The 69,535-nt window shown below is 47.7% G+C and overlaps 4 protein-coding genes across 11 annotated transcripts; 3 read left to right on the top strand and 1 right to left on the bottom strand.

Annotated features, from left to right (window-relative positions):
- Positions 1-18,929: 18,929 nt before the first annotated feature.
- LOC120674458 lies at positions 18,930-24,370 on the top strand. Its single transcript, XM_039955639.1, has 8 exons — positions 18,930-19,138; positions 19,276-19,758; positions 19,914-20,506; positions 20,586-20,637; positions 21,845-21,942; positions 23,120-23,166; positions 23,390-23,442; positions 24,054-24,370. The coding sequence occupies exons 1-8, from the start codon at positions 18,968-18,970 to the stop codon at positions 24,348-24,350; spliced, it is 1,794 nt and encodes a 597-aa protein (XP_039811573.1). The 5' UTR covers positions 18,930-18,967; the 3' UTR covers positions 24,351-24,370.
- A 5,737-nt stretch (positions 24,371-30,107) lies between these two features.
- LOC120671860 (transcriptional corepressor LEUNIG-like) lies at positions 30,108-46,225 on the top strand. 8 transcript variants are annotated; one of them, XM_039952117.1, is made up of 19 exons: positions 30,108-30,336; positions 30,441-30,501; positions 31,199-31,296; positions 31,707-31,816; positions 32,860-33,177; positions 33,265-33,353; positions 33,460-33,547; positions 33,623-33,695; positions 33,977-34,026; positions 34,141-34,452; positions 35,936-36,100; positions 36,178-36,414; positions 36,527-36,644; positions 37,254-37,363; positions 37,502-37,657; positions 44,052-44,204; positions 44,547-44,663; positions 44,868-45,065; positions 45,640-46,225. In XM_039952117.1, the coding sequence occupies exons 2-19, from the start codon at positions 30,470-30,472 to the stop codon at positions 45,778-45,780; spliced, it is 2,565 nt and encodes an 854-aa protein (XP_039808051.1). In that variant the 5' UTR covers positions 30,108-30,336; positions 30,441-30,469; the 3' UTR covers positions 45,781-46,225. The 8 variants fall into 8 exon arrangements, with proteins under 8 accessions (XP_039808051.1, XP_039808055.1, XP_039808052.1 ...); XM_039952118.1 differs by having other exon boundaries at positions 30,109-30,336; positions 33,632-33,695; positions 44,049-44,204; XM_039952116.1 differs by having other exon boundaries at positions 30,109-30,336; positions 35,939-36,100; positions 44,049-44,204.
- An 887-nt stretch (positions 46,226-47,112) lies between these two features.
- LOC120671862 (ubiquitin carboxyl-terminal hydrolase 14-like) lies at positions 47,113-55,751 on the top strand. Its single transcript, XM_039952123.1, has 19 exons — positions 47,113-47,317; positions 47,418-47,595; positions 48,321-48,433; positions 48,517-48,853; positions 49,519-49,613; positions 50,093-50,226; positions 50,300-50,356; positions 50,443-50,520; positions 51,021-51,072; positions 51,860-51,940; positions 52,189-52,387; positions 52,457-52,514; positions 52,590-52,712; positions 53,537-53,625; positions 54,130-54,219; positions 54,295-54,468; positions 54,597-54,718; positions 54,912-55,038; positions 55,365-55,751. The coding sequence occupies exons 1-19, from the start codon at positions 47,222-47,224 to the stop codon at positions 55,541-55,543; spliced, it is 2,382 nt and encodes a 793-aa protein (XP_039808057.1). The 5' UTR covers positions 47,113-47,221; the 3' UTR covers positions 55,544-55,751.
- A 628-nt stretch (positions 55,752-56,379) lies between these two features.
- Positions 56,380-56,868, bottom strand: LOC120674457 (probable E3 ubiquitin-protein ligase ATL45). Its single transcript, XM_039955638.1, has one exon. It carries the CDS (start codon positions 56,866-56,868, stop codon positions 56,380-56,382), a length of 489 nt encoding a protein of 162 aa, XP_039811572.1.
- Positions 56,869-69,535: the final 12,667 nt, after the last annotated feature.

The raw sequence follows: 69,535 nt of genomic DNA, 5'->3' as shown, positions 1-69,535 counted from the left end.
CGCTCCCCACGCACGCCCACGCGTGCGCGCACAAGCACACGCACGCGTGCCCCGCACCGCGGCACACCGAGCCGTGCCCCCACGACGCCGGCCCGCACAGCCGTCCACCGCCTTCCCTCCCCACGTGCTCCACACGGGCCACCCGCCGCGCCGCCCGCCGCGACGCCGCTCGCCGACGCCGCAGCTCACACCGCCTTGACGCGCGCGCGCACGCGCACCGCGTGGCCGCGACGCGCGCTGACCACTCCGACCCCGCTCGCCCTGCTTCTGGGCCCGCCCTCGCGCACGCATCCCGCCCCGCCTGTGCCCTACCGGCGCACCGCACGCGCGGCCCTGTGCGCGGCCCCAGCCAACGCCGCGCCGCCCGTCGTCCCGAACAGCACCCCGCCCCGGAACGCCGCCCTCGGCGCGAGCGCCGCCCCACGACGACCGCTAGCGGCCGGGACGCCATTAAGGCACCCCGCCGAACTCGCCGGACGCCACCACCTCGCCCCACCTACCCACGCCATCCCACCGCCATTCCCCCGCTATAAAAGGAGCTCGGCGTGGCTCCTGAGCCCCGCATCTCCGGCCGCCACCACCAGCGCCCCCCTTGCTTCCCTAACGTCACCGCCACAAATTTCCCCAACTGCCGCCGCCCGCTCCCGTCGAGCCGCCTCTGCACGCCATCCTAGCTCGAGGTGAGGCAGGGGATCGATTCCCCACAACCCCCTCTCCCTCTTTCCCCGGTCCCCGGCCGCCTCCGAGGCCGGAGCGGCCGGATTGCCCGCCGCCGGCGCCCTGCGCCTTGCCTCCCTTGTTCTGGTCGCGGGGGAGAAGAAGGGGAGGGGCAAATTTGCCCGTAACCCCCTGGCCCCTCTTCTATTACCTCAAGAAACCCTTCACCCTTATAGCCGTTTTACAGAAACACCCCGCCCTTAATATGTTCACAAATAAACCCCCTCTAGAATAAACTTAATTTCAAATAGATCCCTGACCTCTCAAGAATAACCCAGATGCTCCCAAAAAAATTACAAACAGGCCCCTGCCTACTCAAGAATAATTACAACTAGGACCCTAACCCCTTTATTAACCCATAAACCTCTACACAACCTATCATTTCATGTACCAAACGACCTCTGATCAACCCAAAAACTTTACCACGCCTCACTTAACCTAGTTTCGGCCATGCCATTAGGAAACCACTCAAAGATGTCACTTCTATCTCCATATCTTATATGTTCCCGATTCGAGCTCAACGATAAATCTTTAATTTATGTGTCTTGATTGTGTGCTTGTTTGTTTGCGTCGTAGACCACGGAGTGAACGAAGGAGAGCCCGTCAACGAGCAGTACTATGAGCAGGAGAACGAGGACCCGTTCCGCGACCCCGAGCCCGAAGGACAAGACCTCCCAGAAGGCTTTGAAGACGGCAAGTTCAATCCCATCCTTTGATGCATGTTTCTGTCCTAGTTTTTATAAACACATCCCAATGGCCTGCTTTATAAAATTGCATATATTTTGCTTGCATGAAAACACGGTTGGATAGCCATCCCTTGATTTGTGATGACCATTCCTTGACCACCTAAATTAATGTCTGATTGTGCTTGGACGTTAATCGATATTAGAACGCTTAGGACTTTACTCATAATATGGTTTCTTTTATAAAGAAAATGTGTGCGTGTGGGATGGGATAAATGTGGTGTTTCGTAAAGAAAGTTCAGACGGGATGGATGGCATTTCTACGGATTTGCCATTTGGTGTGCTCGTGCCAGTGTGGCAGGGCAAGGAAGGGAGATATCCATCTTGTCACAACTAAGGACCGAGTTGGTGTGTCATCTCACCTAACTCCACTATCGTGCAAACCACTCGACCGTTGAATGGGCAACGGCGTAGCATAAATCCCACTAGTTGGTGTGATAGCCATCAGGAGGGCTGAGAGCAACGGGTGGCCAAGGAGCAGGGATATGCTCAGTGTGACTTATACCCCGGTTATACCTCAGAGTTAGGTCGATGACCCCTTGGTGAATCCCGTGATGGCTAGTCAGGCTTAGCTAAGGTGGGTAATGGCTATGTTGGGATCTACACCGACACGACGGTGTTCGAGATGTGGTATCCTACTTGTGGGTAAAGTTGCACACCTCTGCAGAGTTAAAAGCTATTCGAATAGCCGTGCCCACGGTATTGGGCGAGTTACGGTGTGGTCACATAACAAGTGTTTCATTGGGATGGGCTGGTGTGAGTTGTTTTGGAATTGTGTCCGGCAGTTGTGCCGTGTGCTACGACGGACGGGGAGTCCTGTAGCAGTTCAAAACTTAAACTCCGTGTTACTCAACAAAAACTGGTTTCTGAAATGTTTTCTGCTAAATAAACCCCTGCATAAAATTTAGCTTTCTGCAAATGAAACTGTAACCTTACCCTTGATTTACCTATGCATGTTATTCTGATATAACCCTCTCCGTGGGTGTGGTTGGACTTGCTGAGTACGTTTGTACTCACCCCATTCTTACTTTTTACAGAGGAAGATCCAGACTTCGTACCAGACGACGCTGAGTAGGGTTATCGTTCTACACCCAACCTTGCCTGTGGAACCGGCCCCGTTCGAGATGTTTTCGCTAACGCAGTACTCTGAGCCCGAGTTAGACCCCATGTGGGTTGCAGTCTGGTGTTATGTCGTAGCATGGTTACTTTTCATTATCATCTGTATCGAGTGTCCTCCAAGGTTTGTACGGTTTTGAACCATCTGATGTAATAAATGTGGCATCTGCCTCCTGGGACTGGTGTTTTGTATCACATTTAAGTCTTCTCTTATGAGGGGACGCTTCAACTACGAACCTAACCGAGGTGTACAATTGGGTGCTGCGTGGTATAAGATCATTGCCACTTGTTGGGATCGTCGAGTTCTTCTTGTATCACACTTGCGAGTACTTTAGAGACCGTTACACTGTGGCACAGAAGGATATGGCTGATAATCGCAAAGTTTACGGATACAAGATTACGGAGTACATGGAGACGGCTTTTAAAAAGGCCCGTTTACACCGGGTGACTCTAGTTGGCTCTATGGAACGTCGGTACGAGGTGATGTGTAGGGACAAATCCCGAATGGTGGGCCGGTGTGAGAAGCATGTGTAGGAGTGTGTTCTTCGTACCGATGCTTGTATTTGCTCATGTCATAAGCCAAAGCTGCTGCACCTGCCGTGCACACGTGTCATTGCTGCCTGTTTTGAAGCTGGTGGACTACAGCCTCGTATGTATGTCTCAAATTACTTCCTGAAGGAAACCATTTGGATGACTTGGAGGCACGAGATTTATGGGTTCCGCATCCTGAGAGACTTCATAACTGATCTTGGACACAATGCAACTTACATTCCGGACCCAGATCCAGAAATGTTTCAAGGGGTGGGCTGACGCAAGAAAAAACGCATTCGGAATAACATGGATCGATCGGAGGCTGGTCGAGACGTGCGGCTCTGCTCGAAGTGCCATGAGACGGGTTATACGTACAAGGATTGTACGGCATTGAGTTATGGTGGCCGCACGGATGGAGCGGGCCCATCAGGAGTTGCTCCAAATCCGGCAGCGCGGTCAACGGGTCGTCGTGGCCGTCGTGCGAACAACGATGGCCTTGTGTGATGGACAATTGTCATGTGTGTCATTCGCTATAGAATTATGTCCCATGTTAAAATATGTAATTGTATGAACTACTAGGTGATGAATTAATTTTGTGTTGTACAAAAAATGTGTTGTAATTTGTGGCACCATGTCATGTTCAACTATTTTGCTGTAATTGACAATTGAAGTTCTATGTTATTTAATTTCTTTTGCGTCATTATTAGTGTATTATCTTCAACTTAATGATTCATTACGATATTTTAATTGCTCATTATTTTAATGCACTAATTTATTACTATTGTTATGATGTTTTCTAATCAATTCTATTTTGCAGGTATGGAGCACGAAGAAGGCGCCACCCCTGAGTTGTTCGATACTCTCGTCGACAAGCGCCGGCGGTCATATATTGCTTTGAGAGCTGCTGTCTCAAAAGCATCAACAAGACGGTACCCAATCACCTCAATCTCAATCGGTGGCCACTCCAAGGTGGGGTGCTGAGGAATGGTCATTGTAACTCTGTTCTTCTTAATTCCCTCCTTAGAAAACTGGCGTCCCGTGTACTGGGGTGGATCTGGGTAGTGGAAGATACGAAGTGAATCCCAAAGAATCCTTGGGAAACCCTCCCAGTACAGACAGTCGGTATGAGCATTCCCCTCCTCATCCCAAAAGATCTGGGAACAAGTCGCCATCCGAATCAAAAAGGATTCAAATGTGAGTAATACAATTATCTCAAGACTTCTCAAATAAAGCTTTAAGAAGACTGCAGTAAAACAAATGTGATTCTAATTCACAAGATGATATGGTTCCAAACTCAGAAAATAATAAACCACAATCGGTACTGGTTCATCATTTGAGATTCAAAGGAATGAAAAGATCCTTATAACAACAAGATGGGGCTTAGAATGAACACACGACTCGAAACCACTTTTTTTCAACCAAGAATATCTAAGTATTGCAACAAACATGCTCTCTAAATTCAAAATTAACTTACTTATGGCTTAAGCACACTAACACTTATCTATGGGGATTCATACTAGAAATTCCTTAAAAAGATCATGTAACAACTTCAAAGACTAGGAATCAATTAGAACATCAACCAAATATGCATGCATGTCCTGACCGTCCTCACAAGATAAACAATTGCCAACTATTGTTGGGCTTACGTGGTTAGCACGGTGGCATACATAGATACGGCTCTTCCTATATAACTAGTCGATACACTCTAACCGTTCTTAACTTATCAAATCGCGGTTAGTGTACCTGCAGAAGATTGGCAGAACATATATATATACCCAATGAACCTTTCATGCCAGCACTCATGAAAGCGTCCCCAAACATTACCGCTCACTATAGAAGCGGCAGCCATACAATTCCCGCCGTATGGCCAACGTTATCATACGCTACTTAGAGGCGTATTCACAAGTTCCTTTACTCCCAATATAGTCGACCGAGGTCGGTATATTGGCAGCAGCTCAAGTAGGTCACTGCTTGAGCGCAGCATTCGGTTCGCATCGCCGACGGGAAGGTCAAACTCCCTCAGCTGACTGAGCACACTTTACTTCCAATATAGTCAACTAATCATCGATATATTGGAAGCACCTCAAGTAAGGCACTGCTTGAGGGCTGCGTTCGGCTCGCATCACCGACGGGAAGGTCAGACTTCCTCAGCTGACTGAGGATCCTTACCATCTTACCTCAACGTAGGTGCGTCGTTACAGGAATTAAGAGTTGCTTGTGAGTATGGTTTGACAAAAATGTAAAGTGCTGGAAGTCAGATAACATAAACCATACACAAATAGCCACCTAGCAATTCCCGTAAATTCCCTAGGACTTTACGTTCTATGCACAACTCTTAACGAATCCAACGTAGTTTTTCGAAATCCTTTGTTGTTCCGTTTTATACGGAAAAATGATTTTTAAGGTTCCAACACCTCTGGTGTATGCTTGCAGCTCTGATACTAGCTGTGGCAGAACCGCCTAAATTATCCCGGCTCAAGTGCGCAGGCCATCACCATAAAGGCAACATTAGCTTAAATGCACTTCAAACGGAACAATTCTTGGTCTGTCGGGTAACGTCCCGATACAACCACCGGTTCTCAGATCGAACAAGCATACCCCGCACGAAGGCGAGTCCAGAGATATTGCAACCACCATTTTACAACACAGGTATAGTAATGATTACAAACCAGTTAAAACCATTATTACAAAGCCAACTTAAGTAAAACAGTTATACAAACCATAATTTAAGTTCAGAGTTTAAAATAGCGGAAGATAAAACACGACGGCTACAACACGTCGCAAAAGGACACCCGGCTAGCCCAAGCATGGTATCACTCATCATAGTTATTGCCGGTCGCAGACGTATCCCACTCTACGGACCAGCCAGGAGGCAACGAGCAAGGGTAGGTCAAGCTAGCGATCTGATCCTCAAAACTCATACCTGAAAGAGAGTTCAACAGCAAGGCTGAGTATTCTAATACTCAGCAAGACTTAACCGCCAACGGGTATAAGTAGCCCACTTTAGCTAGACTATGCAAGGTTTTTGTGAGGCTCTGGTTTTCCTTTGCTGAAAAGCAATAAAGAGTATGTCCTTACTTTCAAGTTTTAGCTTTCAAGATTCTAGTTGATTAACCATTCTATGTAAGCAGCTACTATTCAACCATGGTAGAAAACTAAGCAAACATCAAGATTGATAAAAAATATTGTTGGTCTTATTACTCTGTGTGGCAAAGAGATCAAGCAGTCTCATTTCATCGTGAGAGGCGGACGATTCTGAATCGAAATTCAACCTTGCAAGGATAAACCTAGCACACACGTTTGGAACACCGTCGGGTCGTTTCCAAACAACTGTTGACCTTTCTTTTCGGCTTGTGGATAGTGCCACTCTCCCCGACTACAGGGCTCCAAGGCCGAACCTTGTCCCTAGAAGTCGTAGTGTTGCGCAACATAAAATAAAACCTATCCCTAAGAGAGAGTGGGAGGTATATCCACTCCCCGGTCCAATCGGCTACTAGGCTTGCCGCGTACCATATTGACGGCATGTGGCTAGTACTTTCAAAGACTTAACCAATGCTACCACACACCGCGACCTTAGCAAGTTCATTAACACAGACGGGGTCTCACATGAAGTTATGATATCGATCACAACCCCGTCCGTCGTCCTTATATTGTTAACAGAAGGTAAACAGGCAATTCCTATAAAGCTCGCGAGTGACAGGCAATCACTCGACTTTTACCGGTCATATAAGCTTAGCAAGTAGTCGAACTCAAGTCTAGTGTTCAGTACATAGGTTCCTAGGATCATGCATCTAGGTTTTCAATTCAAATCCTAAGAACTGTAAATGCACAAGTAGGTAATACAGTAAATGATATTAATTTGAAATATAGGTTATGTCCGGGCTTGCCTTCTCGGTAGTTGCTAACTATTTCAGCCCTAGGCTCTTCCGAACTTTGGTTCGGGGCTTCAGTTAGTTCCGCAGTGTTTACTTGAGCTTCGAGATCACCTCCGTCAGACTCCAGGATCAGCTCGTACGTCCCGTCCGATAAGGCAGTCGTGTCTACATGTAATGCAAGAACAGTATTATAAACACACATGGGCAATTGTTTATAGAGTAGTTAAATACCAAATTTAACTACACAAGGCATCATGATCAACAGCACAAAAGAAGTTGACTAACTTTATAAACAAGTGGGGGTGGTTTTCTTATAACAAACAAAACGTAGTTTGCTAACAAATCAACTACTCAAAGTACAAACTGTAACAAATTCTGCCAAAATTACCCTAAACAGAAAATGAACAAAGCAACCTACCCTGTAAAAATCATGCCAAGACATGTAGCCATTTAATCACAACAAATCATTTATGCAGGCAGCACATAGAAAAAACATGCATTATACAGGTCAAATTAGAACAAAGTAGAATCTCAAAATTTAACAGGAGGTTGACACAGAAATGAGCAAACTACAGTAAATTTTTCATGATTTTAACTACACATAAATAAATATGAGAAAATAAACAAAACAGACAACAGATTAGCAAGATTTATTTTTAGCTCCTGATATAGCCATGAACTGAAGCTAAAACTTCCTGGACAAGCTAAGATACTCCAGATGAACACTCAAGAATATTTTTAGGATTTAACAAGAACAGAAACTATTTATCATAAATAAAGTCTATTAAACAAGGATTAAATCAAATAAAAAGCTACACATAAGAACTGAGCACGAAATTTTTATAGAAACACCAAATACATATGAGTAAACCACCACAAAAATTTTATTGCAAGATCAGGCATCACACAGTAGATAAGAAAAAAATAAAATCAGCCAATATTTATGCACTAGCAACACAAACTAAATTCTACAGCAAAAACTTGCCACTGAAGCCTAACATATTATGGTTCTACTGCATAGAGCTCTTCAAGAGGATTCTAAAACATCAAGATTTGCTATTTTACGAATTTTATACGAATTGATATTGAATTTCAAAGATCACTGAAAATCATAGCAAAGAAGTCCCTATAGCACTATTCATCTGAGTCTAGGCCTATTCAAATAACCCCCTGGGGTTTTCTTTCTTTCAACCCGAGGTCCCTGGGCCGGGTCAGAGAGGGGTGGCGGCGGTTGACCGGCCGTTTCCCGGCGAGGGGCTCACCAGCGAGGTATGGGTTGGGGGAAATGGAGTAGAGGTCGATGCGGTTCTCTGGAGGCTCTTGGGTCGCGAAATGAGGGCGGGAGGAGGTCGGTCCACGGCGAGCGGCGGCCGGTGGAGCTCGGAGCACGGCGGCGGGGTGGCTCCGGTGAGGTTCGGGCGAGGGGAAGCGGTCTGGGAGTTGCGCGAGGGCGAGGCGCAGCTAATGGTGGGGGCTATTGGGGTGGAGCGGGTCTGTGGTGGCGGCTCCGCGGCGGGGTGAGCTCGCCAGGGTTCAGGGTGGTGCGGCGGCGGCGTTCCGAGGTGTGGGCGCGAGGGAAAAGCAAGAGAGCGAGGGGAATGGGTTTCTGGGGTTCCTTTATTGCTCGGGCGCGCGTGAGGAGAGGGCGGCGGGCTCTGCCCGGGGCTGTCCACGGCGGCGTCGCGGTGGTGGCCGTCGAGGCGGCTCTGGAAGCTGCGGGGCGCGTGGCACGGCCGGGGAACTCCAGCACGAGGCAACAGGAGGGGGAGGAGGAGCGGTGCGACGCGTGGGTGCCAGCGCGAGGCGGAGTAATGGCCGGGAAGGCTTTCCCCGGCGCCGGCGGTGGCGCTGTCGGTGGACGGCGGCGAGAACAGAGCAGGGGGGTGGAGGTGGAAGAAAAGGGTCGTTTTGCAATTACCAAAAGTTCCAGGGACTAAACTGTAAACCAGCGATAACTTTTAAACCAAAGCTCAAATGGAAAAGTGACCAACATGAAAGTTGTTAAACTTTTCAAGATCTACAACTTTGATGTTATGCAAAAATTTATTTGACCAAAGATTCAAGAGCTAAAATTAAAATCATTGAAGGGATTTTGAATTCTAGGAATTTTGTCCTTTTCAAAGCAAATTCACTTCAAACATAGACTTAAAAGTAAATATTGCTGCCTTGCATTAAATGCACTGAAATTTTGCAAAAACACCCTCCACAAAAGCTATAATCAGAAATAACTAAAGAAAGGACCTTGCATAAAATCATAATTACACACATAGCCTTTTATAATTACAAAAAGATCCTTTTTAAGCATTTCAAGCACATGATGCATAGCAAACATACACAATTACTATGCAGACACCTATTTAATTACTGCACAGACACCCGGGGTGTTACAAGTGGCGAGGGCGATAGCTGATGCTCGACTTGACGAGGTCCCCCAGTTCAGCTGGGCCTCTGCCATGTTGGCTGCGATGTATAGGGGCCTTTGCACGGGCGTGACGAAGGTCTCAGCAGAGGAGCCCATCTTTGTTGGGTGCCCTCTACTGATACAGCTCTGGTCATACGAGCGCTTCCCCATGGGTCGACCAGAGATGGACTTTGAGCTGTACGCCCAGCTATCCCCAGACCACGACGACGTCGATAGACCGACGATGGGTTCGCTATAGTGCCTCAGAAGGGTACGTTAAATCATTGTTGTTACTTATTATTACCTGACTTCGAAATGCTACAAATTAATATTTAATTTTCTACATTATGCAGCCATCTTGGGTTGGCGTGCAGGTGAGGAAGTCGTACTCTGACTTCGTGGGACAGTTCGACAGTCTTGTGGACAAAGATGTGAGGTGGACTCCGTTCACTGCAGCCGACATTTACATCCGGGCACCGAGCGTGAAAGGCCCTTGTTTGGTTTTGGTAATTGAGTGACAACTTATGTGGACTAATAAGTGTTTATGTTGAGATACACAGGAGATTAGTCCACACAAAGACACTAGTATGAGCAACATGTGCCATGGAGGAGAAATGACTAAGGGTTGATGCTATGCTCATATAGTGTGATCGAGGAGCTCATTGCATATGAGACATGACATGGAGTTATGTGACCAAAGTGGAGAAGATCAAGACAAGGCTTGGCTTGATGGACCGGTTGCAATGGAGAAGGGCAAGTCAAGGCTTTGAAGCGAGGGACCGCGAGGCGGTGAAGCTTGGGCAAGATTTGGCGCCGATGGACCGAGGCAACGGTGAAGAGCGAGCAAGGTCAAGATCGATGGACCAAAGAGGTCATGTGATGATATGGAGTGGATCATATCTTTTAAGAAAGATCAAGTCAAGTGTTGACTCATGATGATGATCAAAAGGCTTGATGGAGTTTGGTGCTTGTGTGGCATCAATGTTTGGGAAGATGAAATGGAATGCGCAAGGCAAAGGTATGACTTGTAGGGCAATTCATTTCACCAGTCAAAGGTTGTGTAGAGAAGTGCATGACCGGATTTAGGATAGATGGCCGTACTATCAAGAGGGGCAAACTTGTTTGCATATCGGTCATCTAGTGCCACTTGAGCGATCAAACATTGCGATGTTGCTAGGATCGAGTGGCGTGGTGAGATCAAGTGAAAATCCTTTGAAAATGATTGTGAAATGCTAACACACATGCACATGATGTTGTTCACATGGTTGTGTTGGCACATTTGCAAAGGAGAAAGAGTTGGAGTTGATGTTGATCAACTTTGGGAAGCAAGAAAGGTTTTTCGGTTTTCTCCGGAAATTAGGTGGTCTCTTGGAGTGGAATACTGCTTTGATCCATTGTGTTTTGGATCAAGTATTCAGTTGGGTTGTGTAGCCCTCTGAATTAGCTTTCCATAGAGTCCAAGATCACCTAATTTGGACATCGGAGTTAAGAGTTATGGCCGTTTTACCGAGGTACATTTCTACTGGAAATATACCTGCGGACGGTCCGCTCAAGGGGGGCGGACGGTCCGCCGTTATCTCGGATGAGCTCGAATAGAACCGTTTTTGGCTCTGTTGGTGGTCCAAAATGAACTGCGGACCGTCCGGTCCTTGGGGGCGGACGGTCCGCCTCCTACTGAAAATTCTGGGACAGAAACACTGCGGTTTCTGTGTGTGCTCACGTTTTGAACGGCGGACAGTCCGCCCTGGGGAGCGGATAGTCCGCCGGTCACTTCCAGATTTAGTCAGAGACGTTTGCAAATCGGTTGGTTCAATGTTTTGAACAGCGGACAGTCCGCCCCAGGGGTGCGGACAGTCCGCTCGGGGCTCTAACGGTCGACTCTGACACATAATCGTTGCAGATCTAGCCGTTGGTTTTGAATGGCGGACAGTCCGGTTTTTGTGAGGCGGACAGTCCGCGAAAACTCTGTTTTCACGGGTTTTGAGTGTAACGGCTAGTTTGGGGCCTCCCTCTATAAATAGAGGGTGTGGCCGGCCATTTGAGATGGTTGAGTACCTTGGGGACTTGGTGTCCATGTGTGAGAGTGCTTGAGAGCCCTCTACTCACTCTAACTTGATAGTATTCATCCGATCGAGTGAGAGAGCGATTCTAGTGCAATTGCTTTGAGAGTTTGCATCGAGTGGCACTAGGTGATCGTGTTGCAAGCCGGTGTGCTTGTTACTCTTGGAGGTTGCCACCTCCTAGACGGCTTGGTGGCAAGAGACTCCGTTGAAGCCCGCAAGAAGATTGTGCGGTGCTCCGGAGAAGAGATTGTGAGGGGTATTGTGCTCACCCCGCGGGAGCCGCAGAGAGCAACTCTAGTTGAGCGAGACGTGAAGAGCAACAAGTGGTTCGGCCGGATCATGTGCTAGAGCTCGGTGTGAGCACTCCACGTGGGAGAGTGTGACTTGAGAGTCACCGCTAGCAAGAGGATCGGCGGCAACCTTGGAGCTTATCTCAACGGAGATTAGCTTGGTGGCAACCAAGTGAACCTCGGGATAAAAATCACCGTGTCAATCTTGTCTACTCTTCTCGGTCGTTTGCATTCTCCAAATCACAAGTCTTGTGTTTACATTCATCTATATCTTGTGCTTGTGTAGTTGCTCTCTAGTGATTAGTTAGCTTGTGTAGCTTGCTAATCATCTTCTTGCTTGTGTGGCTAGAAGTAGAGATCCTAGTGTAACTAGTTAGCTTGTGTAGCTTAATTAGTTGCTCTTGCTTAGATTGTGTAGCTAAGCAAGTTGAGCTCTTGGATTTGGATTGTGTATCCTTGTCCTTGAGCATCTAGTGAGCTTAGGTTTGGCTTTGTGCTTTTGCTCATTAGAATTGTGTAGGAGCTCCCCCGGTTTGTGAAGTACTAGTGCTTAGACTTGTATGACTTGGCATTAGAATTGTTAGGAGAGCTCTTAATAGCTTGGCACTCCATTTGCTTTGTGTAGGACCTTTTTGGAGGTGCCTTAGAGTCATAGTTAGAGGGGTGAAGTCTTGGCTAAGCGAATAGTTTCAATTCCGCATAAGTTTCGGTTAGCCGGCGCAATTAGTTTTAGAAAGGACTATTCACCCCCCCTCTAGTCCGCCATCTCGACCCTACAGAGCGGTCTTTCTTCCTTGTGCCTGCGAGACCAGGAATACTGGATGACAAGAAAGCCGATCCTTTATGACATCCACGTCGACTGGGTCATGAGGCAGTTCCGGTCTCTACTAGCAGACCCTCGTCCCGATTGTGCACTCAGTGGAGCCCCACGTGTACAGGTACGGAATACATAGTTACATTAGTAATTAATTTTATTTTTACATGGTAGCATTAAACGTGGATGCATTCTTTTTTTGTATTGTAGGTGGACACGTCAGGGGCAGCCAACAAGGTCGCTGTGGGCCGACAAGGTCCGTCCTTACGTCGAGTCCTGGGCCGCGGCCCTTGACGACATCATTTTTGAGGATCGGCCACACAGCGACGAGGCATTCGCAGACTACCTACGGTGGTACCTTCCGAGGACGCGCACTCGTGTCATGCACGTTCCACCGGAGGCTCCGATCGAGCCAGCAGCGGTGTCGGAGACGTACCCACTGGTGTGAGACCAGAACTTCGCTATAGCGGTACGTTTGTCAAATTGATTTTGCATTGTATAAAACCGAGCGCATATGATGTTAATACCTTGTCGGTTCAGTACGACGTCATACGAGCGATGGAGTCGGAGGCCTCGTCGAGCATGGGCCACTACCATGACATGATGCCCGTGCAGCACCAGAGCACGCTGAAGAGGATCGTCGACCTGTGCGGGCGGTTTCGGCGAGCTGTGACTTGTCGTACGGATGACACCTTACTTCCACCTCGTGCTACAGGGCCGGTGCCTTGGGCCGGTCCCTCGGCACGACGGTCAGCACCCGCGGCACAGTCGGGTGCACCGCCACGGCCACCGGTCACGATGGCCACACCGTCGGCGTCTGCTGCTTCGCCCCCGTACGTGCCTCGACCAGCACTTTTGTACTCAGCAGGTAAATCATCTTCTAACCTCGTCTCACTCCGATAGTATGGCAATATGTAAAAGTTCATTAATAAAATTGTACCTATTTTTCATGCAGGGCCCGGCTCGTCGTCGTTTACTCCGATAGATCCGTCTGGCGCCGGATCTTCCTCCCGTCGACGTCCCATTCAAGATTTAGGTACGTTTAAGAGCACTTGTTAATATGCAATAACATCTATATACTTAATGGAACAATGATGGATACAACCTTGTGAATCAGAGTACCGGCAGCTTGGAGGGACAGACGACGATGAGGAGGCTACGGACGTGGACAACCTCGAGCAGGCGGACTGGGTGAACACATTCTTCTCTACTGCATCATTGCCAGAGGAGGTCACCCCTTCACAACTGGGGGGCACCCTACCCGCGACGCAGGACTCCACTCAGGGGGAGCAGACACCTGTTCCTGACCAGACTCGTTGTTCCACTCGCGAGGCCATTCCACCAGAGCCACTCACGTACTCGCAGTACCACACTAGGGCGGCCCAGGCTGCAGAGCGACGTGGCAGGAGGAGAGGGGACAAGCGCGGACGCATCTAGTGTACAGGTTGTTGCTTGTTAATTACTTTCTTCCGTCAGACTATGTTATGTAGGTCTGTGCAGACTATGATATGCGTGGTACCGTCATGTCCCGTGACCTGTTTGTATTGTGACGATGGGATGTGTCAGTTACGTGCCATTATGACGAGTAGGCCGGTGCAGTGCTTTCGGGGATGGGATGTCTGGGGGGTGCCATTCCATTATGACGATTAGGCCGGTGCCGTGCAGTGGTCTGGGTGATGGGATGTGTCGGTGCAGTGCAATAATTACGAGTAGGACGATGCAGTGGCAGTACCACTATTAGGTCCGTGCGAGAGTACGATCGATGGGATACGACATTACACTGACAGTACGATGACTAGGCTGCATGCACTACAACTATGACCGGTACCCGTTGATCCGAGGCAGCTGTGTCATGACCGCCTATGTATATCCGCAGTGACAGACGCATTGCTACTCGCTTCGGTAGCAGCGTCTTGCTTAAGTAGTTATGTCTGGGGGTCATCTAGTGGTAAGGGTTTCGGTGGTGGGAGAGGAAAGGGGTTACGAAAGGGACCACCTATTGTGTGGGAGGGTCCTATTGGTCCTGAGATTTATCCAGAACCAGTGTGTGAGTTTCCGGTACAGAGCAAAAGTGAGTTCACTACCACAAAACCTCTGAGAGGATACGATAACCGCAAAGAGGAATGGCCAAAATGCATGCATGGTGAGGATTGTGTAGTGCAGATGATGACCGAGGGAGAGGATGGAGGCCGTCGTTTCTTCAAATGCCCGCGAGCATGGGTAACTTTAACTAATTTTTATTTGTACCATGTGTCGCATCTCGTTCCTAGTACTTACCCCAGGTTACATGTTTCAGTCTTCCGTAGATGAGGATGGGTGCGGGTTCGTTAGGTGGGTGGATCTAGCTCCTATTCATCCACATCAAGAATACATTGAGTACCTGCAGAATCGTATCTTCGATCTAGAAATGAATATTGGTGACAACGGCACGGAAGACAATGACAACAACAATGTTGCCATTTCACAGGACACAATCTGCAGCGATCCATACTACAACTGTCAGTGTCACAAGAAGGATGGGGATCTGCCACCGCCGCCGCCGCCACCACCACCAACAACGGATGCTTACTATGGCGAAGGAGCCACACAATATGCAAGGTGGCCGCACTATTAGGTGTAACCTTTGTTATATTCGATTGTAAGCTGCCTATCTAAATAACTAACAGCATGCTAGGTGTATGATAGCGTGGTGTCTGTATGCCGCTTGAAGTATCATAGCGTTTGTGTATTGTCTTCACTTGTTCAATGATGTTTGCATGCCTGGGAACCATTTCTCTTTAATGTGACGCGTCCAGGCCAAAGGACACAGCTGTGTGGGGTGTGCAGTGCTTTTATCACGAATAGACCGGTGCAGTGCTATGCATAGGACCAGTGACATGACAACTCACTGAATTATTTTTGGAATGTCCGTGAACATAGCCCGTGGACCTTCCAAATTGCTCCATAAATAAGGCTACCAGACCATGGAACCATACAACTGCACACTGCAAGCACCAAACAACTCAAAAAACATGTCTTCCTCAGGATCCACCTATATTCTTTGGAGTAAGCGTGGAGCAAATATACCCCAAGGAATCCAGGTGCCTATGTGCTTTTGCGGTTCGTTGTGTAAGCTCATGAAGTCGTCAGTCTTGGAAGACAACTTCAGGATGAGGTTCTTCATGTGCGACAACTATGAGTATGATCCACCGAAGTGTTACGGCAACGATCGAACTAAGGTATTAAATTATACTACCAGAGCTTCGCATATGTTGACCAGTTACTGATTACTAACATGATTTGGGAAAAGTCTCCACCGCCTTTGTGTGATTTCGTGCAGTGGTTACACACCGAGCAATCTCAGGAGGCTAAGGATCACGTTGAACGCGAAGCAAGGTGGGCTACAGAAAGGTGGCAACGAATGCTACACGAGAAAAAGATGAAGGAGAAGCGCAAGAAAGACCAGGAAGAGATCCGGAAGAGGATTGCAGAAGTGGAACATCATGAGGCGGAGGCACGTGAAGCTGACAGGGAGAAGAAGCGAGAGAGGGCCCGCCGTGCTAAGGAAGCAGGGCCCGAAGCTATTAGGAAGGGAAAATATCCCCGGTGCACTCAGTAAAGTACCACCATGTACTCTCCGCAATTTTAATTCCCTAAGGCATGTTACCGTGTTCCACGTGCCACTGTAGTTCGTTCTTTTAGTTCCAAGTTTAGAGCAATGATATCACGTGTCATTTACCATAGTAGTACAGACGCAATGACCCGATGCTGTGTTATCGTTATCTTAATGAAATCCAGGACTTTATAGCTGCTGCCTTATTTTATTGTGCATTGAATTCGAGTATAAAGTAAAGTGATATGAGTTGACGTTCAAAGGACGCTAATTGAATGCCTTGTCTGTCATGCACAGTGAACGGTGATCGCTTTTGCTAGCAGCGGTGTGGAGCAGTGAGTGGCCCCTTCTGACGTTAAAGTTGTAAGGGCAGCAATGTGGCGTAGGGAGGGCTTCTCATGACTCCGTCGCTGTTTCAAAGGACAATGGTGGCAGCCCTTCGTGTTGTCCTGTGCGAGGTCAGCAGGGTGCAGCAGGGACTGGTCATTTCCGTGTTTAAAGAGAGAGGGCAGCAGTGTTGAGCAGTGAGTGGTCACGTCAGTCCTTAAAGTGCGAAGGGCAGTAGTCTCATTTTATGGTGCATTGGATTCGACTATGAAGTGAACTGACATAACTTGACGTTGAAACGACGCTAATTGATTGCTTTGCCTGTCCTGGCGTGTGAGTGCAGTAGTGTGCCACAGTGAATGTCGATCGCTTTTACTGTCGTGCGATTGCAAAAGTCTGGAGCAGTGAAAGGTCGTGTCCGTGTTTAAAGTGCAAGCAGTGAGCGGTGTTGAGCGTGCGAGTGCAGAAGTCATGAGCAGTGACAGGTCATGTCCGTGTTTAAAGTGCGATCAGTGAGCGGTGTGGAGCGTGCGAGTGCAGAAGTATGGAGCACTGTGGAGCAGTAAGAGGTAATGTCTGTGCTTAAAGTGCTTTAACTGTTGACATGAAACGTCATTGTGAATGCAAAATGATCCGTGACTCCCTCGCTGTTGGAAAGGACGATGCAGGCAGCCCTGCGTGTATAAAAGGCGAGCATGTGGTTGCCGAGAGCACAGGCTTGCAAATTTGCTTCCACATATTTTCAGTTAGCCCAAACAAATCGCTATGAGCTCCTCATTCTCCAGGACAGCTTTCCATCGGGAAATGGAGGCTAATTTAGGACCCTCTCCTAACGATCCCAATAGATGTATTACAGATTGCAAGGTATGGCCGAAAGGTGTAGAGCTATCCGATTGCTATTGCCAGATGCGTTGTGTTCCGTACATATCTCGTGATTACGAGACTTTTGGCCAGAGGTATTGGTGTTGCAAGAATATCGAGGAAGTCCAAAAAAGAGGTACAACATCACATGTATAGATTAATTTGTAAATATGTTTGTCTAGTGGTTTTGTTATCTTTAATAAATTTGAATCGTTTCTTGTTTACAAAAGTACGCTGGTGATGACACACATACTTATTGGTGTCATTTCCATGAATGGATTGACACGTGGATCACTCGTCGTGATCAGCAATATATGGAGTGGTTGAATAAGGTGGATGAAGATGTACGCAACTGCGAGCGCGCGAAAGCAGACAGGGCGGGACGTGATAAGGGTATTGACTGTGAATGATGAATGTTGTACTGCTCCGTCTCATTAGGATGAATCGTGATGTCTGAATAAGTAATATAGCTGCCCGGCCAATATGTTGTGTGTTTATTTCGAAAGCCTCTTTTCGCTTCTTATGTATTGTTTTTCCTACCGTGTTTTTCATGTGTGCTTGTGGTGTTATGGAGTTTGTTCTCCTTTCTAATAAAATCGTGCATCATCCGGTATTGGAAAAAAATCATACTAGTACTCTGTGAAAATAGAAAATCGGGCAACTACTTGCACAATCTGTCACCACAATCAATAAAGTTTCTAAACAAATATTTGTTCCACCGGCGGACTGTCCGACCATAGGATCCGACACTACGCTAGATAGTATGGACCTAACATAATCTGGCGGACTGTCCTCTCATCAAACGCGGATTGTCCGCCTATTACGATGTTCGTACATCGAAACGTTCTTTCAATATTTTCGAATGTCCCAACCGCTATTATTTTCGCTAAAAAAATGTCTTTAAACCTGGCCGAGACTTGCTAGCCAGAGACTAATGGAAGGTATAGGGAAATTATTTTCGGATGTCCGATCCGCCTATTACCATGTCTTGTAATTAAACCAGGATTATTTTCAAAAAATTATTTTCACAGAATTCAAAAGATTATTTTCACAGAATCTGAGTGAAGAAAAAAGATGTAATTAAACCAGGAAGAACAAAAAAAATAATAGATCAAGGAAACACAAGAATAATATAGACTCAAAGAGCAGTTAAAACCTATCGCCAATTCAATTGGCGAAAGGTTACTAGGCCCTGTACAGGAGTACAGGACGGCTATCGCCGTGCCACGCCCGGCGGTACCTCCTACCGTCAGTTCATTCGGCGGTAACGAGTTACCGCCGGATCAACTGGCGATATGTGGAATGGGCCGTGGCCCCGGCGGTAGGTCGTTACCGCCAAACGAACTGGCGGCATGGTGAAAAATTTACAAAAAAAATTAAGTATATATTTTTGATAAATCGAAAAAAATAATATAAAAATAAAAAAAACGTTGAAGACTTGAAGTAACAGGACGCCCTCGTGGGCCGGGCCGAGGCCCCCAGCGATCTCACCGAGAGCAGCAGCGATCGGACGGCCCAAGAAACGGACGGGGTGTCGCGGCGAGAGCGTCCAGCCGTCCATGATTTTGAGTGCCGCCGCCTTTCTCATGGAGGAAACAACCTCCATCTCCTTGTCGTCCACTAGTTCCACGCTGACGATGGGAGATGGAAACTCTCCTCCAGATGCCTCCCGCCCCACCCCCAGCGAAGAAGATTACGGATCATGGACATGGAAGCAGAAGTTTGAGGATCTCATTGCCTGCGATCCCAGCCGTAATATCATGCCAAAGCATCCTGAATCTGCTTCCTATATCAAGAAAAAGCTTGAGGTACATGGATCAATTCGTTCCTTCAATTCCCTGAAAGAAGACTAAACATCGGCTACTGATTTTTACACGGTCGGGCGATGTTCTTCAATTCACTTGCTCTCTACCAGTACTCATGATGCGTGTATCTCTTATTGTAGGAAATGTTCGGAAAGTACCTAGGTACGGTATCCCCTAAACAGCGCCCTGCATACGAGAAGGATAGCCTCAAAGAGCTCAATTATGTGTGCAATTGCTTTTCGCGCTTCATGGGCCTCCGTGAGTTCCTGTACCCGGAGATTCTCAGTACCATGGCCTCCTACAACGCCCTGCGATGTGCTAGGATGGCGCTGAAGGGCGGCGCTCCATTCCGCGGCCGCCGTGCAGACCCCAACGGCCGCCACCGCAGCGGCTTCACGCCCCTCCACGTGGCCGCCGAGAACTTCAGCGTGGACATGGTCAAGCTCCTCTTCCGCCACGGCGCATCGGCAAACATCCGCACCAAGGGTGAGGACGTCGTGGAGGGCCTCCTGCCTCTTCATGTCGCCGTTGAGAATGCCAGCATGCACAAGTACCTGGAGGACCATTGGGCTGAAGGGGACCATATTGTCAACCTCGTCCTCCTCCTCTGTCTGCCTGAGATGGTTTGTTCATATCTACTGCCAGAGCATTTAATTTATTTGATATACTAGCCCCCAATCAGTTCCCCTTTGCTGCACCCATCCACCCATGCATCCGACAATATAACCAGCAGCTTTCTAGTTTAATATATTTTTTCCCATGTTATTGCCACTCGCAGAAGATGTTCTTGGACACTACTAGATTAATTGCCAAACAAATAGACAGCCTTGTCGATGAGGTATGGAATTACATTCGTACGGAGAAGCTTGTTGAGGCTGCAATTTTGCTGCTGGCAGCTCAGAAGCAGCTCCGTGGCTGCCTTAACAAGAGCTCCAGCCAGGTCTCTCTGAATGGGTTTGATATTGTTAAAAGCAACATTGATGAAGCTCTTGACACCCTACATCTTGAGGTGTTAGCTATGGTTGAAGAAGGAAAAAAAGGCAAGGCGCTTAAGAAGCTGAAAGACAAGAAGGAAGCCCTTCTTACAGCACGTGCTCTAGTTGGTACCGTCCATAGAAGTCGCGAAGCTGATGCCTTTCTTACAGAACATGAGGTTTCTTTGAATGGTTTTGATATTGTTAAAACCCGCATTGATGAAGCTCTTGACTCCCTACACCGTAAGGGGTTAGCTATGGTTCAAGAGGGGAAAAATGGCAAGGCGCTTCAGATGCTGCAAAACAAGAAGGAAGCCCTTCTGACGGCACATGCACTAGTTGGTATTATTCAGAAAGCTGGTGAAGCTCTTGAGGGGTACATTCAGACCTACCAGAGGTACTGGCTAAATGATTTCCCCTTTGTTTTATAATACCTACAGGTTTTCCTATTTCTGTGTTCTTCAAATGTTCTGTAGTGTTTATTTCCGTGATTATGATCTACCAGTGAATGAGTACAGGGCTTTAGAAGTCTGCGGTGGGTGTGGGTCACTTTTTCTTTTTTTTTTTGTGATATGGAAACAGTGAATCCTTTTTTTCATTTTCTTGTAATAGATTAGTTTTATAAAATATGTGTTTGGTTTGTTACCTTGTAATAACTGTTTTGGTTTATATGATCCATCTTTCAGGTTTTGTTTGGCCAAACATGCGCAGATGAACTAATACAACTTAACCTCGTATTTAGACTTTGAGGTTGAATTTTACACAATAGAAAACGCGGAGATAGCAATGGAAGTGGAAAGGAATACGTGTAATTGAGGACACAAGAATTAAAAATATACAGAATTAGATTTCACTTGAGCAATAGAAAACCCTAAAATATTTTATTACGAAACAAGAAACTTGAGGATCAATTTGGAAGAGGTACTTAAGTGATACTCCCTCCATATTTTGGTCCCAAGTTTGACCACTCGTCTTATTTGAAAAATTGTACAAAATGTCACTCCTTTTGTTGTGGCTTGCTTCATTAATTAAAATTCTTCAAGAATGACTTAAATTTGACTATGTTTGTACAATTTGTTTGAATAAGACGAGCGGTCAAACTCGGAGTCAAAAAAATCAAACGAATTATAATTTGAAACGGATGGAGTACATAGGAATCTCTTCTTGTGGTTCAAACAGACCCAATGGCTAATGTATAATTTGAGCGTTTTTTGGGGGGTGGGCGGGTATTGGCGTATTGCTATAAAAAGTTAGAATGTAAATCATAGCAACGTAATTAATCTGCTCAGGGTCAGGACCACTGAAAGTTGGTTAAGAACATCTTTCACTCTTTGCACATGTATAATGAGCTCTCTTGAAACAGTGATCTTTCACTCTTTCCATGTATGATTACATTTAATGTAGCCATACCGTAGGCGATAGTAGTGGATGCCATGTCGAGCACTGTTATGCAGGATTTTTGAATAGCCATTGAGTTGTTAGCATGCCAAATCAATTTGACTTACTGACTTGATAGCCTTGGCTGCTTAGTGTTCGCATAGATTTATTTAATGCTTAGAGCACCATTCTTGACTTTCAGCTGCACTACTACTTGTGTTTAGAGATTTTCTTATTGAAGGTTATGTGGTTTGCAATCACCACCACAGTTCAACTGAAGATGTCTGAATACACATCTGAATATTTCCTTGAACATCTTTTAATTATTTGTTTTAACAAACATTTTGGTGAAATGTAGGTGTCCCATGAGGAGATTGTTGAGCATGTTTCATCGCTTCTAACAAGTAAAGGCATCGTTTATTCTGGAAAAGGCATCGACACTGGAAACCTAGAATGGTTTGGCATCAATTGGGACCACTTGTATTCTATCGGTACCTCTGGACTAGGGTACCCCTCTTACTGTGTCAAGACTCATAGTTATCCGTAACTACACCCAAAGGAGCTGAGCAACCGGACCCCTGGGTTCCGACTCCATCTCACCGGATCAACGGTCTCGGACCCGCATTCCGCTCGGGGTCGGGTCCGGTGTCACCACGTGTCCCGGAGAAGGAAGCATTCAGACAAAACAGCCGGGGGCCCCGGACCTCCCACGGGGTCCCGGACCTCCCACGGGGTCCCGGACCCCATATACTATCCGGACCCCTCGGCAGGGAGGGAACAGACACCCCGCCTGGGGGGGTCCGGAGCCGCCACGTGTCCGCAGACGCAGATGCGCGCGCGGCTGCCAAGCTTCCTCGGGAAGACTTGGCCACTTACCACATTCAATGCGGGAGGCGTTAAGAGCGCTCTGCCACAGCAGAGCCCGAGGAGACTTTCGGCAGGCTGTACTGTTGACCGCGCGTTACCAAGGTACACTGTACAGCCGCTGGCGCCACTCACACCACGCACGTCAGTCTGCTACACCAGTTAGACATGACAACTCGGCGATGGAGTATCATAATGCCTACACGGTAGACCCAACAGTCTACGCCGCAACCTACACTGCCTCAACGGGCGCCTCGCCGATGAGACAGGAGAAGACCCCACTCGGCCAGAGGGTCTACAGGACGATGAAGTGTATTCGGCAAGAGATTCTCCATCGCTGTAGCACCACTACTGTCTAGTAAAATATACATCCTTGTTGGGCCCACCTGTCGGGGTCCGACGCCTGTGTACGTGTCCTCCTTGCTCTATAAAAGGGAGACGCCCGTTAGAGGAAGACTCAAGTCGAAAGGGAGACTTGGGGGCAGAGGATAGACTCATTCATAGTGCAATACACCCCTCAGTGGATGTAGGGTATTACGCTCCGGCGGCCCGAACCACTCTAAATCCGTGTGTTTTGCGTTCTTGCCCCGAAGCTAGATCGGCCTAATAGCCTAGCTCTTCCCCGAGTACTCCCCCTCGGGAAAAGGCGGGTGCGTTCCGCCACCCGGCTGTGGGTACCCCAAAAAGCCCGCGACATATTCATTCATATATTTTATGCACACCTGATGTGGTTTCTGTTTTTCTAAATTCTTACCTTGTTGTCTTGAAGCTACCAATATGGGGCAGTGCCGATCTATATGTCAAGGTCAGAGAGCGGTATGCTACAATTTTGTTTGATATTATTTACTATTAAAATTACAAAAGAATATTAGTTGTGCAACATTGTTATGTTTCCACCCATTGCAAAGTTGTCGGATTTGGTGGAAGCACCTCTTCTCAACTTTGCAGTACCAAAAGGGTGCAACCGGCCTCCGAACTATCAACTATGCTTCCCATTATTTCATAAGTTGATTCCTAACCAATTTCATTGCTGAAATAGGGGACTGTGAGCAAACTAATGAAACTGACAAGTCATCTTCCAAATTGCGAATGGTAAGGAGATATTTAATGAAATTTAAGTTGATGATATCACCTTTTTGCATGTCAATTGCTAATGGATCAGTTCATGGACAGTTGTTATGTGATTTTTTTTTTTCAAAATTGTAATACTTTAGTTGCTGGAGGATAAAAGGCTTTCAGCTTGTTTCAAATATAAATTTTATTCTGGGAAAATTGTAAAAACCCACCTCTTTAAGACATTTTTGGTCCAGCCTTCACAGTTCACACCTAGGCGACCACCGGAAGTTGCAGTAAACCTCCAAGTAGTGGTGATTATGTTCTGCAATGTTCTAGTTCCACAAGTAGTCCTATGTTTTCTTTCTTTCTTTTTCCTTTTATTTTTTGCCATTGTTAGTCTCCCACAGTGGCACTGAAGCTTCTAGTGCCAGTTTATAGCTGTTAATTGATACTTTAGTGATATTATTCTTCTAAGCAACATCATAGCAACTCAGTCGATCAAAGAAATATTTAAGCGAACATAATACATAACCTCCAATTGGCGCCTTGTTGGTCAAACAGCAGCATGAACACTCGTCGCGTCTCCCAACTGTCAGCGTTTCTATTATATTTGATGCATTTTGATACTAATTGATTCATCTATGCAGGCTCTGATAAAGCATCCGCCGAAAGGATTGGCCATAAAAGAAGTGAGAAATATGTTCTTCCCATACTGGAAATCGGTGCTGTCTCATGGGTCCATGGTGAAGATGGTTCCATCCTGTCAACCAAGCAGGAAAGACTTGCTGAGTGCTGAAGCAAGCAAGAAGGGGACAAAGAAATCGATGGGAAATCCTGGCTCGATGGTATTGGTATGGCCCCAATTAGCAAGCAACTATGAATCCAGAAGGATTTTTTTTGAAAAGGGAAATTTTATTGATTTCAAGCACAATACATCAAGTTGATACATTGTCTTGAAATTTTCCCGACCTCTGTCTAAACGACACACAGTCTAAAAAGAGTTTGATAAAGATTCTTCCACACTAATGACTGTCAATCCTAAGACTAGACTGCCACCTATGTGCCCAGGCAAAAAAATCTTTGGTCACCTGTGCCAAGAAATGAGAGGCCGCTACAAGCTTGTCCTGCAAAGTATACTTCTGAATGATAGTTCATGTACGGAGTCAGTGCATAGTTGAGTAGATAACCTGCAAAAATGAAGATTTTTTTGTTATCGAACACCATCGTATTTCTGCATAGCCAAACAGACCAACACAAGACTGTCGCGCCCAGAAGTACTAGTGGGCTATATTCTTTAGGAATTCCATTGAGCCCATTCCCACACATACTGCATATTATGAATCCAGAAGGATGCTCTATGCTGTTGCTTCCATGTCCCGGAAGGTGGTGTTGTTTAAGGGCACTTGAGAAATATGCGGTGGCACGTGAGCCGCTGACGGTGGTGGTGGCGGCGCCGTGCACGTGGCTGTACAGATTGGGAGCTGCGTCGACGCCGACGACGCGGCCGGCGGCTCATCTGCCATCGTCGTGTAGTTACGATTTTCTGTTGCTGGCAACTGCGGAAACACAGGAACCAGTCTTCAAGTCAATTGCAACAATGCAATTCTAACAAAGGATAACCTAATTAAAAGAAAATGGGTGGGGGATGAGAGATGTTCTTTTTGCTGTGAACCAGAAACGATCTCTCACTTACTATGTGAGTGTACCATGGCCAAATATGTTTGGAGCCTGGTGGCCTTGGCCTTGGTCTTGGCAGCTTGCTGTAGACCGACGTCTCTAGAGCAATTCTGGGTCTGGATAAGAAAATACCTCCCAGCGGGGGGACAATTTCATATGCCGGGTCTAGCAGCGATTTGCTTTGTTTCTTTCATATTGGGCAGGTTTGCAAAAGGATGAAGACGGGGATCAACTGGAGGAGGGTGCGACAGCCCTCAGGAATGCAGCGTTGAGCTTCCATCCGCAAGAAGATGGAGGGCTCACTGGAGTCAAGCTCCTCCAATCCGCCTGAAGCTCTCCTGGATATCGGATCGCTAGACTGCCGGTCATTTTCTGAGCGCTTGTGCTCGTTTCATCGTAGACTTCCCCTGTTGGTTTTTTCTGTTATTGGGGTGCAGACGTTGGCCCTGGACTGGCTTATCTCTGTCTTGTCGTTTACCTTTCTGCTACTCTGAACCGCATCCCGGTAGTTATGTAAGACTCTGTAATTTCGTTGCGATGAGTAATGAAATTCGGGGGTGACCCCTTGGTGGGAAAAATGCTGCTGAATCTGTCGTTTTTTTTTCGGCGTCTGCAAAGCAGAAGCCAAGCTGTGGGGCGCTTGTATGCCTGTTGACACTAGGCATGTAACCTCTAAGTTTTCCATGTATTCCCCCCCATGTAATGTAACCTGTGAGTTCCATCACCTACTTGCCAGCATGTGTGGATCTAGTCCCTATGTGGATCCTTTGTCCCCCACTGGTCACGGTAATTTACCGAAAAAACGATCAGCTAAGCAGGCAGGCTGCAGGCATCTTACCAACGAATCGGACCAGACCCAAAGTGCAACGAAAGCTGGATCTCCTCAGAAGAGCCTGGGGGCCGAGCCCGGCGTCGCACCTGATGGACTGGTCGTAGGCCTAGTGGGCTATATGCAAGAACAAATAGACTAACTAACAGCGTACGGCCCAGGACCCCGTCTGGTGGGTTGGGTTAAATCCTCTTCGTGGGTTGGTGAAGTTGCAGCCCACATATCGCAGAGAGAGAAAAGTAGCAGCAGGACATGAGAGAGAAGTGAAGTCCGCGATTTTCACCATGGTTGCCGTTGCGAGCAGCTTGCTGATCCGTTGCGTCGTGTTGTGTGAGCAGCAGGACGCAAATTGGCCGGCACGTGTTCCTGTATACCGATAAGATGATGAATGGTGATGCAGGACAGCTCGTGCTTCTCTCCATAGCTGCTGTCCTCGGCGATGTGCTGCCGGTGTCAGTGGGTCGGAGGCCCTTCAGTTGGGGCAAAGGCAAACGCGAGCAGGGAGGGGCTCCCCCTCCCCGTACCCAGCTCAATCGCAGGGAGAGCGACCGTCTCCGGTACGACGACCTGGACGGGAGAACGCCGGCGAGCACCGCGGACGGCATCTCAATTCTCAAGTACCGTCCTCCGTCCACCCCCGAGGCCCCGAGTAACACGGAACCGCTGATGTGCAGGCGTGCAGCGCAGAGACCCCCAATCGTGGCGCCGTGGCACTGTGCAGGCAAAAGATCCTGCCTCGTCTCCACGGTCCGCAGCTCCGCACAAGTCTGCAGTTTTGTTACTGTCAAATGTGAATGCCCGGCTCTGCGCGCACACGGTACCTTCTCTCTGATGAATCCACGCTCTTTTCCCCTCTGCACCGGAGAAATGTGCTGCCGCGGGAAGTGTTTCCTGCGCGGGTCCCGCCGAGCAGAGGAGTCAATACAAGCGTCCAAGGGCGAGCAGCTTTTGCTTCGCCGCCTGGACGACCGGCAGCTCGTACGGGTACAGTAGCAGTACTGCATTAGCTTACCAACATGAACATGCACTGTGCTATGTGCTTACCGTCATCCGAACCCGGGGTCAAGCCTAACACCAGCAGTTCTTGAAGTTTTTGGGCCGAAGCAGGTTGACCCTGCTGCTGCTGCTTCGGCCTAGGCCACCAGCGCCCGCGAGCTTTGGGTCCGGATCTCACCCAACGATGCAACGCGACGGCGAGGCTGTGCGGCTGGCGGGCCTTGGTTGGAGGCTTGGAGCGGAGCAGACAGCAGAGCAGCACAAGAGATTGGGGTGGGGAAGCACGCGCCGCGCAAGCGCCGCGCACGCGAGGCGACGGGACGACGGAGCACACCACTAGCTAGTGGCTACGTACACCCTACAGCCTACAGGCTAGCGAGCCGCGGCGGACAGAGTACTTGGGCCCCGTTTGGTTGCGCGGTGTAAAAATTTTGAAAAGACATCTTTCTACATTTGAAGTACTAAACATAGACTAATCACAAAAATAATTACAGAACTCGTCTGTAAATCGCGAGACGAATCTAACGAGCATAATTAATCCGTCATTAGAGGTTGTTTACTGTAGCATCACTGTAGCAATTTAGCGTCCGATTACAGTCTCGTTAGGTTCATTAGATTCGTCTCGCCATTTACAGACAGCAGTCGCAATGCGTTTTTTTTTCGTCTAGATTTAAATCTCCATGCGGGTGCCGGAAAAAATTTTTGGAATTTTGGTTTTTGGAACTGAACACGGGCTTGACCTGTGACTGCGACAGCGGTGGAGCTGCCTGCCTGCGCTGCGCGCCGTGTCGCAGTCGCTAAAATTTTTTTTGTACTACGCTGCTGCCCTCCTCTCCTCCGGTCCTCGGTCCTCCACTCCTCCCCTGCCCCCGCTACCTTGGGTGGGTCCTAGGGCATTGGCCGCGGCGCCGAGCAAATGGCGGGACTGCCCCCGCGCGCCACGGGCACGGCCGCACCGGAGGGGAGCCGGACGCGGCGGGTCAAGACTTGTGTGCCCCGCCCCACCAGTCCCGTCTCGGCCCCACATCTGACGCACCCCGGGGTGGGGGGTGGCAGTCTGACCCTGACCGCTAGCTGCTTGTGCTTCCGTTGACTATCCGGCCACCGGTGCCGCCATGTGTTCACACTCGGCGGTAAGGATGGAATCAGATTTGGAATTCATTTTTTACCATATTTTAATTCGGATATGCATACGAATTCGAATATTGTCGGATATGATGCAAAATGGATGTCTCGAATTTGGATACGGATTCGGATACTTACTTGATTTGGAACATAGTTATATTCGTTTGTTTTATTCATTATAAATATATTTCGAAGGTATCGCTAAGTCATTATGCAATAAGGATTAAAGTATATAACCGTTGTAGTTAAAAAAAAGACATCTCATCAAAACATATTTATCCATAAATATTTAAATAGCTAATAATATAAAGATATAAAATATAAATGAATAAATATTTTAATGGGAATATCAATAGTTATAAAGAATAAATGGAATAAAATATATTTATAATTTTATCAATAAGTGGATAAACCAAAGTAAATTAAAATCAATATGATTATCCATATCAAAATATAGTTAATTAAATTGCAATTAATTAAAATTAATCCTTATATATAATTAGTAATATTAAACCTAGTAGCACATGTCATTTATTCATGATCACTCTTAAATAGGAGTAGTTCCACTATATACATTATTATTAATACTAAAATTAATATATAACTAGTCATTAGTTACTAGTTATATATATATAATTTTTTAATAGTTTTCTAGGTGCTCATTCTTATTCGAATACGGATGTTGCGGATATTGTCGAATACGGATGTGGAATCAGATAGAGAAAAATGAGGAAAAACGAATTCAGATATATCCACTTTAGTACCACATTATAATCGGATACGAATACCTATATTATGTGCGGATACGGATACGGATGCAAAAAATTCAGATAACCACTTCTACATTCCCACCCTTACTCGGCCGGCCCCTCCCACTGCTTTCCCTCGCGCCCCCGCCGTTTCACACGCACAACCTCCGTCCTCGTTGCAATCAAGGTGCCGCGCCGCCGTTGACGTGATTATGGTCAGTATTAAATAAAATCTATTTGTAAAATCGTTTTACTGTGAGTGTATTTTTGCACGATGAATTTAATGACGGCAATTAATTTATAATTGACTATAGTAATGCTATAATAATGTTTTTTAGTCATACTATCAAAGTCTCGTTAGATTTGTCTCACGAAATAACGTAAAAATTGTGGAGTTAGTTTTACAAACTACCTTCATATCATACCTCTAGTTATTAGTTAAAATTTACTACAATAATTTATGCTAAAAAAATCAAACAGAGCCCATGGCCATGGGCCGCCACCGCACCGGAGGGGATCAAAAGAACGAGAACGCGAGATCCCTCATCACCCCCAAGAGGATCCGGGCCTGACTGGATGAGCGGTAGCCCTACAGCTACAGGAGTCAAGTTGGCAAAGCCAGAGGGTGACTCCGTAGAGCAATTGCTCGTCTGCTGCTGCTGGCGCAGGTATCCAAGCGGATCAGCTACTCTAGCGATGATGGACGCGCTCTGTTTTGGCTTAATTAATATACTACTAACCGCTGGTTTTGAATTCACTTATTTTCCGTTTAACTTTGGCAAATGCCATTGCCATGACACCGAGCATCCTCTGATTCTCATCCAGCTCAAGTTCCCATTTTACCCCTGCCCACTTATTCCCTTTACGCTGATGATTGGAGGCTGCTCGACCCGGCACCACTTCTATTCGACCTCGACTCGAGGAAGCTCACACGGAAAGGTGCAGCCGTTCAGGTCAGGGGCTCCCCGCAAGAGTGCGAGACGGCATCGTCTTGGTTCGATGGGTGGTTGGATGGGTGGCTGCATCTCCGTCGGTGAGCCGGCAAGGAGGTGGTGCACTGCCGTAACAGAGGGTTCAGGACTCCAGTAGCAGGACGCCGGAACGCTCTTGTAGGGCGCGCTCCTCCCCGTGCAGGGCTGGAGGCGGACGTCCAACCAATGGATGGATAGATTTTTGGCATTGATGGAGCCAGCTAATTCTCAGCGGATCAAAGAAGAGGAAACGGGGCAGGGCAAAATGGTAACTCTGGTTCAGGGAAAGAAACTGGGACCGAACAGTAAATGAGTAACATCAGCATTGGCCTTTTGGAGGGTTTTCTGGCCTCATTTGAGCTTTAAAACCCTTCCTCCTCACCTGTTCACCCCTTTGGCCCTTTCGTTTCCTCTTTCTCCTCACTTCTCAGTGGACGAGTCTCCTCTTCTCAGAACCATCTGGCCAGTCACCTCTTTTGTTTTCTTAGTTAAACCAGCACCCGCCCTCCTCTGTAACCGAAGATTTCCTCTCCGGCATTCTTAGCTTTGCAAAGCGGCATCAATATTGGATTTGGACCAGAATGTAAGCGGTTGGTTAAATCTTTCCTTATTCTTTGCGCTGTGCTTGGCACTTCGTTTTGATCCAGTTGCTGAGGAGGTGTTCCGTTCTTGATTTCTTGTGTATAGTGTGGCTGCGCGGAGCAAGCAGCAGAACCATGCCGCAGAATGTGTGGGAGGCAGACAAGATGTAAGTTTTCTTTCAACGCTCAATCTGTTCCCTAGCTATTCTCCATGATCGGACGCTTTTCTTTGAGGGCATGATCGGACGGCTTTGATCAGTGAACACGCTGTTTTTTTTTCACTCCTTCAATCTTTTTTGGTATTTTGGGTTGCCCTCCATGGTCCATGAAATCCACTGTTTCCTTCTCTCTCTTTTTCTTCTTGATGGTTTCTTTTCTAGTTAGGTTTCTTCATCGTTTTGTTCCTTTTTCTTTCTTTCTGATTTGTATGATGAATCGCGCCCTTCGCCTCTCTTTGTAGCATTAGTGATGGGTGCAGATGCTTGATATTTGGTTAATTTTCCCATGAATTTCCGCTTTTCCACTCCATTTCGTTGCCTCTTTTTGCAAAAGTTATGCTCCCCCCTCTTCTTTTGATTCTTTTTCGCCCTTACCTTTACACGGCGATGTTTGAGTTTTGTGCCCATTGCTTGGTTCTTTGTTTCTTTCGGTATTGCCTTATAATGCTACTGTGACCATTTAATTTATCTTCTTTCTCGTGGAATGTTTTGGTTTTCTTGTCCTTCTTGTTCGATGGGGTTTTCTCTACCGCGCGAGTATTTCTTAAGACGATTCCTGCAGGTTACTTTTTGTCTGGTCTCTTGCATAGGCTACTAGAAACTTCAGTTTCGAGCTATCTCTTACCACTCATTGTTGGAGAAGCAGGTTAGATTCCTACATCTATGATTACCTGTTGAAGAGGAACCTGCAGAACACGGCGAAGGCATTCCAAACTGAAAGTAATGTGCCTTCAGCTCCTGTTGGTGAGTGCTACAATATCATGTGCTGTGATCCGATTGTAATTTTTTCCATTGATGGCGCAATTTTAGGTTCCGAGCTCCTGCCCGGGGCCGTCATACCCCCGGCAGGTTAAGTTTTTATTTTAGGTTCCGAGCTCCTATCTTTTTGCATAAAGATCTGAAATTCGATTCTGTGAAGCCTTAATTTGAAGCCAAGCACTAAGTTTAGATTCATCTTTATCTTTTGACTAACACTAACACATGAAAGAAAACAAAGTTACTACATAGTCTTAGGGGAGCATATCGAAGTGAACACTAGGCCTTGCTGTTGTGTATGATTGAACAACAAGTACATTCTTTTTGCATTTTGAAAACACAATTTAATTCCTTGTACTTAATTGCCATCCCTTCATCGCTTCTTTTACTTTGCATAGCGATCGATGCCCCAGGGGGCTTTCTCTTCGAGTGGTGGTCAGTTTTCTGGGACATCTTCATTGCAAGGACGAATGAGAAGCATTCTGATTCTGCTGCTGCTTACCTTGAGGTTCGTTTTTTGATATAGTAACTCGAGGTTATTGTAGCACATGCATGTTAATTATTATTCCCTCAAGGCTTTGACCAAGACCAACCATGACTCCATCAGTACTTCATTTATGTAATACAAAATTGTAGTCATAAGTTAATATTTTTAAATATGAATTTAGTATCAAAATTTTTGTGTCAAATTTTTTTTGTATTGATAGAGTAATTGCTGGTCAAAGGCTTCCTAATTCAACAAATTAGGCATTGTAATTTCAGAGGGAGGAGTACTTGTCCTTGTCGGGCTTGCTCGTCCTCATGCTACACTAGTCGGTTAATTGATAGTTTGATACAGAGTATTATCTTACACTATACCTAATATCTAAATGTTTGAATTGTGTTCATCACATGTGTTCCTCCTGCATACACACTTAAATGGTGAACATTACATTACTAGTGATGACTTACATTCCAATATTAACTCAAGTAGCAAAACCCAAGGTAATTCCTTGATTCTGAGACAAGGGATAATACATTAATTAATCTACCTGGGCAATAATGTGTGTGGTTGCTTGCACGTTCTTCATAAGGTTTTTCAACATTGCAATGTAGAAACGACTGTCCAACTGTCAAGTGAGTGCCATGAATTTTGCTTGTTTAATAAGTTTTGGAGCATATGTATACCATTTATCTACTGTGTCTACTATTTAATTTTTACTGCCAGGATTTTCAACTGTTTTTTTCTTCTAAGTAGTTACCAATTTCCACAGTTGGTATGTATAGTTGATATCTGCAATTCTAACTATAGGTCCGAGCGAGCTCTTATTTACTTTGCAGTTGATTGGAAAATAATAATCATGGTCCCATGTACCTGTCGGTCCTGTTGCCTCCATGTGGTTACTAGCTTGTACTAGCTTGTTTTCTGCTGGTCATTTATCTGGAACTACGTGTCATTGCTAGAGATCTACTGCGATGATTATGCAGTAACTGCGATTTATTTTGCCTGCTTCATTGTCTTGTATGCTTATTCTCCCTAATATGATGGCACATAAATTTATGCCCATACAGTCGATTAAAGCATGGGAGCAGCAGCAACAATCACAACAGCAGGTCGAGATACAGCAAAGCTTGTTACAGAGGCATGTGCAACAACAGCAACAGCATCCACAAGAGCAGCAGCACCTGCAGCTGCAACGGTGCCAGCAGAAGCAACAACAGCGTAATGAAAACACTGATTTTAGCACAAGTGTCCAGAATGGTATGGCTGCTGCTGATCCACAAGTGCGACAAAATGCTACAGCTGCAAGTGATTTATCTGCAAAGATCTATGAGGATAGAATGAAAATTACTGCTCAGAGGGACATTTCAGATGAGGCTTCACTGAAGGTAATTTTCTAAATTGCAGTCTCAACTGCTGCTTCAATACTTGTTGTACATTCAATGCAGAATGCTCTGTGTTAATTTGTAATGCAGCAAAGGCTCACTGGAAGCATTGGTCCATTGCTGGAATCAAACCCAACTTCAAGGCTAAAGTCGCCTGCAAGATCAGCTATAGCTTCAGGGTACTGTTCACTTGTTTTTTATTCTTAGCATTGCATTTGCATGGGAGGGGATATCTATTGCAAACCTTTCTCAAGGTCGATGTGTTTGTTTTTATTCTGTTACTAGGCAAATCGTCCATCGACCCGTCGGTGGTGTGTCCGCTTCATTGCAGCAAGCTCAAGCCAGGAGCCAACCTATTCTGGGATCAACACAGGTGGATAACTTATATTCAGATATTATAGCCTCATATTTGTCAATATCAGTAATTGATGACTGAAGATTGCATCAGGATATGAAGGCAGGAACAGATGTAGCTTCAAATCAGAGAGCAGGTGCAGATGGGCCACTATTTGGAGTACAAGGTGTTTGACATCAAACTCTTTTGTTATTTGATGCTTCTGTTATTACCTATTGAGTTGCATGCACCAACCACCAAAAGCTTAAGCTGATGGGGAGAGGTGGGCAATTCACTTATACTTCAACATTACCCTTGTGTTTTTTTTTCACAACTAAAGCCATTCTGAATGTGGAATTTAAAATACAATCCTACTACAAAGTTGTTCATGATTCGAAGCTTGAGATTTAAAGGCTTCATCGTTCTGTTTATAACATACATTTCCATCTTTACTTCCACGCTTGACAGGCTCTAATCTGGTGGGGAACAATTTGACCTTGAAAGGATGGCCTCTCACAGTTAGTTCTTCACCTTTTCCAGTAACTAGCAATAAGTTATGAATTGGAACCAAGTTTGTCTGTTGCATATTGTTGTGATCTTATGATATGTGTCCTTTTGACATAACTATTCAGGGTTTAGAACAACTTCGATCTGGGTTTCTCCAGCACAAATCTTATGTGCACTCTCCCCAACCATTACAGCACCAGTTCCAGTTTCTAACTCCTCAACAGCAGCAAATTCTGCTTCGAGCACAACAAAATATGACTTCTTCACCTATAGAGATGGATAATAGACGACTTCGGATGTTTTTTAGCAGCCAAAACTTGGTTCCGGGAAGAGATGGTCAATCAAATGCTTTAACTGAATTTATTCCCAGTGCGGGTCAGTCATTGCCGAACTTGTGCTTACCGACACAATGCACAGAGACTGATATGCTGATGAAGGTAGTTTTTTCTTAGCTGTATCTATGCTTCAGTTATAGTTGTGTGGATGCTTCAGTTATCAGTATGTTGTGTTTATTAACATCTTTTGGAAACATGTTCTTTTAGCTTGTGCTCTGGATCAAGATTAAGTTTCCCAAAAGAAAAACTGAGTACATAGTTTAGATTGTATTACACCACTTCTAAAATTTTAAAGGGTAAGTTCAATATTAGGTAGGAGATAAAAAAAGAGAAATACATTGTGGTCATAAATTTTGACCTTTCGTTTTTAACACTATGAATGCCAAGGATTCTCTTTCTAGTTTGTCTTGACACAAAACGAATCTAAACATAAAAATATGGATATCTCTCTAAATTATTATATATCTTCTTTTTTCATGTGGAATCTTTTGTGCTCAAACTATTAAGATTTTCAAGTTTCTAAAAAGATGTTGGTTCCACCTGATGTGTCCTTTTTTATGCATATGTTGTCCATATAACATAATGTCGAGTACCGAATCAATGAACAGTAATCAATTTTCTTTGCAACTATCTTAAGTAAACATAGATGATGATACATATGCAATCCTACTCTTGATTGGCATTGCCTGATTCTGAAGTCTTAGGTCACAGTAGTTTGAAGTTCTGATGCAAAGGAAGGACTAATCCATGTCATTCAGCAGTCACAGTAACTTATATGTGCCAAATTCTTATAATTCAGCAGTCACAGAAATTTATAAAAAAGTTCACTTGGGTGCAATCACTTTGATGTGTGTGGTACCAGATTTTGTCAAAGTTTGGTGCATTTGTCAAAGTTGCTATGTGTTGGTCCAGTGATAAAACCCCCCTCTCCCCCACTCTAACACCTGGGTTTTAGGGTCGGAGTGGCTAGAGGGGGTGGTCTAAGTTGGTACCAGAGCCAGGTCCCGGGTTCGAAACCCACCGGCCACACATTTCTTCCGCTGCGCGATTTCCCCTGCGGGGTTCGCTGAGACCAGCAGCCACAGGCGCGGCGCGGCGCGGCTCGCTCGCCGTAGGGGGAATGTTGGTCCAGTGATAAAACCCCCCTCTCCCCCACTCTAACACCTGGGTTTTAGGGTCGGAGTGGCTAGAGGGGGTGGTCTAAGTCTATGTTTTTGGTACCACATTTTGATTGGGTTAAGATTTATTAAGTCGTGACATTGTCTGGGACTTCCTTGAGTACCAACTAATATCCAATTCCCAAGAACATATAAGGCCTGAGCACAGGTGTTGGCATCCCCATGTATTGGGGGGGGGGGGGGGTGCAGCTTTCATGACCTTTCTCGGGTGGTCTCTGGTTAAGCTCTTCTTAGTGAAATACCATGGGACTTACTAATTGTATGTTTAGTGCCAAAATCGGATGTACTGATATTGTTCTGATCACTTGGTGGTGTATATGTGTACGATACAGATGTATCCTAAAACTACCATTTGAGAAAGAAACATGTTATATTTTCAATTAAAACTTGCATCTTTGACTTTGTAGAAGATAGCAGCTCTGTATCATCATCAACAACAACAGAGTAACAGTCAGCAACAGCTCCTGCATCCACTACTGAGCCAGCAACAACAAAGCTCAACTTTTAATGCAAACGAGCAGGAAAAAATGGGTGATGGAAGTGTAACTGTGGCTTTCCATGGAAATCAACAGGTATCTCCCTCTTATTCTTAATTTAATTTCAGTTAAAATCATAGGATCCATATTTTCCTGTGGTTTATGTCCCACAGGTTTCTAAGAATAAAATTGGGCGAAAGCGCAAACAGCCTTTCTCATCATCTACTCCAGCTAATAGTTCTGGTACTACAAATACTGCTGGAGCTTCCCCCAGTTCAACACCGTCAACTCCTTCCGCATATTCTCCAGGAGAAACCATATCAATGCCACAAGTGCCCCACAATGCTAGCTTATCTAAGGCTTTAGTTGTTTATGGTTATGATCCCCAGGGATCACCAACTAACCCACTTGTAAGTTGCTCTATGCTAGCCTCACTCTTTGGTGAGGCAGTTGCACAAATATTGTTATGGCAGCCTGGTGTTGCTCGTTGGATTTTTTATTTATGATATTTCTTATCTCTAGGTTGATATGGATCACTATGTGGAGGATGGCTCCATTGAAGATAATGTGGAACCAACCCTGTTACATGATGACATAGATCTAAGAGTTGCTGGCAGCCATTGTATCAATTCTGCAAAAGGTTTGTTTCCTATCCAATCTGTTTGATTATACATCTACTTATAGTTGAGTTGCTGTTAAGTTGGCAGTTGGTGTTAGACTAACTGGATCAACTAGAGGCGGATCAGTGGGTTTTTTCTTGACTAAACAGGGGTACAACATGGGTTTTACATCTAAGAGAGGGAGGGAGATGTTGTGGCGTGGCGCAGCGGCAGTGGACTTCCGTCGCTCTCAGCGCTCCCTCGATTTGTAGGGTTTTTGTAGGTGGGGTGCGTGCCCCTGCGGCCCCCACCTTTTCTTTATAGTGCTGCGCGACGGGGGGCCACCAGCCATGAGTTGGCTTGGCGCCCCCCATCAGGGCGTGGGATCAAGGCCCAACTCGGCTCAAGGCCGAGTCGGGGGAGATCAACCTAACAGTTGGCACTGGACCTACACAGAAAGACTCCATTTGAAGAAATTGATGTATAACCTTTGAGGACACCCTAGGGATTCGGGTATTGTCCTTGGTCTGTCACAAATGGATTGACCATATGTGATATGTGGGTTCAGTGCATCAGATTAATACTATATGGTTGAGTCAAATTTCTTTTTGCTTTCGCTACTGCTTTTATTCTCTTATATGTTGATTCAGGATATATCCTTCGAGAGATGTCTTCAGCTCAAGCAAGCACAAGCAGTGTTCTATGTTGCCACTTCTCATCAGATGGAAAACTGCTTGCTACTGGAGGTCATGATAAGAAGGTAAAAGCATGTACTGTTGTGCTTGCTAAGCTATTCAGTGGAGTTGATATAGTCATGGAACTTTATGTTCAAAATTTTCATTAGCTCTGAAATATCAAATGTGTAATTACTCATTACCATTTGTAATTCGCAATGCAGGTATTCCTGTGGAATACTGAAACTTTGAAACAAAAATCAATATTGGAGGAGCATTCTCAGCTGATAACTGACGTGCGCTTCAGCCCAAGCACTCCTTTCCTTGCCACCTCTTCATTTGATAAAACCGTGAGGGTCTGGGATACCGATAATGTAAATGTACGTCATCAATCCATGTTCCCTACCTTTTCCTTCGATTGTGTCCATATGTTAAGTCATGCACATTTCACCATGCAGCGTTTCACAAAATTAACTCAAGTTATACATGTCCCTGCTAAGTTTTAATTTCTAGCCCTAGGTTGTTTCATTATGTGAAGTTCATGATTGACACATCTGATACTTTTGCTCTTGATGATCACATTCTCTATCATGAATTTTGCAGTTATGTTTGTTAGAAGCTCAATTCTAACTCTCATTGAGCTGAGAGGATGACAATGAACTTGGGGCAATTTTCTGGGTTTTCTTCATTCACAAACTCAAAGCCATGCCAACCAACGGGAGGGGAGGCAACACATTTATACACAGCTGCAGGGCAGCCAACACTGAGGCATATTCTACTCCTAGTCTAAGATGCCAAATGAAAGGACTACTCCTAGTCTATGATGCCAAATGAAAGGACTAACTGCTGTCCTATCTAGATGCTAAAGCAGTCCAAGATGCTGTCCTCTAGGGCAGCAATGGTGCTAGTGCATGCTGCAGAAAAAATGAGATGCTGCAGCCCCACATGCTGCAGCCACACAGCCCCACAAAGACCACAAGTACAGAGACTTATTCCCTTCATTCTCCCCTTAAGTCTTGTGCATCGTCTTGTGGGAAGATTGGACCATCCCGGTCTTGGAGCAGAGCTCAAGGAACTTGATCCTCCCAAGGGGCTTGGTGAGCAGATCCGCAAGCTGATCCTTGGTGTTGATGTAGCTCGCCTTGATGGTTCCTTCCTCCAAGCAGTCTCGGATGAAGTGATACCTGACCCGGATGTGCTTGCTCCGTTCGTGGAAAACGGAGTTCTTCGCCAAGGCCAGAGCGGACTTGCTGTCCACTCTGAGCTCCACTGCTCCAGTGTCTCTGCCGAGTAGATCACCAAGTAGTCGAGCGAACCAGAGCGCCTGAGTCGACGCGGTGGAGGCCGCTATGTACTCGGCCTCGCAGCTGGACAAGGCCACCACCTGCTGCTTGACCGACTGCCAGCTAACGAGGCACTCGCCGAGGAAGAAGAGGATCCCGCTCGTACTCTTGCTGGTGTCGATGTCGCCGGCGTGGTCGCTGTCGCTGTACCCAACGAAGTGTGCCGCCCCAGGGCACCTCGGGTAATGGAGACCGTGGTCGAGAGTCCTCGCAACATAGCGGATGATCCTCTTCACGGCCTGCTGGTGCTCCGTCGTCGGTCGCTGCATGAACCGACTGACGTAGCCGACGGAGAACGCCAAGTCCGGCCGTGTGTGGGCGAGGTAGCGGAGGCTCCCCACAAGACGCCGGTACTGAGTAGCGTCCACCTCCTCCGCCGTGCTGTCACGGCTCAGCTTCAGCCTCTCCTCCATCGGAGTGAGAGCTGGGTTGCAGTCGGTGAGCCCAGCGAGCTCGACGACGCGCTTGGCGTAGGCGGTCTGTCGAAGTGTGATCCCGGAGTCGTCCTGGTGCACCTCGATCCCCAGGTAGAAGGAGAGGGGCCCCAAGTCGCTCATCTGGAAGGTGACCTTCATCTCCTCCTTGAACGCCACCACCTCCGCATCCTTGGTGCCGGTGATCACCAAGTCGTCGACGTAGACACCCACCAGCAGGGCATTTCCGCCATTGCCCCGCCGGTAGATGGCCGCCTCGTGCGGGCTTTGCTCGAAGCCCATCCCCTTGAGAGTCCAGCTTGGCGTTCCACGCCCTCGGGGCCTGCCGCAAGCCATAGAGGGCCTTGCGCAGACGTAGCACCTTACCCTCCTTGCCGGGGATCGCAAATCCCGGCGGCTGGTGCACGTAGACCTCCTCCTTCAAGTCGCCGTTGAGAAACGCTGACTTGACGTCCATGTGATGGACGCGCCAGCCCTCCTGGGCAGCCAGCGCAAGGAGAAGTCGCACGGACTCCATCCATGCCACGGGAGCGAAGGCATCGTCGAAGTCAACTCCCTCCTGCTGCACGAAACCTCGTGCCACCAGACGAGCCTTGTGCTTGACGACGGTGCCGGCCTCATCCCTCTTTAGCTTGAACACCCACTTAAGGGTGATCGCGCGGTGAACACGAGGGAGATCAGCAAGCTCCCAAGTGCGGTTCTTCTCAACCGCGTCCATCTTCGACTGCATCGCGGCACGCCATGCCGCGTGTCCCTCGGCCTCTGCGAAAGACTGAGGCTCGCCGTCGTCGCACGCGAGGTGCAACTGCCCCTCTAGGTCGTGAGGCACCAGTCCCGGCACCGGCTGATCGCCGAGAAGGTCCTCCATCGTACTGTACCGCAGTGGCTCACCGTCGTGGTACGCGTCGATGCGCTCCTCGTCGTGAGAGAGCGGAGTAGCGAACTCCACCGGGCTGTGCTCAGCATGAGCAGGCGCTGTAGTAGACGTGCCCGGAGGAGTGGCTGTCGGTGCTGGAGTGCGCGGCGTCGCCGGCTGTGGTGGTGCAGCCGAGGAACTTGGCGCAGCCGGAGTCGTAGCTGAAGAGCGTGGTGCCGCCGGTGTGGCGGGCGCCGGAGTCGGTGGAGGCTCGGGGACCGGGGTAGGCACGCTCGGCGAAGAGGAGCTGCCTACTCCCCCGGCTCCCTCGAAGTGGACGTACTCGACGGTGAAGTCGTCGTACGTCGGAGCCGAGCCGTCATCCACCGCCTTGTCCCACGTCCATCCTCGCCCTTCGTCGAACACAACGTCGCGCGCCGTGCGCACACGCTGTGTCTCCGGGTCGAGAATGCGGTAGGCCTTCGAACCCTCCGCGTAGCCGATGAACACTCCCGGAGTGCTCCTGTCGTCGAGCTTGCCGATGTGGCCAAGCTCCTTGGTGAACGCGAGGCAGCCGAAGACCCGCAGGTGGGAAACCGCCGGCTTACGCCCATGCCAAGCCTCATACGGCGTCATGCCGTCGAGTGCCTTGGTGGGCGAGCGGTTGAGGATGTAGACGGCCGTCACCACCGCCTCTCCCCAGAAGACAGCCGGCATGCCCCTCTGCTTGAGGAGGGCCCGGGCCATCCCCACCACCGTCTGGTTGCGCCGCTCGACGACGCCATTCTGCTGCGGGCTGTACGGCGCAGAGTAGTGGCGCTGGATGCCCTCATCCGCGCAGTACGCCGTGAACTCGGCCGCCGTGAACTCGCCGCCGTTGTCGGTGCGCAGCACGCGCAACTTGCGGCCGCTCTCCGCCTCCGCAGCAGCCTGAGCACGCCTGATGGCGTCCGCAGCCTCTCCCTTGCTGCTGAGGATCATCACCCACATGAAGCGGGAGAGGTCGTCGACGAGCAGCAGGAAGTAGCGCCGTCCTCCTGGTGTGACTGGTGTCACCGGGCCACACAAGTCCCCGTGTACGAGCTCGAGCCGCTCCTTGGCTCGGAAGCTCGCCTGCTGGGGGAAGGAGTGCCGCCTCTGCTTCGTCAGCACGCAGACGTCGCAGAGCTGCTCCACGTGGTCGAGGCACGGGAGGTCTCACACCATCTCCTTGGCGCCGAGCCGCTTCAGGGCCTCAAAGTGGAGGTGCCCAAAGCGCTCGTGCCACTGCCATGCCTCGTCGTCCCTGCGAGCTGCAAGACAAAGAGGCTGGGCCACCCCGACATGGAGGATGTAGAGGCGGTTCTTCCCTCGAACCACCCTGGCGAGAAGCTGGCGACGGTGGTCCCAGATGTGGAGGACCCCGCTGTCGATCACCACGCGGGAGCCGCTCTCATCGAGCTGCCCAAGGCTGATGATGGAGTTCCGTAGCGCCGGGATGTAGTAGACTCCGGTGAGCATCCAGTGCTCTCCGGTCTTGGCGGTGAAGATCACGGAGCCCACGCCCTTGATCTCCACGGCGGAGGAGTCCCCGAACCTGACGGAGCCACCTACGTCGACGTCCAGGTCGGAGAAGAACTCCCGCCGCCCGGTCATGTGGTGCGTGGCGCCGGAGTCGAGGTACCAGCCATCGACCCTGTCGTCGTCGGAGCCGTTGCCGAGAACTCGGGCACGCGGCTCGTCGAGGTGGAGTAGAGCGGTGACAGGTGGTGCCGCCGGATGCGGCTCCATGTCCCCGTGGAGTAGGAACAGAGCCGGCTCGTCATCCGGCTGGGCCTCCGCGACGTGGGCTTGGCCCCCACGCCTCCGCTGCGGGCAGTCCCTGGCCCAGTGGCCGGGCCTGCCACAGTTGTGGCAGGCGTCGTCTCGTGCCGCCTTGGGCCTGTCAGCGGCGCCGCCCTGAGCATCTCCGCGGGCGCCACCCTCGGCGCGCCCTCGTGCGCCCCTTTCGCGGCTTGCCGCGCTTGCGGCCACCAGTCGAGGAAGAGGGCTCCCCCCTCCTCCTGTCACCGCGCCGAGCCTCCCACTGCTCCCGAGTGAGGTGGAGCTTCCCACCGATGGAGATGCCTCCCGAGGGAGGCTGTGGCTCGTCGCTGTCGACGACCTTGAGGCGACCTATCGCCTCGATCGTCATGGTGGAGAGGTCCAGCAGACTCGATCGAGCGAGCGGTCTGCCTGTACCTCTCGGGGACGCAGCGGAAGAGCTTCTCGACGGCTCTCTCCTCGTCGTAGGTGTCGTCGCCGAACTGCACCACCTTCTGCAGCAGAGTGTTGAGACGGAGGGCGAAGTCATCAACATCCTCACCTGGCTTGAAGGCCAGGTTCTCCCACTCCTTGCGAAGTGCCTGGAGAGTGGTCTTGCGGGCGCGGTCGCTGCTGATACGTGCCGCAGCGATGGAGTCCCAGGCCTCCTTGGCAGTTCGCTTCTTGGAAAGCGTGATCTGCATCTCCGGCGGGGCTGCTACGATGAGAGCATCCAGCGCCCGTCGATCCTCATCGTAGTCGACGTCGCCGTGCCGAACTGCCTCCCACATATGCCGTACCTGGAGCTTCACCTCCATGACCGCGGCCCACTTGACGTAGTTGGTCTTGGTGAGGGTGGGCCACCCACCGCCGGGACCGACGTCCCTGACCACCGCCTGGAGGCCGTGGTAGCCGGGGGCGCCGCCGTGCGCACCCCAGCTAGGAGCGCCGCCACCGCCCTGCGCGCCGCCGCCAGGGGCGCGGCCTCCGCCGCCGGGTGCGCGGCCCCCTGGACCGTCGCCGGGCCCGCCGCCGTCCAGGCCGCCACCGTGCGCGCGGGCCCCTGGACCGCCGCCGGGCGCGCCGCCGTCCAGGCCACCGCCTCCGGGGTGGGCTGCTGCCCACCGCGCGGTCCGGTCCCGCGCTCTCTCCCTCTCCAACTCCTCAAGGTCCTCATCGGCGGTGGCGTCGCCGGCGATGGAGCCGCTGAGGCTGCCGCGCAAGGTCTCAACCTCGACCTCCGCCGCACGCGCTGCATCCTCCGCCGCCTCTGCTTCCACCTCTGCCTTGGCCGCCGCCAGCTCCGCTGCAGCCAGCCTGGCCGCCCTCGCCGCTGCTGCAGCGGCTTGTGCCGTCGCTCGCCTGCACTCCTCTGCCGCGGCGAGCTCGGCATCTCGCTGACGCCGTGCGCTCGAGGCGACCGAGCGCTGAGACGGTGCGTCGGACATGGCGCGCCTCCAAGGGGCTGCTGCGTGGAGAAGACGCAGCCTCAGACGAACTGCTGCTCGTCTGCTCGGGTGAGGAAGGTGGAGCGGAGGGTGCAGCAGGTGCTGCTGTGCTAGCTGCTGCTGCGCTAGCTGCTGCTGGTGGCTGAACTGCTGCTTGGGAGGGAGAAGAGCAGGAGATGTCTAACCTACAGGAAAGTACGGCTCGGATACCAGATGTTAGAAGCTCAATTCTAACTCTCATTGAGCTGAGAGGATGACAATGAACTTGGGGCAATTTTCTGGGTTTTCTTCATTCACAAACTCAAAGCCATGCCAACCAACGGGAGGGGAGGCAACACATTTATACACAGCTGCAGGGCAGCCAACACTGAGGCATATTCTACTCCTAGTCTAAGATGCCAAATGAAAGGACTACTCCTAGTCTAAGATGCCAAATGAAAGGACTAACTGCTGTCCTATCTAGATGCTAAAGCAGTCCAAGATGCTGTCCTCTAGGGCAGCAATGGTGCTAGTGCATGCTGCAGAAAAAATGAGATGCTGCAGCCCCACATGCTGCAGCCACACAGCCCCACAAAGACCACAAGTACAGAGACTTATTCCCTTCAATGTTGTGCTGAATAGCTCTGCCACATAACATTCCATGATGTTTCATTACTTATCTTTATTTTGGAATCTAAGGTGGTTGTCTTACATTGTCCTTTTCTACTTGAACTACTTTTGTGTATTTAATTTTTGGTGTGAAACTGAAAAGAAAGCAGTAAGCGGCCGCTGTTTGCAGTTGTATCTTGTCAGGGTCCATAGCACTGTTTCCGTAATAGGAAATGTTGTGAGTAGGTGATATAATGGGTTTGTGTTTTACTACTTTTAAGTTGGATCCTATAGTTATTCCTTGGAATTGATTTTTGCAGCAGGGCTATTCAATCCGTACATTCACTGGGCACTCGGCATCTGTTATGTCACTTGATTTCCACCCAAATAAGGATGACCTCATTTGTTCTTGTGATGGGGACAATGAGATCAGATTCTGGAGCATCAAGCATGGAAACAACGTTCGAATTTTCAAGGTTTCTCAACATGTTTAGTATTTTTGTGAGCCTGTAATTTTCTTCTTTCTGTGAACAGAAAGAGTTATTTCTAACTTGCATGCTGAGTAGCAACCTATTAAATACATCTGACATTTCATATCATATCAACTTGTTTAAATGGTAGCAAGCATTGATAGTATATGGCATATGCCTTGTGAATAGCGAGTAAAAGAAAGTGAATTGTCATCAGGCACAATCAGCAGATCGTCTATGATCTGACAGATCGTCTATGATTTTCCTTTTTTTTCTTTTCCCATGAACACTAAGACTGCTGCATGTTATTGTAGTAATTAAATTTTTCTGTGTTCGATGCCTATGCAGGGAGGTTCAGCCCAGCTGAGATTCCAACCACGTTATGGAGAATATCTTGCAACCACTTCAGATAATATGGTCTCTATTCTGGATGTGGAGACACAAGCTTGCGTGAGGAGATTTGAGGTGCGTAAGTGACTGAGGTGCACTCTAATAGTTTGCTGTTAACTTGAATATGTTTGGAATAAAGCTTCCTTTATCTTAAAAAATATCTTGTTAAACATAGTCAGCATTCCTTTATATATTAATCAATATAGTTCCCCTGTTATTGGTAAGAGATTAGAGATCATTTAAAGCAGATCTGATAGTCCTATATCTTGGAAATTGCAGAGCCACACTAAGGACGTTGGTTCCTTGTGCTGGGATCCCACTGGAGAATATGTCGTGTCTGTCAGTGAAGACATAGTGAAGGTGTGGTCATTGAACGATATGAGCTGTGTGAATGAACTTAACTGCAGTGGGAGAAAGTTGACTTCATGTGCTTTCCACCCTACATATCCATCCTTGCTTGTCATTGGCTGTTACCAGGCAAGTCACTTTATCTTGTATGGTCTTTACCCGTGATTCATCATTCATCCAAAACTAGATTGCATGGACCTAGGTTGCCTTTTTTAGATGGGGCTTTGAACTTCATAGATTGGCCTTCAACCTTTCAATTCCTTCAGATATTTCAACCATTGCCACTTCAGTTCAGCAGAGCATATCTTTTAATACAAGTGATACTGTTTGAAGTCTCGCAAATAAGTAGCAGCATTGTAGGCAATGCTATGAACATTAGTTTTTTTTTTCTCGAACACGCAGGAGAGCTGCACGTCATTTCATTAATAGGTAGAAAAAAGGGTCCGAATACACGCTGAATCCACGACTTGGGTTAGTTTTTTTGTCACATTCGCACCTAGATACGAGAAAGACAACTCTGCTAGGCTAACTCAACTCAACAAGGAACGGCTATGAACATTAGCTACCATGAAGTATCTCTGATATACACAAGTTAGGAATAGCTTTAGCACAATTCCATGACAATTGCAGCTGTTTTCTACGCCCTCGGTTCATCTTTGAAATGTTTTGTATGCTTACCTGTGGGCTGTGCTGAATGGTGCAGTCTCTGGAGCTGTGGGATATGACAGAGAACCGGAGCATGACCATTGCAGCGCATGACAGCCTTGTCTCAGCCGTGGCCTCATCGAGCTCCGGCCTGGTGGCTACCACAGGCCATGACAAGTATGTGAAGCTTTGGAGATGACCTCGCCTCTGATCATGGCGTGACCTAGCTGTTAACTATTTATGGACGCCCCTTTTGTCACACCATTAGCTGCCGGCTGCTCAAAGCTGTGCTGCTGGTGTGTTACAGTTGCCCTCAAATTGTGGATGGTGACAACTAAACTGCCTGGCTGAACATATGGCTGTGGAAGTAGCATGCGGTAAACCCTAAAGAAGTGGTTTAACACTAGTTTTTGTATAGAAAACTAGAATCTGATGTATATCCAGCATTAGTGTCTGTCAGCTATCTTGTTGGTACTTTCTATTTGCACCTTCATTCCTCAAATGGCCTTGTTCTGATATCTGAATTCTCAGTGCGCCCCTGCTGCATCTCTGTAAACGCTTTTTGTCTTGTGATGTAGTGCTGCATCTAGCTAGACCATGGATGCTTCATGGCTAGGAAAAGTATGAATTGGCAAGCCCAATTTACAAGAAAGGAATCTCATTGCCCCTGAAGTCTAACGTACTCAGGCTCCAGCATCCAGTTCCAACTTGCAAAAGTAGAATTGATCGAGTGCGGCTCTGATCCCTCGTTTTGGGGGAGCATTTGCCATCATCGAGTTTAGATGGATGTGGATGAGATCTTGGCAGATGGTTCTTAGCTCTTGACGAGTATACTAATGTCATCCTGCTGTGATTGTTAGTGTTGGATTCCGATCAGACGGACGCTCTGCATTCCTCTCGACGCCAGGCCAAACGGCTATGGCTCGTCGTGCAAATTTTATGGTGGTTTTGTTTGCAATGTTTGCATCGGATCATCTCCATCTGCAAATTCGTTCGAGGTATGATCGACACATTAGCCCCTTTTAACAAAGGAACTTTCAAGAGAGGAGCATTTTGGCATGTGAAGTTTTGCTCGGTACAGTTCGTTTGTAGGAATTTTATTTAAGAACTCATCCAAATTATGGAAATTGTAACATTTTATCTACAAATTTCTTGTGATACATATAATTCGAATAGTTCTCTGTTTTCTCACTCTTGGTGGTAGATGAGTATACAATAAATTTTTTCCCCAGCAATCTTGTGTCTCTCTCTTCCGATTTGAACAAGGCATGCTCTGGTTTGAGGATCCATGCGTGTTGCAGAGGAGTTCCCGTGATCAAATTAAGGGCCAATTCTAGAATTCTAGAGTTCCCGGGATCCAAGGCATGAACTAGTGTTTTTTTTAATTACGTAGGGAACTAGTGTTTGATGAAGAAAAGGGTTTAAATGTAAGGTATTTTGGCAAAAAAAAAGTCTCTTCAGAAAACTTAAGGAGACCGGCCGAACGGTTGGGTTTAGCTTACCCCACCAAGCTTCCTACTTAACTCCCTTACCCCTCATCTAAACCCGCTTTCTTCCTCTTTTTCATCGTCTCGCCGTTCCGTCCCTCCAAAACCCTAGACGCGACCCTCCCCCGGCGCCGCTCGCCGCCGCCCGCGGCCATGGATCTCCTCCGCTCGCACCTCCACAAGGTCCGCATCCCGGAGCCCGGAAGCCGCATCCACAAGGACGAGTGCTGCGTCTCCTTCGACACCCCGGTAACTGCGCCCTGTCCCCTGTGTTCCTTCTCGTCTTCGCCTCGATTTGCTAGGGTTAGGGTTTGACGCGACTCGGCGCCGTGGGCGTCTGTGTGTGCAGAGGTCCGAGGGGGGGCTGTACGTGGACATGAGCTCGTTCCTGGGGTTCGGGAGGGAGCATGTGGAGTGGAACTTCGAGAAGACCGGCAACCCCGTGTACCTCCACATCGTGCAGCGCCGAAAGCCGGAGCCGGACGAGGCGGATCGCCCGCTTAAGAAGCCCACCCTCCTCGCGATAGGTATGAGTTCTTACTTGGACACAAGCCATTCTGCATAGCTTGACTGAAGCCAAAAGTTCAGACAGTAAATATTTACTCAAGGTACCATATGCTGTGCTTATGCTGATCACGTGCTTGCTTATGCAGCTATGTTTTAAATTCAAGCTCTAATTGTTTACAGCCTAAGTGAATCATGCTTTTGGTATTAGGTGATGCCATTGCTCCTGCTAGGACTAGTTTGTCATGATTATTGATTGAATTATGTTAGACAGAATGGCTGTATTGTATCTGCTATCTGAATTCACATGGAATATGTAAATTCTGCAACAGTGTCACGAAATTGCTCTAGCAATGCTAATATTTGCCTTTCTGTTTGTTGATGAGGTGTGTCTCGAGGAATGCTACATTGTAGCAAGGATGCGGTATTGCATTATGCTGTTTGCTGTTATCTTAAAAAATTAAGACTGCGTTATGTATTCGAATTTTTAGTGGTTACGTGGGTTGTTGTTGGCCTTTTCATATCATTAATGATTAGTAAGTTGACTATAATGCTAACTCCATGGTAAGAGTTGTCTATCTGTCTGAAATTTCATAATTGAGGTAGATACTTGTTTGAACTCTACAGTGTTTTCCTGTGTTTGCATATTTACAAATATTAGGACATGCATCTAAACGCTTCTGTTAAGTTTATGTATATGCATAAGAAAGTTATGGTCTCCATTAATGAGTTTTTCCGCAACTGATAGGCGTGGAAGGAGGCTTTGGCGATCAAGAACCTGAATATGATGATACTTTTGAAATCGTCATTTTACCTGATTTTATATCTCTTCCATTCCCCTCAGTTGACTTGCCAGAGAAGGTATTTTTTACCCTTTATGCAACAAGTTGCAGGCTAAATCTGCTGGATGCATTTTAATTTAGTATGTATACTACACAATGCAGGTTAGGCTTGCAGTTGATAAGGTTATCCTTGCTGAAAGTGCTGACAGAAAACAACAACTAGCTGCTTGGGTTGCTGACAAGAAGAAAATTAGTGCATATGCTATGGATCTGCAGCAGCTAGAAAATGGTGTTATTGTGCCTCCTACTGGATGGAAATGCAGCAAATGCGATAAAACTGAGAACCTCTGGTTGAATTTAACAGATGGTATGATCCTTTGCGGGAGGAAGCTTTGGGATGGAAGCGGTGGGAATAATCATGCAATTGAACATTACGAACAGACTAAATATCCTCTTGCAGTAAAGCTTGGAACAATTACTGCTGATTTGGAAGCAGCAGGTAATTGTACACCTGAACCTTTGCACTTTGGGCTTTCTCGTTTCAGTATGGAAATTTTAGAAAATGGTTGATAATGATATCAAGAAGAAGAAGAAGTGCATTGGGATGGTTTTAACTTTTCTATATATATAATTAGCCTTCCTATCTCTATTTATTTACTGAAGCATACGTGTTGCTTCAGTCACCTGTTGGATGTGCTATATATCCCATCAGGATTCAATAATGGGATACCAGTAAATGGCCACTAAGAATTCACAAGTTACTGGTACCTCCAGTTACAGAGCTTTTGATCTGGAAACAAACAGCCAACATTTTTGTTTGTCAGCAATTAGTACACACGTATCTTCTTGGATCATAGGAACTTTAATGGGTAGATTTAACATAGAAATGTTTTTACTTTTTATAATTAAAGAGCTGCACAAATGCAGTGATAAAACCAATGTTTAAAGTTGCCTTCAGAGGCGTGAAAATTCTAAAGAAAATGTCTGGAGGAAAGTAATTTTGCAAACACTGTTGGCATACAATTTCTTAAAAAGAGCACACATTGACCTTCTCATTCTTAAACACCTAGATCTATTTCATTAATCTATGCAGTTCACAGAGGTTGCTTTTATCATTTGTTCAAATAAATACCTGTTGATGCCATATTTTCTGCGACAGCTCAGACGTTTTCTCGTACCCAGAAGATGATAGTGTTGAAGATCCACTGTTAGCTCGACACTTGTCGCATTTTGGTATCGATTTTTCTTCGCTTCAAAAGGTGAGCAATTATATTTGATTTGTGTCATTTATCTAGTGTAATGTAATTTAGCTCTGATGCTCTGTTTAGTAGAGCATTGATGTGTTAAGTTGTTGAAGAATCAGATCTTGAATTATCATAGTGACAATGATGAACTTTCTAATTGTAGATTGCCCTCCTAACTTAGATAACATTTGAACTACATATTAAAATTGCTCATCAACTTCTTGATGCTTGATACCAAGGTTGCTTGCATGCTCGAAACCCTTCTTGAACAAACAAAGAAGTTATGAGTAGAATCTGTTGCCCTAGGAGTTATTTGTGAACAGCTATCTCGTTGGATGTGATATTTGACAGGATTAAAACAAAAAAAAGTTAGTAATGGTGATACAAGATTCTTCTTTTTTGCTTGCATATTTCAAGTGGCAAATTTATGTTTGACTACATGGTTTATACTATGGTGCTACGTTAATGGAACTGGTTTTATTTTGCTCTTGCAGACTGAGATGACTACTGCTGAGAGAGAACTTGATGCCAACACAAATTATGACTGGAATAGAATACAAGAAAGTGGAAAAGATGCTGAACTTCTATTTGGACCTGGCTATACTGGTCTTGCGAACCTAGGGAATAGGTAAGGTGATTTGACTTCATGATATTGTCTTCTTTTCTCTTTTTGTAATATAAACAAATACTTCTCTTTACAGTTGCTATATGGCTTCAATAATGCAAGTAATGTTTTCGACTCATCCTTTCATATCGAGGTTGGTTTTACTTTATCACATTCATTTTTCATCCATTGTTACATTTGTCTTTTTCTCCCTTTCACATGACCCCTTATTCATTTCAGATACTTTGAGAAACAGAGTTTGAAAGCTGCATTTGCAACTGCTCCTGCTGATCCAACAATGGACCTAAACATGCAGATGTAAGTTTACACTAGCTGAAGTGCTTATCATCTGGTGTTCATCTGCATGTGCGATAATTTTGTTTATCTCGTTGATGTCTGATGCATTTTTCTTAGCTTTACCTGCTAATTATGTCTTTCAATATTATACGTTACTTTGATATTTGATCACTTGCTCCATATAATTAAAGCATCATAACTTGGCTATAAGTTCCATTACAGTTACGAGTACAACAGCATCACATATGGAGTGATCACCCCTAAAATTATTCATTGAGGCAATCCTTTTTCCTGCCACCACAAGGGAAACACAGCCTGGGTCACCTGGTTAAGCACTTTGCATATACCACGCTACCACGTAGTGTAACTGCTAACGATGTTGAAATCAAGCATAAAGCATGGTTAACAGGAAAAAAATTACATCAGCTTCCATCCAAGCTATCATTTAGCAGTCATATTTTCTATGTAAGAGCTGATCCATATGTATTTTGCTCTTGTATGCTTGTTTACTTCTTTTATAGGACAAAATTAGGACATGGTTTGCTCTTTGGTAAATATTCTGCATCAAATGAGGTATGAATTTCATCTTATTTTGATCTGTTACAATGGCTTCCAATTGTTGGTTGTTTCTATCCTGGTGTTTTTAGTATGTCAATAATGATTGTTTGTTGGTTCCATCTAGCACAGACTGCTTTCTTTTTGCATCCATAGTAAGGGTTATGCAATACCAGTTCACACTTCTTGATTCTCGACCAATGTACTGGTCTGCTTTTGCATTTGATGGACAACGACTAGTAAACTTCTTTTATCTGATTGGGAAACATCAAAACCGCTGTCTATGATATTAAAATCCATGTACGTAGGGTCAGATTTGCTTATTCAAGAGAAACAGAAAGGAATATAGGCTTTCTTAGCTGTGCTACAGTGAGCACACTTGGTGATTGCACACTGTTATGCTTGATTAGTAAAGGGGATGAGTGTCTGTTGGAAGATGTTTTGCAAACAAATGAGGTTTTCCGCAACCTTTTTTGTGTCTTGAATTGGGGATATACAAGTGCTTTGGCCTTTGAGTGACTCAGCTCTCCTGCATTCTAGATTGTACAAACATTTAATGCAGGCTTAAATGATCTTATATTGTAGGCTTTTTTATCTCCTCCAGATGTCATTATAGTGAAACACCATGTACTCTTTGCTTGCTGCACCTCTAGCTTAATGAGATTATAAGTTCTGTGTTCTAGAGTAAGCAAATCTGGTTGTGCTCTTGTTCACTTCACTCAGCATCCGAAGTATTGCAGAAGTACCCTTGGTATTAATAAATCAGAACTCTGAGATTTCCTCTACTTTGTGTTTATTTTGATAGGGGCAGGAAGGGATACGTCCTCGCATGTTTAAGTCAGTTATTGCTGCGAACCATTCTGAATTTTCAAGTATGAGGCAACAGGTAGAATTCTTTTCAACCATGATAACTGCTTCCTCTACTGTCTCCATTTGTAAATATATATGATGTTTGGGACAAGCTAATTAGTTTAGAAAATGAACTAATTAGCTTGTCATAAGTGTAAGATATTTTGAAACACATGGAGTATAAGCTATTGTAACCGGCATTTTTTTAGTATTCTATTTTTAAATCAACAACTATAGTCCTTATGAAAAAGTGTAATAAGTCTGAACATCTATCTATTCATCCAGGATGCCCTTGATTTCTTCCTTCACCTTATCGACCGAGTTGAGCAGGCAAACCCTGGGAACCATGAGTTAAATCCGTGTTCAGGTTTCAAGTTCATTATTGAGGAGAGGGTCCAGTGCCCTTCTGGAAAAGTTTCTTACAACAAGCGGTCGGATAATATGCTTTCTTTGAGCATACCACTGCATGCGGCAACTAATAAAGGTAGCTTTAAACATATTTATTGCTGTGATGTAGCAATGTATAGGTCCTTGACATATGTTTGACATGCAGAGCAGCTAGAAGCTTTTAGTGAGAAGAAAGCTGCAATGGACTTGGATGGGAAAGAAGTGTAAGTCATTCAATCATCCATAGTCCATGCAGTACCGTGAGTGTTAGCTTATGGCTAACTGTTTTTCTATAACAGGTCTAACGAGGAAATTGTGAGGCCTCGAGTCCCATTGGAGGCATGCTTAGCAAGTTTTTCAGGCCCAGAGGAAATTCCTGATTTTTATAGCACTGCTTTAAATTCAAAGACGACTGCTACCAAGTATGCACATTTTGAACTCTACAATTCTTATAGTATTCTCATGTGAAAGCGCAGTACTTCGTTGCTCCTTTTTTAAGTAATGCCCTTGTTTTCTTTTCTTTTAGTTAATAAATAAAAAAGGGCAGCCCGGTGCATGTAGCTCCTGCTTGTGCAGGGTCCGGGGAAGGGTCCGACCACTTGGGCCTTTTTGTACGCAGCCTTTCCCTGCATTTCTGCAAGAGGCTGGTACCAGGACTTGAACCCGTGACCTCATGGTCTCAAGGCCTTTTAGTTAATAAATATTAGTGATGATGGTAAATGCCCAGCTTGCGTTGGAATCTTTTGCGTAACTTAGGCATTTTCTTTTGTTTGGCTTGTCGATTAATCACCACTTTTCAGTCCTGCTCATTGACATGAAAAGTTGCCAAGTGGGAAACTGTTTGACTTGGGCAAAAAGGCAGTTTAGTTATGTGCTACTTTTTAGCAGTTCAGCATCAATACCTTAAACCAAACAAGTTAGCATAAATTAATTTTATGACCTGCATACTAATACTGAACTTTCCTGGTTACTCCTGGTATTTGCAATATCTTCAATGTTAGGATTTGAATCCATGATTGTTACTCAGGAATTGTGGAAACCCGTTTAATGTTAATTGATTCCTCTGTTCATTTGAATTCTGATTGTAGAGAATATTTTGTAGAATCCATGGCACTGACTTGAAATTGTGTTTGCTTGTAATGACTGGATCTTTGTGATATCTGATGAACAATGGGGTAGCTGCTTATTTCCACATTATATATACATGTAGCATGAATGGTTGTAAACAAAGAAATGTTCTGTGCAGGACTGCTGGCTTTAGCACCTTTCCTGATTACCTGGTGCTGCATATGCGCAAGTTTGTAATGGAGGCAGGATGGGTGCCAAAGAAACTTGGTAATACTCCCCTCTTTATGTGAACATGCGTGCTGTTGACTAAATGATTTTTAAATCCATTAGAGACTGATTTCATAGAGAGCTTCCAGTACAGCACATGTTCAGTATTCACATGACATTTTTCAGGCCGTTCCAAGTGAGCAATCCACCTTAACCTTATCCATAATTCAATGCAGCAACTGGTCCTGAGTTTGACTAGAATCAATAAATGCTGCAGCAATCTCTCACTTCGGAATAGATGTTTTTAAGCAATTTGATGATATATTGTTTTCCTAGTTCTGGTTGGAGTGTGATTTTAGTCGGCAATAAGTTTATATTTCAGTTCTGATTCATCATTTCCTGTTCTGTGGCTGAGATTTAGTAAGCATAATCAGTACTTGTTCCTAGTTGTACTTACATGTCGCCCACAATTCCGCACTACTTTCACTCTTCCTGGGTGATTCAACTATTTTTTTGCTCCCTATTTTTGATATCTTGGCTCATGGCTGTTTACTTCTCTCTCAGATGTTTATATAGATGTGCCAGATACAATTGATATCTCGCATATGCGTAGCAAGGGTATGCAGCCTGGGGAAGAGCTGCTACCTGAAAGAGGTTAGAATTTCATTCATTAGTTCTATAACTGTAACGTGCTTTTCTTCAGCTTTTTTTGACTTTGCATTGCTTCAGCTTCTGGTGACAACAAAGCTGAGCCTGCTGCACCTGTTGCCAGTGAGGATATTGTGTCCCAGCTTGCAAGCATGGGATTCAATTACCTTCATTGTCAGAAAGCTGCTATTAACACATCTAACACCGGAGTTGAGGAGGCAATGAATTGGCTTCTCTCACACATGGATGATTCAGGTTGGTATGCTAATGTGATCATTTTAGTTCATAACCACTTCTTATCATGAAGTAACCAGCTTGTACTTGGAAGTCAGAACTGTGATAGAAGAAACTGCCCTTCATCTAAGCATTATTTTGTGATGCAGATATAAATGATCCTTTAAATGATTCGCGTGCTTCTGAACAATCTGTTGACGAAGCCAGTGTTCAAACTCTCATTTCCTTTGGATTTCCGGAAGATGTTGCCATAAAGGCCTTGAAAGCTTCTGTAAGATTCACTTTTATGATTTTTCGTTTTGAATAGGCATTTGTATTAAGATTCTTTAACCTTCAGAAAGTAGGTTGCCAATCTGCACCTAGACTCACCTGCTAAGTCTTGCATTCCCCTACTGCACTGTTCCCAGCCAGCTTGGCATTGTTGTTAGCCGTGTTCAAATGTGACTCTTTTTGTTATGCATTAGGGTGGTAATATCGAGCAAGCTACCGATTGGATTTTCAGCCACCCCGAAGCATCAAGCTCAGCACCTGCTGACTTTTCAACCAGCAATGTAAATGCTGATGACACTCACGTTCCAGATGGCAGTGGCAGTAAGATTCACTAATCCCTTTGTTTCCATTAGCCCTTTGTATTGCTCATTGCTCAGTACTCAACAACTCATCTTGAGCCATGTTGAATTTTGGAATGGTTCACCTCTTTAATGTGTGTATTCCTTGCCAATTCGTACCATGTTATCACGAAAACTAGGAGCAAAAACTGAATTAGCTATGTCTCCAAGAAAATATGAAAAACATGGATAACATATGAACTCAACTTGAGTATTACAAACTCACCCATTTAAGTATAACTGTAAAATTATTTGTTCCTCTTCTGTAAGGTTGGCATTCATTTTCTATAACAATGTTCTGTTTTGCAGGATACAAGCTGATGGCTTTCGTCAGCCACATGGGTACCTCCACCCACTGCGGGCACTATGTCGCCCATGTTCTCAAAGACGGGAGGTGGGCAATCTTCAACGACAGCAAGGTTGCCGCATCTGTCGATCTGCCCAAGGATATGGGCTACCTCTATTTCTTTCAGAGGATTAGCGGCTAGGCACATCACAGGCAAATACTGTCGTGACTGAATTCATAGTTCATGCACACACATCATGAAATGAATGGCGAGCTGTTAGAATGCTGCCATGCTGATTTTAATGCGACTGTTTGCTCTTGTTCTTCGATGCTGGTTACAGACTGATCAACTGGGATATTGCTTTTCATTACATTATAGAGTGGCACCTCCGATTACATGTGTTTGGTTACTATGTGATTTGCATTGGTGCTTGTTATGACGCCTTTGCTTCACCGGACACATCAGAGGAAGGACTATTACGGCACGATCTACTATGGCAAGTCCATCAATCTCACTATTTACTATCCTAATCGCCCGTAGACGCTCACGGTAATGAAATTCAGGTGTTGGTACTCTCTCAAAGCACTAGAATGGATTAGAGCTTTCCCTGAGTTAATTTTATCCGTGTTCAGGAAATCAGGAATGGCAGTTTGTTTTCTAGGAAAAAAGATAGAAAATTGGGATTTCTCTGAGCCGTTTAATTATGAGCACAACCAACATCTACTGATCTACTTCCTCCGTTCCAAATTACAAATCATTCCAAGAATTTTGGAAAGTCAAATCGTCTCAAAGTTTGACTAAAATTATAGAGAGAAATTTATGACATCAAATATGTATATTATGAAAATATAACTATCAAAAAATTTAATGATATCTAATTGGTATCACAAATGTTATTATCTTATTATGTGAATTTGTTTAAATTTGAATTTTTTTTGGAATGGCTTATAATTTGGAATAGAGGGAGTACATGTATGCACAGACGGAGTCTACGGTTAAGCAGGCAGTCATCACGACTACTCCAGCCCGCTGGGACATCAGACATCGGCGGTGGGATCTAGCGGGGTGCGGCAGAGCGGGCAAGTGTCGTGCGCGCGGAGCCACTCGCCGACGCACTCGGCGTGGAAGTAGTGCTTGCACTCCGGCAGCACCCGGGCGGCCTCGCCGTCGGCCAGCTCTGCCAGGCACACCGCGCACGCCGCCTCCTGCCACCCGTCCGCCCGCCGGTACGTGCACACCAGCGGCCCCACCGACCGCGCCATCTCAACGGACACCGCCGCGGGCGCCGGCGGCGGCGGGCCTGCGGCTGCGTGCTGCCCCCCGCCGCTGCTCGGAGGTACACGACGACGGTCGGCCTCCTGCGCCTCCTTGAGCGAGCGGAGCCAGAATCGGAGCAGCTTGGCGAGCAGAACGACGGCGGCCAGGCTGACGGCGATGGCGGCAGCCACCGCCGTCATCGGCGAGCTACGACGCTGCTGGTGGTGGTAGTAGTCGTAATTGTCGTACCCGCCGGAGTTGGTGGCCATCGACGACGCGACGGATCGATCGTCGGGGCTCACAAAACTAGGAAATCAAGGTGATTGAGGTTGTTAGTCACCTTGCGAAGTTGCGAAGTCGATGCTAACCGTCATGTTTATAGAGGCAGAGGGGGGCGGCATGGCCTAGTGACAGACGACGATCACGAGGCCTGATGAGTAGCCGCTGAGATCAGATGGCTTCGTGGTAAAGGAAAAATGGCCTGGATCTTAACGTTTCTTCATCGAGCAGGCCGGAGGAATCTTAGTTCCACAAGTATCAATCCGGTGTTGAGCTTCACGCACCAACTAGTTTTAGAATTTGTTTTTGCAGAAACATGCTGACATGTTGTTAAGCTAAACGCCAACCGATCAGTCCTATCTTTATTCCGGATAAAGTGTTAATGGGTGATCTTTGGATGCACCTTCAACCCTCTTTAATTTAAAATTTTATACTACTTCTTCAAAATGAGACTTTAATTTGAAAAATTAGTATAAAACTTTGAACTAAAGAGGATTGGAGGCGCACTTAAGAGCAACTCCAGCAAACCCTCTAAACAGCCTCCTATCCCAAGTTTAGAGGGTTAAGTCAAAAAAATGCACTCTAACAGATCCTCTACTTCACCCTCTATTTTGGGGAGGTCTCCAAAATCCCTCCTCCACCCTCCATTCCTAGGGGGTCTCTAGGAGCCCTCTATTATATATTGGACTTGATGGCTATTGCTGGGGTTGAAACAAATTTAAAAGCCCCTAAAAAATAGAGACAGCCCCCATTTAACATTTAGAGGGTCTGATTTAGAGGCTATTGCTGGAGATGCTCTAAGGGTAATCAATTAACACCCCTAAAATGGACGTTTGCACTGAGTAAATGGCAAATTCAAATTTATTAAAAGTCAATCAATCATTGTTTTTTTTAAAAGAAAACTTTACCACAAGACGTCATAATCACTTACCTGCAAAAAAGAAGACGTACTCATTTAGGCCAGATCGGAAACTAGATAATTATCCAGATGAGTTTGATGATGATAAAACTTTTCTCACGTTCCATAAAACTCAAATCATTCTCTTCTTACTATATCAGCAAAATTGATGATATTTAATACTTAAAACCCTATGGAACTCTATTGAAACTGTTCTTATCTGGCGAGGTCCGATCGTGACCGGATTCCTCGTCCTCAGCTTGGGGGCTTTTTTCGGCGAGTAGTTGACCATCTGTATAAAAAAAAAACAGTGTTCCCTGTCGGCCTTTGGCAGCTGAACACAGTTCGGGGACTCTCAACTGTGTGGCTTCCATCTTTCTTCCAGGTTTTCAGCCAGCCGAGGCCGTCGTAGCACACCGTCCGACTCCCAAGAAGAAAATATGCAGGTGCCCGTTTGGCCTTCGTATTTCGCACTCCAAAATATTTCAGATTATCAGGGTGCTTGCCTACTGGTTGCTCTAGTCTAGCAGTAGCAGCATCGCAACACGGCAAAACACCAATGGCTGGCCGCTGGCGGGCGAAGAAGAAAAAGCCGGAGAGAGGCGCTACTTTTGCGCGCGGCGGTGGCAAGCTGACAATCTGCTGCAGCCCATGCGGCCATGCTGCTGGTGCTACGACTTCGATGCGAGGCACATTTGGTTAGCCAGTCAGGCAGCCTCTGCCACCCACACACGCAGCGCGAAGCAAATCAAGATTCAGTGCTCGGAAGTCGGAACCTCGAAGTGAACCCATCTTGGGGCCGGCTGGCTAACTCATCCACAATGATCAATGTTCAGACTCACAAGGATGCAGTCTCACGGCTGGGAGCAGCGAGCAGTAATAATTGATACATTTTCAGAGCAAGGAGGAGCCACCTCGGCCGTGCGGCGGCTGACAGGGATGTCGAGGCCGGCGGCCGGCGACGGAGAAGAAGAGCCCTAGCGAGCCGTCCGAGAAGGAGATTGAATTCAGATGGGGCGGAGGCGACAGCCGTGGTCCGTGGCCGCCGACAATGGAGGCCGGAGGCGAGGCGACCGCCTGGCCCTTGTCCTCCAGCAGCCCAGCAGGCCCACGGTGATCACTGGGCTGCTTCTTGAGCTTTCAAGCCCATAATACGCACCAGGCTGCCTTCCTCCGTCTCGGATCGTACCGGTCGTTGCCGATCCGACGGCTCCCGGGACCTAGGGGTGGACGGTAAATGAAATACCGTCCACCCCCGGTCGGCGGTCTCCGCCGGCCGTTGAAGACGCGCATGGAACGGCTGGCGGCCGGCAGATCACCACGCCGTGCGTCGGCCTGCGTCACGGCCTCGAGGCACAAAGGACGCGTGCTCCCCGAAGCAAAAGAGCTTCTGTTTCCTGGGAAGCGTTCTTGCCCTGGCGGCTGCAGCCATGGATGGTGAAGCCAACGCACGCACTGACTGACCGGCCTCGGATTGCAGGCAATGAGGCAATGCAGAGGGAGGTGGATGGCAATCAGTCTTCAGATCCATCAGCACATTGCTGGCAATCCATATTTTGCCGTCTTTCTGTAAGGTGTTTGAGGCCAACAGACGTCTTCGGACTTGAGGCCCCGGATAGGTTCAGCATTTTCATGCTCGGCTTGTTCAGGCGTGCATCCATCGATACATCTAGGAACAAATGTTCCTCCTCTCATCATCGTCTTCACTACTACCGTACAAGCTCGTTACTATGATTGCTGGTGAGAGTGAGACGGTCCAGCTGAATTCGTCAGGGGTCGCTCCATGCATTGGACACAAAACTGCAGGAGCCAACGCAGAGGCGCAGCAACTGCCGGTAGGCGTGCAGTCTGACGGCTGAGAACAACGACCAGTAACAATGATGCATCTTGAGAGGTCGGGGCGCCTCATCAGCCTTGCCGCGGCTGACCAAAATAGGATGGCGAGGCCGGCTGGCGACGGGGAAGAAAGAGCCCCGGCTAGCTGTCCACGGGGAAGAAAGAGCCCCGGCTAGCTGTCCACGGGAGTTCCTCAATTCAGAGAGGAGAGGGAGGGGAATCTCGTCGGAACAATCTCCAGTTGATTCGCTCGCTGCTACAGGATACGACGGCGCGGCGTCGAGGGTCCGCGGCGCATCGGATCGTGGACTGAGCGTCGACAGGTGGAGGCTGCCGGGCGCCGGCGAGGGGCCACGTGGCCCTTCTCCTCCAGCAGTGGAGTCGTCGTCGCCGCGACCCGGGAGCAGCCTCGCTCGGTGCATCACGAGCAACGGCCCACGGCCCACAATGGTCACTAGGCCTTCAAGCCCATATGACGCAGCAGCTCGACTTCTTCCATCGGATTCTACCGTTCGTTTCCCATCCGACGACTGCTGCGACCCCGGGGTGGACCGTCCACCCCCTGGTCGGTGGACGAGCCCCCATCCATCTTGCCCGCCGTGGTCACCGCCATTCGTGCCCATCGAAGCGCGGTGCGGTCAGAGGACATGGTTCTTCCACCATGCGGACGGCTCGTGGGGAAGATGCGCATGAAGTGGCTGCCTGCCGGGCGTCTTAGCACCGCCAGTGCGTCGGCCTGCGCCACGGCGGCGAAGCGCGACGGCCACGCGCTCCGAAGTAGAAGGTTCTGTTTCCTTGCATTGGACGTCTCCGGCGGCTCCAGCAGCGGCGCAGCCACCGATCTAGGCAGACCGATAGGAATACGTGCCGTGCCTGCAGCGCAGCTTGGTGGTGGTGAGCCCGTCGTCCGCGCCGCCTCGCCGCTCAGCTTGGCGCGGTCGTCACCTTCCTCGCTCTCCGCTGCAGGTTCTTTGTTCAGGCGCTCAGGGACGGATGCTTCGAGCAGCACACTGGGCACGCACTTTTCAACCTTGCTTTCTGGCTAGACGGAGTCACCGGAGGTGAGCTGTACAAGCTCCCGATAATCGTTGAGACGGACCAGAGCTGAATTTTCCAGGCGTTGATGCCTGCATTCGATGAGAAACAGCATGGAGGTAACGAGTCCGACAACTCTTCCACGGGAGAAGTTCGGGGAAATCTATTCCTCGCGCGCTATTGTAGTTGGATCTATCGCAGAAGAGAGGACGGCGCTCACTATAGGTGGGCCCGCGCACTGTGCATTTTCAACCTTGAGCTAGCGATGGTGGTTGGCGCGGCCGGCGAGCTAGGGGTGGGGGTGGCCGGCGAGGGGTGGGAGGTGGGCGGGGCGGCCGGCGGCGGCCGGGGTGGTGGTGGGAGGCGGCGGAGCTTTAGGTTTCGGGTTGCTGGGGTGGGGCGGATTCCATGGTCGCCGGACCTAGAGGAGAGGGACGGGGGGAGGGGGGTGGCGGCCCGGCTGCTACGGCGGCTCAGCCGGCGGAGGTCGCAGGAGCGCCGCCGGCCGGGCGGTGCCGAACAACCGGTGGCCGGTGCCGGTGACGGGGGCGTAGAGAAGGCGGCGCGGCGGTGGAGGGTGGCGGCGGAGGCGCCGCCGGAGCCGGGGAAGCGGGGGAGCAGGCTGAGGGAAGAAAGAAGAAGAGTTTCTACGAAGGATTCCGCTAATTTCGTCTGAGCTATGAATAGACGTCCCCGAGAAGTTCTCTGGGCCTCCGTGCCTTCGTGTGTTGGACCCACCTCGACTCTCGTCATGGGGTCTAAGCTCTCTGTGACACTAACTCTCATTGGTAAGTGGTATGAGAGCCCAAAATCGACGCTGGCAGGTACTAAAGCCAACCTTTTGTACAGATTAGAAAATACGAAAGCATATATTCATATTTGGTGACGCAGCCCTTCAGTGACAATCGTGAAAAAGGTTTGTCACTACTCTAACATAGCGTGGCAATTGGTACTTCTAGAAAAATCTTTACCCTGCTGAGAAAATTTTTATATCTTACTAAATAATAGATATATATAGTTCTTACAAGATAATATAGAAATCATATAAAGGTTGTTACTTTTATAGGTGTTTCTAGACAAAAGATTTTATACACAAATGATACTTTTATATCTATATAACAATGATATGTATATATATGTTATGATGGTTACAGAAGCCAACTAACTAGTAACAATGATGCATCTTGAGAACAACAAGAACCAGTAACAATGATGCATCTTGAGAGCTCAGGGCGCCTCGTCAGCCTAGTAGCGGCTGACCGAAACAGGATGGTGAGGCCAGCCGGCAACGGGGAAGAAAGAGCCCCGGCGAGCTGTCCGGGGGCAGCTCGCGGGAGTTCCTCAATTCAGAAAGGAGAGGGAGGGGAATCCCGTCGGAACAATCTCCGATCGATTTGCTCGCTACAGGATACGATGGCACGGCATCGAGGGTCCGCGGTACAGCGGATCGTGGACTCGCGGACAAGTGGAGGCTGTCGGGCGCCGGCGAGGGGCCACGTGGCCCTTCTCCTCCAGTAGTGGAGTCGTCGTCGCCGTGAGTAGCCCCTCGCTCGGTGACGAGCCACGGCCCACGGCCTACAATGGTCACTAGGCCTTCAAGCCCATATGATGTGGCAGCTCGATTTCTTCCATCGGATCATACCGTTCGTTTCCCATCCGACGACTGCTACGACCCCGGGGTGGACGGTAAATGAAGAGCCTGTTTTGCAGGGCTTCGGCTCCTCCAAAAACAGCTCCGGTTCCGGCTTCTCTGGTGAAGCTGAAGCTGTTTTGGAAAACGTTTGGCAAAACAGCTTCACTTGTTAGATTGAGGTTGTAAAAGTCTAAATTGCCCTTTTCTTCTTTTTTTCCTTTTCTTTTTCCTCTTCTTATCTTTTTCTTTCTCTTTTTCTTTTTTTTTCCTTCTCTCGCCCGTCCCCTTCTACCTCGCGAGTCGCGACTCGTTGCCTAGCCTCGCCGCCGCCTCCTCCGCCGGCGGTGGCCCCCCGCGCCTCCTCCTCCTCCTCCAATCCGCCGTCCACCTCATCCCGGCCCTGCAGGCCACGCCCGTTGGCTCGCCGCCGGCCACCTCGTCGCCGAACCCGCAGGCCGCGCCCCTAGGCTCGCCGCCGGCCACCTCATCCACGCGTGCCTGGCAGGCGGGCTCCCCACGGCGGTGAGCGGCCCCACGCCGGAGTCACCCCCTTACCGTCCAACAGCGTGAAACAGAGGAGCTGGCTGCCGGGCAAATCTGCCACCACCACCACGACTCCAGTCGATTCCTCCGGCGTAGGGCTCCACTGCGACCTCGCCGGTCCACGCGCCGCCATGCGGGCCGCGCCTTGCTCCCTCTGCCCCCCGCCGCGCCTCGTTCCCTCCGTCCGCTGCCAACCGCCTTGCGAGGACAAGGGCGTCCACGGACGTGAGGAGCCGCGCGGAGCCACCTTTCTCTGGCTCCCGCTCTGCCGAAGAGCTCCAGAGAGCGTGATATGGGGGGCTCCGGCTGGAGCCCGTGTTGGAGCCGGAGCCGGAGGTCTGCCAAACAGGGCCGAGATACCGTCCACCCCCTGGTCGGTGGATGAGCCCCCGTCCACCCTCTCGCCGCGGTCACCACCATTCGCGGCCTGTCAAAGCATGGTGCGGTCAGAGGACGCAGTTCTTCTACCGTGTGGACGGCTCGTTGGGGAGATGCGCATGGAGCGGCTGCCTGCCGGGCGTTTTAGCACTGCCAGTGCGTTGGCCTGCGTCACGACGGCGAAGCGCGATGGCCACGCGCTCCGAAGCAGAAGGTTCTGTTTCCTTGGATATATCCGGCGTCTTCAGCCGTGGCGCAGCCACCGATCCAGGCAGACTTATTGGAAGATGTGCCGTGCCGTGCCTGCAGCGCAGCTTGATGCCGTCGCGGTTTGTGCCTCCACCCCGCCGCCGTGTAGCCCCTCCTCGCCGTGGACGCCGAGGCCCGCCGCCGCTGCCCCCACTCCCACCGGGGCTCGTGACGGGCACCGTTGCATGCTCACGGCCTCCGCCCTAGGCCTCGCAACCACTGCCGGGGCTCGCAGCTCGTGGCCACCGTCGACCGGGGTCGCCGCCCAATAGGACTCACCATCTCTGTCAGACCCGGGACAGCGGGACTGTTTATAGGCATAGAATGTTCTAGAATAAGGGATAGCTCATGGATGTACCTTACCTCTTTTGTAACTACTCGGATAGGCATAGAACTAGCCGCTGCACAAAGAAAACTACCCGATCGTGTTGTAGTAGGATTCCAACTGTACTCGGCTAGGACTTTCCATGTAACCCTGTCCCCCCGGATATATAAGGGCGGGCAGGGACCCCCTCCAAACAATAATCAACACTTAAGGCAATACAAACCACCACACAGGACGTAGAGTATTACGCAACTCGCGGCCCGACCCTGTCTAAATCTTTGTGTTCCTTGCACCATCGAGTCCCAGAGCCGTCGATCCCTACCTACAAACCCTATTGCTAAGGGTATCCCTGAGCAGGCTTGGCGGTAAACACCGACAGCTGGCGCGCCGGGTAGGGGATTCGGTGAGTTCACCAATGAATTCGATGGCCGTATCAAGTGACGCCAACGACGTGCCGGAAGGCACAACCCTCATTTTCGGTTCTTGGGCATGCACGGCTGACGGAACGGTAGGCTTCTCCAGCCACCTTGTCACGCCTAAATCGAAAACCCACTCCCAACTCGCCGACACCCACGAGTCCATGGATCGCGACGAGAAAAGAGTCCCACCCGAACTCAACTCGGACAACTCGGGAAACGTGACAACTCAAAACCGAACTCTTAGTTCAGTCAAGTTCGACACAAATTCTGATTCCAAAAAGCCTCACTTTTCCAAAACTCTTGGAAAAAATACTTGGCTCATCTCAAGACAATCAAACGCCCAAAGATCAAAAACTCGAAACTACTCGCTGGAGTAGATCAAGTCTCACGATCAATCCAGGGCTGCATCAAACTTGCAGAAACTGTTCTCGGCACTTCTACGCTGCAACAGATCCCTAAAGCATTAAACCCACCGCAGAAGAGGTCGGGTTACATGCTCTCAGGGATTGATCGGGTCAACTCAAAGCTCGCCGACTGCATCAAGATGGCTGAAAGCACTCTACAAAACAAAGAGCAGAAAGCGGGAGGAGGAATCTACGGGAAAGCTGGTGAGACAAACCCCCGGCTTGTTCGGATAGGATCGGCTATCTCCAGGATACCTTAGAGCCCTTCACCAAAACCTGCTCACACTCGGACTTTGAAACAAGTCGATTCCAAATTCGATCAGGACTTTTGGGAATGTCGAGCTGTTCATGGATGCTATGGCCAAACCAACCGAGCATGCTGACGCCTTTTGGGAATTGGCCAAGAAAGGAAAAGCCAAAGCTCCAGAAAAATCCAGCGATTCAATCTATGACAAACCATGGATCAAAGAGCTTGAGGGGCTAACTCCTACTCAATCATGGCTACACTGGATGAATGTTGACACTCGCTAATGACTCATTTTAAGTGTCACCTAGAGCCTGAAATCATGAGAATAAAGTCTCATACCTGCATATGTTATCCAGAAAGAGCTAATTCCACGTTTCCTCTTAGAAATATTACTACATTGGAATTCAGGCAGAAATGCAGGTAAAACAGGCTTCAAATATCAAGATATAAACCCGACCATTAGAGCAAGCCATCAGCTCCTGCATGAGCGTATAAAGGACGAGCGTCAACACTAGTGGTAGGAGTTATTACTAACGAGTTCCACAAAGTATTGGTGTATATTTATGTGTAGGTTGCTTATGCTTGGAAGTGAGAGAAGAACGCAGTCCCAAAAGCAAGGTGACACGTTGTTGATCCAAAGCAATAAGTTCTCGACGAATCAGACGTGTTCACAAGGATCTACGGGCCTACTAGAGCTACCAAACCACCTCAAGACAGGCCCTTGCACATGTATATCACATGGGTGTCCACCTAGCAGCCAGCAAACCGAAGACCGGGCTAAACGGGCCCAGCCCACGGTCGGCCAACCTCCAGGTCGCCCGACCTAGTGGCGACGGCCCACGGGCCCCACCGTCTCTCAGATGACACGTGGCGAGGTGTGGTCGGTCCCCAATGGCGGTTTGGCTCATTTCTTGGGCAAGAGGCTGGTGGCTCCCTCCTATAAATACAAGGGGAGGGGGTGAGAATACAACACACCACACAACACACCTTCTCTTCTCTTGAGTTCTCACTTGAGTGAGAGTAGTCTTAGGGAGTTTAGGAGTAGAGGTACTTAGGAGGGGCACCGGCAACGGTGCTTTTCTCCAATTTGTACCTCTACGAGAGTGAGGGAGATAGTCGGGGGATGTGCTGGGCTTGTCGGCACTCTTCTCCGCTTGTACCTCGACGGATGCTTATTCGGTTGTAAGTGTTCGAGACTTTCTTTGTTTATTTAGAAGTAGAGTTTAGATAGCAAGTTAACATATCTGCCTTATATTAGATGATGTGTATGCTAGCAAGTAGCATTTGACTTTAGAGTGGGGCCCGGATAGAAAAGGATAACCCTGTACGCCTCTAGAGTTAGTAGGGAAAGGCGTAGACGTGGTGTCTAGGCTGGACTATACCACTCAGTTGTCTGATAGTCCCACAGTTTGTAGAGATAGCCGGCAGGTGGTGACAGCCCTATTCGAGCCTTTTAGTAATCCTTCACGTTTGGATATCAGATAGAGCACATATTGGAGCTATCGACTTGTATAAGCCGGTCGATACCTTTAGCTCGAAGTATAACGGCGACGTGATCTCTTCTTCTAAATATAGATTCTAGATCTTAGAAAGTCCTCTCTTTCTTATCCTCCTACACCAGTGTGTGTGTGTGTGTGTGTCCTTGGACAGCCTGAACCCGTAGATAGTGTACTCACGTTCCCTAGTAGATACGATACCCTGGAATACTCTTGGGTGAAAGCTATGACGGTATCTGTGCGCTTGCGGATTTTATTCGTGACGTTACAAAATACCAACAATGAATGAGAACGCCCTCCGTGTAGAGATGGGCATCCCACTTCTCGCTCACCCAAAGCATACATACTCTAAAATTGGTGGGCTAACTGACTCCGAACCCGAGTATTCTTCCGATCCAGAAGACAAGCTGGATAACCTAATCCAGTACAGTAAACAAGTCGAGTCCAACTCGGCTAAGAATAGCAAGTCCGATCAGGACTCCCTCCCTAATTTGGTTATATATGCAATGCCGCAAGGACGGACAGTGCACCTCAGGAAGGCACAAGATCCCAATGCTTCTGCATCACAGTCAGCGGATCTGCCCTACCAATAGAGCACTCCTTTACACCCGTCTTCAAGCAAACAAGATCAAGAAGTTCAAGACCTCTGCCGTGAAATCCTCATGGTTCGCATCTCCAAAGAACCCGAGAGCGATCCCACAGAGCGCCTTAACCTCGACGACTACAATTCTGAAGACTTTGACGAGTACCTTTCCGACAAATAAACCACCGAAGTTCAAGCTACTACCAAGGAGGACCTACCTGCTCCTCCCCCTCCTCCAGCGGTGACCGTCACCGTCCAACTGGACGAGCAACATCTAGCAGAAGACCTCTATGAACGTCGTCGCCAGCTCAACCAGAAGAGGATGTTCAGGCGTCAGTGCCTCGCTAACACCCTACAAGAACAACAAGGCGACAACTACAACTACTCCAACTGCGACCTCCGCAGTGTGATCAACGTTCGACGCGATGCGCGCAACATCATCATCTCAATGAGAAAGGAACGGCAGGAAGTCGAGGCGTACAACCCTTCTTCCAACTACCGCATTCCGCCAAAGGCTTCTTCGTCCTTCAAGAAGCACAAGCCGGCAACCGTCACTACCCATCCTTAGGGTAAACCACACACCCCGCACCAGGGTGAGCAGTCTCAGAGCCAAAACATGATCAACAAAGCACTGCTTCGCAAGTGCTTCATCCACCCAAAGAGCTCTCACACGATCTTCCAGTGTGACTCACTCCGCAAGGCCCTTGGGGCACCTCTCCTGAAGGAGACCCTACCAATAATCTAGTCGACCTCCGCATTGACTAGTTCTACCTTGAATTTAGTCGACCATCATATCGACTAAATTCTTTCTTCGAATAAGTTTTATTCGGCCATGTAAACCATTGCTCACGTCCAACGAGCAAGGGGTAGGTCGTAAGAGTCAGAGTCTGTCACTTTACAGTTATTGTAATTTCGACAAATCCAAATAAAGTTAATTTCTTCTATATCGACTACTTGGCTCTTGCTCACACAACCAATACCCCATCTCGAATATCTTGCTCAGCATAAGAGCAGCTATCGAGTAGTTTTTACGGTTCATACTCAAGTGCTTTTTGGACATTTACGTCTTGGGCAACCCGACAGGGTTCGTACCTAACAGTTCTGTCCAAAAAAGACACTCTAGTCCTCAGGTAGGACACCCTACTCGCCCCGCCCGTGTAGGTTTTGGATACTCTTTTGGCACCTTCATCTTGGGCAACTCGACGGAGTTAGTACCTAACAGACTTGCCTTAAGAGTTACTCCAGTCCTTGATCAAAAGGACACCTTACTCGCCTCGCTCGAGTAAGTTTTGGATATCTTTTTGACATTTACATCTTGGGCAACCCGACGGGGTTAGTACCTAACAGTTTTGTCTCAAAGATTACTCCAGTTCCTGATTAAAGGGACACCTTATTCGCCTCGCTCGAGTAAGTTTTGGATATCCCTTTGACATTTACGTCTTGGGCAACCCAACGGGGTTTGTACCTAACAATTCTGTCTTACAAATCATTCCAGTCCTTAGTTAAAGGACACCCTACTCGCTGGTTCAGGCAGGTTTTGGATACTCTTTCGGCACCTTCGTCTTAGACAACTCGACGGGGTTAGTACCTAATAGACTTGCCCTAGAGTTACTCCAGTCCTCAGGAAGGACACCTTTCTCGCTCTGCTCGAGTAAGTTTAGGATGTTTCTAGAATATTCACATCTTGGTTAACTCGATGAAGTGCAATCCTAACAGTCCTATTCTAGAAATCAATCCAATCCATTAATAGGACATGCTACTCGATACGATCAAGTAGTCTGGGATATTTTTGCAAAACAGCTACATACTATCTGGGTAACCAAACAAGGTCTATCATAACTGGTCAGCTATGAAAACCCCTCAAGGAGTACAGATAAGCTCTTGATACTCTAAAATAAGATGACATAAGTTTCCCGCTTGCTTAGTTTACTATGGGAATCTCCGACGCAGAATCTTTTTATCTCGAGTACTTGACGGCTACTACTCGCTTGCTTGAGATTCAAAAAGAATTCCTGTTTTCCCTTAGTACTCTGATTAGTTGGCGAGAGCTACCTGTCTTCTTATCTATCGAGAAACTTCTCATACCTCCTGAGTACTCAATAAGAGTTCTCCTCCCGATTGGACAGCAAAGTCCATATTAGCCACATGCTAATTGAAAATTTTCCTCCAAAAAGGGAATCTACTTTAAGCTATGGCTTTTTCCATCTTCTAGTGCTATTCCCACTTGGTTAATCCCGAGAGATTCAATCCTAACCGGTCCGCACCGTGGTTTTAGAACCATACAAAACTCGATTCTATTCGAAAAAATCTTGCCACCCAAGGCACCTATGGATACAATTCCTTGTATCTTCTTTTATGACTGAGTGGGCCCGATGCTGCCTACACTCAGGACCCACAAGTACAACTACTCGACATAACAAAGGATTCAACAATCCCACCACCAAGTACTTAACATCACACAAATATCCAACATTTATTCAAAGTACTTCTGGCTCACATACCAAATTCGATTACAAAAAAAGGTTAAGGAGACTCTGCCTTGCTCAAGGTTTCTACAATTTGATCAGCTACCCCGGAAGTTTCCGCCAAATACTGACGGAACTGATCATCA

Source organism: Panicum virgatum, chromosome 5N (assembly GCF_016808335.1).
Source record: "Panicum virgatum strain AP13 chromosome 5N, P.virgatum_v5, whole genome shotgun sequence".
In the NCBI taxonomy this organism is placed as follows: Eukaryota; Viridiplantae; Streptophyta; class Magnoliopsida; order Poales; family Poaceae; genus Panicum; species Panicum virgatum.
This window is presented reverse-complemented; position numbering and strand designations above follow the sequence as displayed.

What these genes read in the sequence shown, in the direction of transcription:
- LOC120674458 (XM_039955639.1), top strand. Translation starts at nt 18,968, where the DNA reads ATGGGAGATGGAAACTCTCCTCCAGATGCCTCCCGCCCCACCCCCAGC. An exon ending in TACATTCAGACCTACCAGAG is followed by an intron (nt 20,507 to 20,585) that starts GTACTGGCTAAA and finishes AATGTTCTGTAG; the next exon opens with TGTTTATTTCCGTGATTATG. An exon ending in CATCTTCCAAATTGCGAATG is followed by an intron (nt 23,443 to 24,053) that starts GTAAGGAGATAT and finishes TCATCTATGCAG; the next exon opens with GCTCTGATAAAGCATCCGCC.
- LOC120671860 (XM_039952115.1), top strand. Translation starts at nt 30,470, where the DNA reads ATGCCGCAGAATGTGTGGGAGGCAGACAAGAT. An exon ending in GTGTGGGAGGCAGACAAGAT is followed by an intron (nt 30,502 to 31,198) that starts GTAAGTTTTCTT and finishes TTGGAGAAGCAG; the next exon opens with GTTAGATTCCTACATCTATG. An exon ending in TTGTATCAATTCTGCAAAAG is followed by an intron (nt 36,645 to 37,253) that starts GTTTGTTTCCTA and finishes ATGTTGATTCAG; the next exon opens with GATATATCCTTCGAGAGATG.
- LOC120671862 (XM_039952123.1), top strand. Translation starts at nt 47,222, where the DNA reads ATGGATCTCCTCCGCTCGCACCTCCACAAGGTCCGCATCCCGGAGCCC. An exon ending in TGCTGATTTGGAAGCAGCAG is followed by an intron (nt 48,854 to 49,518) that starts GTAATTGTACAC and finishes GCGACAGCTCAG; the next exon opens with ACGTTTTCTCGTACCCAGAA. An exon ending in GCATGCGGCAACTAATAAAG is followed by an intron (nt 52,388 to 52,456) that starts GTAGCTTTAAAC and finishes TTTGACATGCAG; the next exon opens with AGCAGCTAGAAGCTTTTAGT.
- LOC120674457 (XM_039955638.1), bottom strand. Translation starts at nt 56,868, where the DNA reads ATGGCCACCAACTCCGGCGGGTACGACAATTACGACTACTACCACCAC.